We start from the raw sequence: 72,089 nt of genomic DNA on the forward strand, positions 1-72,089 counted from the left end.
GCAAAAAATTCCTCATTAACTTATGTAAACAATTTTTTGACGTGCCTAAACCCCGCATGTTCCACACTAGAATTGTATTAACTAGAAGCCGAGAGATTTTGGGAATCCAGGGCTTCGTCGACGAAGGTAGTGGTAGAATCGTCAATGAGGACAATTCGTCGACGAGGGCGGCCGAGTCAAGGGCTATAAATATCAGTTTCCATTGCTTATAAGCTAAGTAAACTTAAAATATCCTCTCCCTCTCTTTCTAGAACTTGAAGAACTCTCTCTCTCTCTCTCTCTCTCTCTCTCTCTCTCTCTCTCTCTCTTTAGTTTTCTTCGCCATTCGTAGCTTGATTCGTAAATCCAATGTTACTATGAGGATCAGGGAAGGATTCTCTATGTTTCTAGCGGATCAAGATCTTGTTTTGAGCGTTTTCAGGTTTCGGGCTAAAATCGAGGTAAGACTCGGTTTTCATTTTTGATTCATAATATGGGTAGTAGCATGGATTGTAAGCATGTATTGTACTGTGGTTTGTAGGTTTTGGAGTCTTGGTTCATAGTTTTGGGGACTGTAGAGTTCGTAGTTGGAATTCGGATTAAGGTAAGGGGATTCAGTTTATATAAATTTATTTTCGAAATCAGGATCGGTAAGCTTGTAGGCTACGATCGTATGTATGTTTTGGTAACTTATTTGGGGAAATCTATCAAGTAAAATACGGGATTTTTGGGTTACAGTTTTTGAGAAAATTTGGGGATTTCGTGTATCATATCTGCTTTGTTTGGAAAACCATTCGTGTTGTTCAAACTATATTATTGAAATGACTGTTATCCATATTTGCATAAACTGTATACTTGAAATGAAAAACGATATGATTTTCCGTAAACCAAATAAGTGTGGTATGTATGGTTGTATGTAATTGTTCAAGGTATGTTGTAAAATAGTTATGTGGCGGCTTATTACCGTACGCTGATATGTATAAGAGTATGAGCTCCAAAATGATTCCAGGTTTTGTGAAATCGACTAGTGGCGGCTAATTACCGTACGCCGAAACAGCTATGTGGCGGCTAATTACCGTACACTGCACCATGTATCGGTGTGAAAACCGTGGGCGAGAGTATCCAGCTCTGTATCCAAGGGTGTGAAATATCACTATGTATCTCGGCTGCTCACCGAGGGGTGTGAGCTACATGGTATTGGAAATGTAATCACTGTGAAGTTCGGGTTTCATGGAGTAGTTGCATACTGTTGTGAGTTACATCGTATTGGCAATGTAATCGCTTGAAGTTTTAGGTTTCATAGCGTAGTTGCGTATTAGTGTGACGACAGTGACCGTATGTTTTGGTATCGTATGTATTGGAATGCATTTGTGAAATTACTGGAACTGTATGGAATTGTATGGAACTCTATGGAAATGTTTTTGAACTGTATCGTATTGTATAGTGTTATGTTTTATGTAAAATAACACTAGTATGCCACACACTGATATAACCTGCTTTCTTCCTTACTGAGAGGTGTCTCACCCCAAATGTACGTACAATGTTTTCAGGTCCATCAAGTAGCCGTAACTAGCACTCTAGCAATTAGAGGCGGGGGTGTTGTAGTAGCTGTTAGTGCTTGACTAGGTACGAGTTTTTGTAACCGAGTTGTCGTGATGGTTTTGTAGACACTCGGAACATGTACGGTATTTATAGGAATGTGAACCTTAGTATTGTTTGGGTATGTGTATCCTAGTTTTGTACATCTGGTATGATATGTTATATAGATAGATGAATCATTTTTCGCTGCGTAACTGATGAGTATGGATGCATATGTGTACATGTATAGGGCATCCATGTAACCCATGGGGTCGGACCCTATTATTGTATTGTATCATGTATGTTTGAATTGATATAGAGACAAGTTAGGTTACTATATTCACACGTGGGACCCATCTGTGGGTTCAGGGCGTGACACTTCAGGCGCGTGCTTGGAAATACAATAGTATGTTCACAAAGTAACTGGTACAATGATTATGCTTCTCAAGTAAAGCAGATATGTATCCAATACGTGCAATCACATACACCACCAAATGATATAATATATAAGCTCAGTGTGGTTTACAATATGTCAACTCTCAAATAAATAGTTGCTATCTATGTAATAAGTGCGTGAGAGTGTCAACCTATATAATCTTTGTATCACAGGATGTTCAATCTAAGTGCTCAAACAAAGATATTAGCCAAACAATATATATGTATGTTTCAATCAGTAGATTTTCTCAATCGTATGATGCTCAAGTAATGTATATGTTTGGTTAGCAAAAAGAGTTTAATCTTTGTATTCAATAAATGATATAAATCAATGAATATTGCAACAAAGATTTCTATCACACAAACAAATATCTCTTCAAAGATTTATCAAGATAAAAACACACTAGATATTTGAAAGTGATTTGAAAAGAATTTTTGCAACCAAAATCAAATACAAGTTTCTCAAGATATTGCAACACAAATGCAATACTTAGAAGCTTAGGTAAGTCTTCTTAGGATATGCTTAAGAAAAAAGCCTCCTAAGAATACTTAGGTTTGGCTCTCAAGAAAATCGTTTCAATCAAACATACAAGGAGAGCAAACCTTATAGAACACCAACACTTAAATCACACTTACAGAAAGCATTTGAGTCGTGAGATCTGGTAAGAATAAGCGTTGGAGGCTTAAAAAGGAGTATTATAAATTTTGGAATTTCAGAGTATTTTTCCTAATTGATATGCCTAATATCTTGCTAATTTTCCCAAAAGAAGGGGTATTTATAGACACCCTATGAATTATGACCATTGGGGACAAGTATGGTATTATTAGAAAAGATTAATGACCTTTTAATTATTTTAACCCTGTTTTAAAAAATTAACCATAGTAAAAAATTCAGGGCAACCCGAGAGGCCTGGTTGACCAGAACCATTTCGGTTGACTGAAGTTCATATGGCTCGGTCGACTAGGCCAATTTTGAACTTCAGGTTCAGTCGACCGTATGAGTATGTATGAAGGGCGATTTTCCATTTTGCGAGGTTCGGTCAACCGTGCTATTTTGAATTGGGTGATTCGGTCAACCAGACAGTTGAGATTTCTCCCGAGGACTCTCGGTCAACCAGACAGTTGCAATGCAATTTGGGCTTAATCGACGAGGTGGTCAAAAATTTGAATCCTAGGAGGTTCGGTCGACCGGGGTCAAATGAACTGCATAGTTCGGTCGACCGAGCTGTGGTCAACTTGTTGACCCGAACCGGGTTTGGTCGACCGAGGCCAAAATGAACTACATAGGTCGATCAACCGGGGGCAAAATACACATGAGGTGCCGGTTGACTGAAGGTGCACATTTTGGGCATTTCGGTCCCATTTCATGCAATAAACACCATATTCCAAATAATCAAATATGTGTATGCATGAGTGAGTGTCCTAGGGTCATTTCTAGGTCCTGTTTAGGGCACCAAAAAAATCCGGTGTTGGTCAACCGAAGGGTGTTCCCTAAGGTCTTTCTAAGTCATTTTTAGTTATTCTTCGTTTGAGCTTACACATCAAATTATGTAGGTGATGTGTATGTGATAATTACAAACCAAAGACCCTAATTACTATTACAGACCCTTTGCTTAAATGAAATACATTACAACACATATAAATTGGGTCTTCAAACTTCACTCTCTCTATGTGCATCAAGATCTGACAGCTTAAGTTCCTGCACATAATCTCAAACACCCATTAGATATCATGAGTATTTGTCATAATAAAACCGGGCGTGACCTATAAGGTCAACATCTTCCATTGCATTAACAATGTCGTTAGAGATCTTTGCTTGCAAAATGTACAATGCAGAGTGCTTCATGCCTCGAGCCACAACCATAGCACCTCTGGTGAGCTTCCACTGGCCATCACTGAAAGTGTTGCAATACCCTTCGTCATCAAGTTTACTTGCAGAAATCAAATTCAAACGAATGTCAGGAATATGCTTCACATCTCTAAGAACTAAACTCGTGCCATTATTTGTCTTCAGATACACATCCCCAATTCCAATGACTTTAACCAAGCCATCATTGCCCATCTTTACTGTTCCAAAGTCACCAGATCTATAGGATGTAAAGAGATCCTTCCGAGATGTAGCATGAATGGAGGCACCACTGTCAATCACCCAGTTGGTCTCATGATATGCAACATTTATCATCTCATCATCATAAAAAATAAGAAATTTTGTAGGAGTGGTGGTAGTAACTCTAACATCACCATCTTTGTAATCTCCATTCTTCGTTCCCTTCCCTTTCTCATTCTTGTTTTCTTTCTTCAATTGTTTGCAATATTTCTTGATGTGTCCCTTTTTCCCACAATGATGACACTTAACATTTGCAAACTTGTTGGACTTGCTTCTACTGTTATCTCTGTTCTTCAGACCTCTGCTCTTACTTCTCCATCTCTTTTCTGTAACCAAGATCTCTGACTGTGAAGAGGATCTCTGTGTTTTTCTTCTCATATCTTCATTTAGCAAACAACTCTTGGCCATATCCATTGTGATTACACCTTCTAGAGCGGAGTTAGACAATGAAGTTCTGAGTGTCTCCCACGAGTCTAGTAATGAACCAAGTAACCATAACCCTTGTATCTCATCATCAAACTTAATACCCATTCCAGCCAATTGATTAATAATTCTTTGGAATGTATTCAGGTGATCAGATAAAGGAGTCCCGTCCTGGTACCTCAAAGCCATCATTTGTTTAATCAGAAACAACTTATTATTTCCAGTCTTTCTAGCATATAATTGTTCAAGATTACTCCATAGAGAACGTGCATTTGTTTCTCCACTATTATGGTTCAAAACATTATCATCTACCCACTGCCTGATATACCCACACACTTGTCGATGTAACAAAGTCCATTCGACATCAGACTTTTTTTCTAGTTTTTCAGCACTAAACACCGGTAGGTGATAACCTACACATAAAGAAGATCCTCCATTTTTCCTTTCCATATGTGATAATTTGAACCATTGAGATTAATCATTCTAATAGTATTTTCTTCCATAACTCAAACTGCCAACCTGACAATTTGTGAACCTGACTCTGATACCACTTTGTTGGGAGAGATATCAACAAACAACCACAGCGGTATAATTCTTCTCCCTATATGCAAGCAAATATAGTGTATCTATACTTTTATACGTGCTGAAAATAACAAGAAAAATAATCAATCACACTAAACCACAATAACACAAGCACTTTTTTACGTGGAAAACTTCCCCAATGTGAGAAAGAAAAACCACGGGACCTAGTTCAGTTGAAACCTCCACTATCAATCAAATAATGGGTACACAAAGTCTTCTCTAATTGCAATTAGAAGCTACAAATATATCTCATCAAGATATCATCAATCTTGGCAAACACAAAAAGGATTGGAGAGAATATACTAAATTTGCGGTTACTGTTCATGGGCAAAAATCCTAACTTTTGTACTCAAAATTCGATCTCCACTGTTCAGATTGTAGCTCCTTGAATCGTGAACCTCTCCTCCAAATTTCGATCGCACCATAGACGACGCGGGATCGGAGTCTTGATGAAATCTGGGCAGCATGAGAAAAATCACGTTTTTCTCTCTTCCTTTTTGAGAAGTGATGGCTCTTCCCTTCTCCCCTCTCTTTTTATAACTTCCTTTAGGTTTTCACACTAAAAGGGCTAGGCTTTGGATTTATTAATAAAGCCCACTTTGGCTTTCCTCCACATGGAAGGAAATAACCCAACAAAATATACTATGAATCCTTTAGTTATACAAAAAATTTCTTACACCAAATTATATTTGTTGGCACTTAATTGCACTTAATTTACAATTATTCTTCACGTGCCTAACTGGATTTGCTCATGTAATAAGGGCGAAGTTGAACTTTGGTGACCTCAAGGTACGTTGCAGTTTCGATTCTCCACTTGTGGTTTGTCTAGTGAATTATCATAGATGCGTCAATGGGTGGATGATAATGTTTTCATTCCTCCAAATAAATGCTTTGTCTGGGTGAGTCTGAAGGGCTCGCCTAGATTGGAGTTTCGAGCCATATAAAAGAAAATTTTTTCTTCACGCAAGTGTATGTGCTTAACAAAGCAAGAAACTAGATATAACTCATGTAGTTCTAAAAAAAATTACATTGTCTGCACTAATGAAATATAAATTTAGGGAATATAAGTATATGGACTAATCCAATATTACTTAGAAAATTAAAAATTGATCGACATCTAGCTAGGGATCGGATTACTCGTTGATTATCTTCAGTAGCTAGCTTGGGGTGAGGGCACCCCCTTTGTGCAGTAATCTTTGCATGCAGCTTCACAGTTGAAAGAAGACTTTCTGCTGCAGCTCAGATTGCACATACTCATGCAACCACTTCCTGGGCCTCGACCACTAGATTTTACAGAATTGCTACACTCTGAACTCCCCAAGCATTCTTCTCCCCAAACTGCCGTAAACATTGACATTGTCGACAGCATGCTAACGATCAGCAACACCGCAGAAACTTGCTTACCAGCCATCTTAATTTCCAATAATGCTGTTTTACGAATTATGCGAACACGAAAATTCTTACGCTCAGTTAGAAGTTCTGGAGATGACAGTATGTTCATATGTATGGGAGGAAATGCTTTGTATATATATATATATATATATATGTATATATATCACGACAGATAGAAAAGGTTTTAAGCACAGAAGACATAACTGTTGTGTTGTATTAAGGCATTTTATAACGTTTTGACTAATTCATATCCAACTGTATGTAGGTGGAGAAAAGATGTATGTTGCTTTCAAAATTGGATCTTCAATTGTTAATTCTGGACATACATGTATGCATGGACTGCATTTGCATTTATCTAACGTTGACATTAATTGAACCTTAATTTCTTCAGAAGTGTAAACAAAAGTTGAAGAACTAATATGAGCCGTTTTTAAAAAAAAAGAAAAAAAAACGTGAACATCTTTCGAGAAAATAGCTTCAATAATATTTTTGTAGCTATTGGAAGCATGAATTTCGGATTTTAGATTTAGATTTGTGTGGATTTCGACAAATTTCAATACAATTTTGTATTATACCGAATTCAAACTCAATACAAATCCATATCCAAGACCTCTTTAGGTTCATGTAATTTGTGCCAAATTTATTTACTAAAGATTTCAATTATTTAGTCAATTTGTGTGTTCTTAAAGGTATTTAAAAAACTTAGTATTAGTGAAAATTTATTCTCATTTCTCAACTTGAGTGAATTCTTCAATTTCTTCAATTTTCATGTTATTAGTTGAGAATGGATAAAAGAGAACCTATTGTTGTTCCCTGCTTGAATGCTCAAAGATTTGTGAAGAGCAAATCTTAGAACTCTTAAACTCTTTAAAAGATTTTAAAAAATTTGGTGACCTGTTCTTAACTCTTAATTTCACTGAAGGGTCAAATGAAATGTTAATACCTATTCTGAATTTATGTACATGTGCCATAGTAAAAGAATTGAGTATGGTCCTTAAGCACTATTGAGCAACTTAGGTACTTTAAATCTTAATACTATGTTTTGATAAAAATCTATTTTAGACAACACTGAAATTGGGAAAGGAAATGGTCTAAAAAAATCTACTTCCACAATTAGAGTCCATGTTTTCAGTTAGAAAATACTGGCGTTTAATGAAGTCATTCATTTAGATGGAATTTGTCCAACTAGAATACAAATTATTTGTGTATAATAAAGGAAAGAATGTAATAGGTAAAAGTTGAGTTTTGGAAGTTACTTCATCTATTTAATTCGCTGTTTTGCAGGTGAATTCTCCAATTCACAAGAAAGAATGTAAATTGATTAAATTGGAACAATAGATGACTTTGAAGAGAGAGAGAGAGAGAGAGAGAGAGAGAGAGAGAGAGAGAGAGAGAGAGAGAGAGATGGATGGCCATACTTTGGTTTGAGAGAAGTGGATAATTGAAAATTTGAAATTGGTTACAAAAGGGGTAATGGAAATAAGATTTGCACATCATAGAAATTGAAAAAACTAATATATGAGATATGTATTATAATAATAACAAAGTAGATTTGTTGGGACTAGGAGGTGTTAAGTTAGGGACTCCTAACTTTAAATGGAAGTAGGAGCCTAGGAGGAGACTATGGGAATCAAACTTTTGGTGGAGAGGGAAAAATTGAGCTTCTAACCACAACCCCAAAGATAAAAGGATGTCAAGCAATTACCTAAATCTGTAGTGAAGTTATGTTTGTTATGCAAGATTTACTTGTGAATCTCTTGATAGATGACGCCTACGTATGTGTGCAACTTAGTGGCTTAATTGGATGAGACTACAAAGTTTTCAAGTTGAGAATTTTGAGGCAATGGTTGATATCAATTGTTGACTTCTTGGTGCCCTGACTCTTTAAAGTGGACGATTCTCTTTATGCTCAGCCTCAGTGTTGATATAGAAATCTATAGGTCATTTTTGCAATATATAGCAACCTTGTTCTTAGATAGAAATATGTTTTGGCAATGGTCCTTCAATGTCTAAGTCAATTTAGGCATGATGAGTAATGCGCAGGTGATTTGGATTTGTCATGCATAATTTGGCACAAGAGAATCCTCTTGTGCTTAAGCTTATATTTGTTTAATTCTTGATTTGCAAAGAATGTTGATTATGGAGCACACTAGGCTAAAATGCTTAGTAAATTAGGCCTGTGTTAATGGTGGATCCAAAAATAATAGTTAAGGGGGGGCGGGGAGCATATAAATAAAAATATCATTCTAAAAAAGTAAAAAAATATTAGCATATCAAACAAAAGTTTAATTTTGCACATCATTGACATTTAATTTTTCCTTACACTGTCATATTAATTAGAACAAATTTATGTTTTAAAAATGATTTAATATAAAGAGAAAATATAATAAAAATTAAACTTCATTCCTTTTTTTTTCTTTTCTCAAGAAAAATCTTTAAGTCAAACAGACCTTTAGTATATTTATATTTTTTTCATTGAATTTTTTAACTAAATTATCTACTCTTTAACATGAAAGAATTAAAAAAAAAAGTTTTTAAAAATATAACCATGTATAAAAACATTCCAATAATGGTGAAAAAGAGTTAAAAAATAATTTATCAACTATTTAAGAACATATGAAGAAGAATTTTCAGTATAATCCTAACTTCAAACAAATTTTTTTTCTAACTCAAAACTCCAACTTGGATGGATCTTTCAACTCCTCCAAAGTGAAACCAAATTGGGAGAGACTGTGACCAACCTCACAATTACCTCCTAATAAATCAAGGATTGATCTTAAGGCTGAACCCGAGACTTCCTATTGAAGTCTTCTAACCTACCCATATTAACTTAAAATATTATGTTGAACTATTTTGAAACTTTCATAAATAATTTTACAAACAAGACAACCTATAGTTCCTCAATCGAAAAAATAATAATAGAAAAAAAAGAATGGAATGTCCAAAATTCTTATTTTAAATAAAAGTGTAGATATAGAAGAAACCAACTCAAGCATTAGAATGAAAATTATTCCTCTACAAAAATGTTCCAAAATGTGTGCAAAAGTTGTCGGTACAAAACAAGTAAATATTCTGCAATCTCACAAAACAACATTTATCATTTTAGAACTACGATATTTTCAACATAAATATCTTTTGTCATTACTCTTCTATATTTTTAATTGATTTGGTCATATTTTAAATAATTGTTTAAGTTTTAGCTTTTTTTACTATTCAAAATTGAAATTTGGATATTTGGATTTAAAATTTGAAAATTTAAAGAGAGAGAATTGGGAGGGTTATAAGTTAAGCAAAAAATTAGTAGGCCTCCACCTTTGGCTTGTGCCATAGTAGCACTTGACTAGGTTCTAGGGTTGAACATTCGGTCGATTTGGTGAATTTGGTTAATTAATCAAATTATTTCGGTTAAAAATTTTCATTAACTGAACCGATCGAAATTCTATATTTAATCGAACTTAAAACCAACCAAACCGAATTTCGATTAAATTTGTTAACCGATTTTAATCGATTTAACATTTTAATATGTACAAAATATAAATTTTAATATATATAATATATAAAGAATAAATAAAATTTTAGTATATATATAATATATAATTTTTTTATTAATTTATATTATTTGGTTAACCAAATTAACCGAACCCAAAAACCAAATCGAAAATCGAAAATTGAAATTGAACGAAAATGAAAACCAAACCGAATCGAATAAATTTTTAACCGAACCAAATCGACTGAATTTTCTTGGTTAATTTGATTTTAACAGAATTATGCTCACTCCTATTGAGTTCTATAATATAGGACCCACACTGTAGAACTAAATGAAGTGCTACCACATGAGCATATCAAGATTGAATTAGATTAGTTTTTTGTGGCGCATAAGTGTAGCTAATAATATGTAGTTAAACCTACTTCGAGAGGCCCTTCTCAAAATAGACGCAAATAATATCCCTATAGCAGCGAATATACAACTATTAGCAATGATATGCATCTGTCGCTAAAAAATTTGGGGGTTGTTTGGTATCACTGTAAATAATTAGAGAAACGATAACCGGAAACAAAAAGCACAAATTAGAAATAGAAACTAAAAATTAAAAACGAGCATCTTATTTGGTTAACATTTACAAAATAAATATAAATTTAAAACTTAATTTAAAAAATGCTCATTTTCATCTTTAAATAAAATAATATTATAAAAGTATAATTAAATAATAAAATTACAAACAATATACATTAAAAGTTACTATAATAAAAATAGCATTTACTGTAATTATTTTACTTAATTATTCTATTTTTAAATTTTACTTTATAATAAAAAATTTATTGGATATAATAATTGAAAAATAGTACAAAAATCATTGGATATGACAATTGAAAAATAGTAAAAAGTATTTTGAAATTAATTTTATTATTATTTTTTGAAATTTATGTATATTTTCCTTTTAATTATATTTAAATTGATATCATCATTTAATTTTAATTTTAAAATATATAAAATAAATAATTCAATATGAAAAATTATTCTGGATATTAAAATTTTGGACAATAAATTTATAAAAAATTGCAAATCATATTTAAAAAATAGTTAAAAATTAATTATAAAAATAAAAAACTAGTAGCATAATGAATGTCGATTTAGTTTCTTCAATAAAAAAATGACAATGACCCCTCGAAATTTTCCCTCCGTTGCCAGTTTCTCGTTCTCTTGCACTCACATTATTTCACTCTCGTTTGGCGGGGCTCTCTCTATCTCTTTTTCCTCTCTCTCACCGGAGTTCACTAGCCACCCTTGCCTTCACTCCCAGCCCTTGACAATTTCGAGCCGTGTGTGCGAGATTATGGACGACTATTGGTTAAATAGAGAAGCAAGCAAGGTGTAACGAACTAAAAAATAATATGCTTGTAAGTGTAAAAATAAAATAAAAAAATAAAAAAATAGTTAATTAAATAATCATTATTAATTAAATAATATTATATCTACATGATATAAAGATGGATTAGGAAACATCTTAATCCATCAAGAAACAAATTCCCCGGGCCTCTTTCTCTCTCTCTGCAAAATTAAAAAACGGGCGTCATTCCCAGGTTTTAGTTCCGCTATTCAAAGTTTTAATCGGAAAAATTTCATCTTTTGCACGACGTAGGTACCACTCCAAAGTTAGGACAAGTGAGTTAGATTATGTCAAGTTTCATTTTAAAATATGTCTGATTTAAATTGATTAGTTTTATTTTAATTATATCCATATGCTTGAATTAAATTATCCTGCGGGAATTTGATCATATTTAGGTTTATCAAAATATATTGGGGATTAAATTTAAATATAGGGAATGGATCATACCTACGTTTTTATTTAAATTTACTGTGTATATATTTATAATAATATCTTAGGTAATTTATAAAATTATAATTATTGTAAAAATAATGTGGCATGAGTTATTTTATTTTATCGCATAATTGAGCAAGTTTGGGAATTTTTGAGGTGTATGTTTAATATGTGATTTTATTGCAAATATTGATGAAATTGAGAATAATGATGATATTTTTGTACAGATTTTATATTGGGAATATTGATGAAATTATGAGATTGTTTTAATTGCATAAATTACAATTATATGTTTTAAGAATCCTGATGGGCCGGATGTGATGAATGCTTGGTATCATAGTTACAGAGAAATATTAGTACAACTGCACTATTGTAAAAGTGTTGACGGTGGATAGTCGATTTCGCCTAAGTAGGATTATTCACACCTGTTTCTGGATTAGAATGTGATAGGTAAATCGTACTTACAGACATAATATTTTGACTTAACTTTGGTTGATCAATCAAGTTAAGTCTAGTTTTCAAACAAGACAACCCAGTCATGAGGGTTAAACATGACATGCATAGGCTAAAAGACAGTTTTTTATACATATTTATATATTTATGTGATCAAGGTAATTTAATAAGCCTAAGTTGTGATTTGAAAGAAAGTATATTTAATTTTACATAATTAACACATAATTATTCAAATGCAGTTTTTATTATGTTTAATTTTACATCATTAATACATAATTATTCAAATGCAGTTTTTATTAAGATAAAATTATTAAATATATTTTTATACTGTAAAACTTATAATCTAGTCTTTACTTATTGAAAAGTGTTTTATCCCAATTTTTATCAATCATTTTAGATATCTTGTGCCAAAATCAGAGTAGCGTAATGAAAGTGGTTGGAACTGGAAAAACTAATTTAGATTAAATATTAAATTTATTATTTTATCTATATTTTAAAATTTTTAAGAATGTATTAATTTGAGATTGGGGATATTATTATTGTAAAGTTTATTTGAGGTATTCCTAAAATTGTTTGTAGGTTCGGGTTACTACATGAACTAGGTTTGAAAATGAGCCATCTATGGAGAACCCTGCATTGACGATGACATTTTCGAAGCCGACTTCCGGCGGCAAATTGACTATCTCCGACGAGCCGTCAACTTCGACATTGCCCTCGTTCAAGCTTGCTGGAGTTTTGGTAACTGTTTAACACTGTCACTTCTGTCGTTAACCACGATGAATTACCTTTTTAAAATTTTAAATTTATTTATTTATTTTTTACTTAATTAATTTAGGGTTGGGCACTTTTTCCGCTTTTTGAAGTGGAAGAAATTTCAAGATCTGTGATATCTAGTATTGAGGATGTTTCTGCAAAGAATGCAACATCATCACGGTGCAACTCCGATGATGCTTTTTGCCCTAGTGGTTGAAGAAGAGGAAGGAGGCATCTTGCGCGAGAGAGAGAGAGAGGGCCGTAGTTTCTGAACTTCCAATCCAAATCGTCAAATTTTCATCAGGTAATTGGCCTCTTCTTCTTCTTTTAATTTGTTTGATATTTAAAAGTGAGCCCTTTACCGATTACCTAGCTCGTATAAAAATTGCTTTTGTAGCGTCTCTGATAGAGTATTCCCAACTGTGTTTGCCTTGTGTTTTCTCAAAAAAGTTACGGACATCACTAGCTTCGATGAAACTCAAATTGTGTTAACAAATTTTCCAAGTGAAATGAACATTCATATTGTACACATTTTTTTTTTTTTTTAAACTTTGAATATCCTAATCAAAGTTGGACATCTCATACCACAATATATTTTAATTTATATATATCATGGGAGGTTATACCATTTGTGACGAGTAGAGCTTTTAAGTGCATTAAGATATATAATCTTCATGTGTGGCTCAAACACATATTTGTGATCTCTGTTTATGTTTAAATAATTTTATTTGTCTCTTACTGAACTAGAAACACATGTGTTTTAATTCCTAATTTAAACGTTTTCAATGATTTGTTTGTGGTTCAAACGCATGTTCATGATCTATGTTTATGTTTTAAATTATTTTGTTTGCTCTTATACTGAAACAGAAACATCAGTGTGCTCAAAATCCTATTTTTAAAATCACATGACAAAAACTTTATAATCATGAATATGTGTTTTAAGTTCAATAATTTCAATGATTTGTTTGGCTGCAAGGTTATGCTCAAAATGCCTCCCCAAGCTGACATCTTCCTCGAAGCTCACGACCGTGGAGGATCCTCTTTCGCGGTTTAACCTCACGCTGAAATTTCACTCAACCTCTCCTCTTCACCTGCATCTCCCTTTGCCATTTTTTTTCGCGACGAAAACCCCAAACCTCATTTCCCCTCCTTCTCTCCCTTTGATTTCCCCTCTTTCATCCTTCGCACCTTCCGACTCTTGTTCTTTGTAATGGGGGGCATCTCTCACTCCTACGATCTGTGATGGGACAAGGTCAGGGAGGACTTGTCTTTGCTTGTGGTTGAGAATAATGTCTCTCGAAATAGATGGGTTAGGTTTTCTAAAGAAGTTGTGATTTGGTTTGTTGATGGTTGTCCCCTTTCAATGCAAAGGGGATTTCGAACAACTTGAATGGGATTCATGAAGAATTGTATGTCAATTAGGTGGACGAAGGTGAGAAAGTATTTGGAATTAGGGCTGGGGTGGAAAGGAAAGAAAATTGTCATTTTTTATTCCTAGAGGCACTAAAGGGGATGGGTGGCAAAGCTTTGCAAGTGATTTTTGCGAGATAGCAAAGGTTTTTTGTGAGGATTCTGGAGGTGTTGGTGCTGATTGTTCTTCACGCCAAAAGTCATGGAGTCAGGTGGTGTTGGAAGGCAAACTGAGTGATGGAGAGGGTTGCAGTAGCCAAGTTTGTTCAGGAAATCGGGGTGTGTTGACCGAGAAAGAAAAATTGTGCCATCGGTGTAGAGGTATGCTGCATTTGAAGGAACCTTGTGTCATCGCAAATCGATCAGAATCAATCTAATTGACCAGAAAATGAAGGAATCTAGGGTTTCTAATGGCAGTGCAATCATCTCAAGAGGTGGGTAGGGTTGCTTTCTGGAGGAGGCTGGGAAAAGATTTAGGTCGGGCTGTATGTTACTTGTTTTGGACTTGGCTTAAGTTATTGAAAAAGGAAGTATTTAATTTGTTGACTAAATTGGGCCAATTATTTGAACAAGCTCAATGTCTAGGAGAGTTTGATTAAATGAATCCAAAGGAAGGCTCTCCTCATATGGGTTTCTAGCAAAAGGGTCAAGATGGTATTCAGGCCCATGCGTGTGGTAATGGTGGCACAAGTACTTACTGATTCCAGATGAAGGGCAGGTCCAAAATTTTTCCCTTGAATCCCAGAAAATGAGTACAGGGGAGGAGGAGTCTAAATGTTCTGCTAATGGAATCCAAATCCAGCATCGAGCTTTTTGACATTTCAGTCGGAATGATTAGCAAGTTCAGAATTCTAGTAGCGGCATGGACTTGAAAGTAGATCGATGGGTTAAAATTTTGTCAAGTTTTGAAGAGGTATTAGGAGGTGTGTGGAAAAGAGTAAAAAAGGAGCCGAGTTTGGGGAGAAATCTGATTATTTTCATCTTAATGTCGATAGATTTGAGGGTAACAAGGTTTACCTCATTAGGAGAGCAGCTTGTATGCTCATAGGAGGGCAGCTTGTATGGGTGCTGAAATGGTTAAGGCTTTTGAAGAAAAGAGAGAAAGTTCTGTTGAGTTAGTGCCAAAGTTACTAAGAAGAAATTCTTAAGGGAGAGTTTAGTATTGTGGAAGATTTGAATGCTAAGAAGAAGGATGGATGTAGTAACGAGGTTAGTGAAGGAAATATGGCAAAGAAATGGGGGATTTTTTAGATTCAAAGAGAGATGATATTAGTGAGTTTGACTATGGTGGGGGGGGGGGGGGGGAGGGGATTGTTATTGGACAATATTCAAGAGCAATATGGAATAAGGGATTATTTATTCTATGTCCATCCATCCCCATTGGAAGGCTTGGAGGGAGTTATTTTTTATAACAATGGCTTGGTGAGCAAGTACAACACGGATGGAATTCTGCATACACACGTGGTAGAGATTCCTAAGGAGTTAGAAGCTCAAAATCTTTTGGATAAAGTGGATTTAAAGTTAAGTGATGTTGAAGGAAATGAAGTCGGTGTGGGTGGTGGTAAAAGTCGAAAGATGAAGAGGGACAAAGGGAATTGGTGAATTTGAAGAGCTTGGTAGATTATGAAGGAAAGGATTTGAAAAGGGGGTTCCTTGGCTAATATTGTTTAGTTTTATTTTGTGAGCTTCTTCTTCTTCTTTATCTTCTGTTTATCTAATATATCTTTTGTTATGAAAAAAAAATAACAAAAAAATTTCATGTGCAGAAGTTGACCAAATTAATTTCTGTATGCAGGAGTCTTATAATGATATTCTAAATCTATTTTTTTAATTAAAAATTAAAATATATTTTGTTTATAATTTTACCAAGAAGAATTTGTATTGGAAGAGTTTCAAAACAAAGGGAAAAGTGTCTAGACAAAATTAATTACTTTTTGTTTACTGCTCCTCATCTTTGCTCCCTTCACCAAATTATTCACAACAGATTTTGTGTTATTTCTTTAATGATATATGTATTTCAGACTTAATGTAATTATGTAACAAAGAGTTTTAATGCAAAAATTGTATGTAATTATTGGGTTTTGTGCGAATGGTTAATGATTTTGTTCGACGTATTTGTAATATGTTAGGCAAAAATCTTTAGTTTGATTTTGAATTATTATTTCTATTTTAAATTTCATATATAATTATATGGGATGTCTGGCATACTAAATACTTGTGAGATTTCTTATATATGAACCAGATGCTATCAAACTATAGAAATAATTATATTATGACTATGTCAAAGATATAAAAACAATTCATAGCTAAAAATATAAAATATAAACCTTCCAAATGCCTCAATATCCCTTTTATTGTACGATTACACACATACAGAGGGATGAATTGTATTGTTATTTGTGGCTAGAACTTAAACCATTACTCAGTGGGTTTTCCAAAAAGACAAATGTCTCGGCATAAAGGTAGGCAGTAGTGGGTAACCTTTCTGGAACAGTTGTTTTTGCAATTGCTGATGCAAGAACTTTCTGGGCTAGGGGCAATTCCAGTCAGAATTATACAGTCTTCATTGACAGTGCAATTAGACGCAGCAACAGTTTCATTGAACACTATTATTATTGACAGCAAGATCAACACCGCTGCAGATCCTTGTTTGCCGGCCATCCTTCTAATCCTGTTCTGTTCCACATATAGAAAACAATGAAATACTCTGTTAGTCTTAGTTGTAATTGAGGATTAATTAAAAACAGGAGACGTTGTTTGGTTGAGATGTCATGCACTTTCTCTACATGAAGAACTTTTGAAAGAGGCACTTTGAGTTTTTCTTTAGGAGCATCAACTTCAGGAGTCAGATTTGGAGAACAAAACTCAATACGATTTGTATTTCCTTTCCTTTCCTTTTAAAAAAAAAAAAAAAAAATCTACACAAATCCAAATAAAAATTTAAACTCAATTCCCAAACTTGGGGTGAAAGAAAAATGAATTTCTACTTGGTTAGAGATAGAGATAGAGATGGAGATAGAGATAAAATCTGTCATGTTACCAATTTGTAGTAGAGCTTTACCTAGTTCAAGGTACAGATATACTTCAACACTTAGTTCTAGGGATGCGCAATGTGCGAAGAAACTGTGCTATGTATATAGTGATTTGATCTTGTCTGAAAATTTTGAAGCAATGGATTATGCAAACAAATATACTTAAATGCGATATTGAAGACATTTTGGAATGTTTTATCTTTGTATTCAATAACTGATAGAAGATGCTTGGTGGTCTTTAAATTTGCATCTTTATTACTACTGTTGATTATTGGTAAACGCATCACTATGGAAGCATATAACTTCATTAAAAATTGTTAAAGTTACAAAATCCAACGATTATTTAATGAGCATAATTAATCATGAGCAGCTTAATGAATATATCTCCACTGTCCTAGCAACTTAAAAGAAAAATAATTTTTCAAAAAATATATTTAAATTATTATAAATGCTAGTAAAATATTTTTTTATGATCAATAGTGATATTGAATCTCGGGGCCAATATTCTCTTCCTTAATGATGATGAAAAAATATTTATACAAGTTAAATATAACAAATTACATTTATGCATTAAATTCATTTCTCTTCCTTTTGTCATTGTCAAAAAATTTTCAATTTTTTTTTCCTTCTTTTAGATTTTCAAAAAATATTGGAAGTTTGAAAGGATGCATCGATACTTATTATTATTATTATTATTATTATTTGCTATTGAACGCATTACTGTGAAACATACCATAGGATTATACGTTCACATGGAAAACAAATAGAAAGGGAAACATGAGAAAATAACAAGAAAGCAATGATTTATGCAGTTTAGCAGTGTATCTATGTCCAAGGAGCCTCTGTGAAAATTTCACTATATGAATCTGTATTTAAATTTACTAATTTGTTTGTTTCTCTTTTCATTCTTATTATGGGGTATAATTTGTATTGGTTCTTGAATGCCTGGATATTTTTTATAAACTATTTTTTGAAGGAGATTTATATCATTATATTCATTATCTTACTTGGAAGAATTGTTATTTTAAATATGTTATTTGATATTGATGTGTGTTGTATCATACATATATAAATCTGTATCTAGTTTTCTTAATTTGTTCTCCCTTTTTTTAATTTCTTTTCACGTGGGATAATTTCTATTGTTCTTGAATGCATGGATGTTGTGCTTTAAATAAACTATTTTAAAATGAGATTTGACTTAAATAAAATGATATAAGAAACTAGGTGTTTGAGAATATTCATACTCAAAAGGTGTGTTTGGTGTAGACATTTGCAGGGATTTTAGGAGAATTTAAAATTTACAGATTTATAAGTTCAACATTGTCAATGATTCGTTTGTGGTTCAAACGCATATTGCGATCTATGTTTAAATTATTTTGTTTGCTCATGCTAAAATAGAAACACGTGTTCAAATTCTTATTTTTAAAATCATTTTTATAATCACGTGAAAAAAACTTTATGTGCAGGAGTTGTTTAAATTAACTTCCATATGTAGGCTTTTGTAATGATATTTTAATTTTTAAAATTATTATTATTATTATTATTATTATCTAACTACACTTTTGTTATGATTTTAGCGAAAAAGATTTTTGTTGAAAAAATTTCAAAGCATTAGGGAAAATGTCGAGGCAAAATTAATTACTTTCTAATGGTGTTTACTTTTCCTTGTCTTTGCTTCTCTCTCCAATCCAACCCAAAAGGAAATTTGTTTTATTTCTTCAATTATAAATTTCAAACTATATGTAATTATTCAACCTAATGTTTTAAAAGGTGAAGGCCTAAGGCATTTTGGGACTGTATTTTTTAAAAATAATAAATAAATAAATAAATTTATATATAGTATAAAGATGAGAAATATTTTAGAATAATGGAGGGTCGCTGCAAAGAGATGAAAGGCTGGAAGGAGTCGTTGGAGGCAGATCAAAGCTTGGAAGGGACCCTCAAATCGTGGAGTTGTCGGAGATGGACGAGAAGCTTGGACGAATCTTTGGAGGCAGTCGTTGAGTCGTTGGAGAGGGAGAAGAAGCTTTGCCGAGAGAGCAGAAGCTATCGTCGGGGAGAAGACTCACTGGAGGCTTCGTCGAGAGCAGAAGCTTCGCCGAGAAAGCAGAAGCTATTGTCGAGGAGAAGACTCACTGGAGGCTTCGTCAAGAGCAGAAGCTTCGCCGAGAGAGAAGCTTCGTCGAAGAGAGGGAGGAAAGGGTTTTAGATTCATTATGGGTTCTTTCTTTTTTAATTTATGTATTAAATCAAGGATCCCAACATGCGTGCGGCTTTACATTTGAGGCGTAAAAGGCGAGCATTTTGACATGAGGCGTATGCCTTTCTAGAGTTGCACATTTCCACTTATGCCTTGGGGCATTTTAGGCTCAAATCGCTTGAGGCGCACCTCAATAATGCCTTTTAAAACACTGATTCAACCAAAAAAAAAAAAAAAATGAATGCAATTTTATGTAATTATTAGATTTTGTGTGAATGATTAATGTATTTTGTATATAAAAAAAATTGAATGCACTTGTATGTAATTGTTGGATTTTGTGTGAATGGTTAATGTATTTTGAATATATGATATTTTGATTTGGATTTTTACATGATTTTGTTTGACATGTATGTAATATGTTAGGCAAAAATCTTTAATTTGATTTTGAATTATTTGCTTATATATGAATTGCATATACAACCATATGAGATGTTTTGTCTATCATAATAAATTAGTTAATAAAATGTCTTATATATGACCCAAATGCTATCAAATTATAGAGCCCACATACTAATTCTGTCAAGGTGAAAAAGAACCAACCATTCATAGCTGAAAATCTTAAAATATTGTTATCACAAAATGCATCAATATCCTGTACTCACACACATGGAGGGATGAATTGCTTTGTTATTTGTAGCTTGAAATTAAACTATTCCACAATGGGCCTATTTTCCATAAACACAAATGTCTCTGCATATGTGTAGGCAGAGGGGGCTGGCCTTTCTGGAACAGCGTTTTTTGCAACTACTGATGCAAGAAATTATCGGGCTAGGGGCAGTAATTAGAGGAAAACAATTTCTAGTAGTGATGCAACTAGACGCAGCAACAGTTTCAGTAAACACCATCATTATTGACAGCATGATCATCACCACTGCAGATGCTTGTTTACCATCCATTCTTCCAATCCCAATCTGTTCCACACACAGAAGACACCAAATACTCTATTTAGTGTTAGTTTCAACTGAGGACTAATCAAAACAGGGGAAGTGCTAAATCAAGCTTTGGGAATTTTGGGTTCGAAATTTCAATTTAGATTTGTATAGAATTGAACAGAATGACAGTTGTATTGAGTTTTATTCTCAAATCGACATCCTGAAATGTATGCTCTAAGAGAAAAGCTCATAGTCCTACTTTGAGAAGTCCAACATCGGCACGAAAGAAGTGTTTGACTCACTGCTTTATTTCTGTCTAGTTGATCCTGATTCGGCATTAGAAGTATATTGATTTTTCCCTGTGAAGATCGATGAAATCTCAAACAAAGAAAGGATTTGTTTGGTTGAGATGTCATTGATCTTCACAAGAACTTTCTAAAGTAGCACTCTTGACTCAAAGCATGAATTTCAGGACTCAGGTGGCTCAGGTTAACTCCATACAACTTTGTAATTTTGTTCAAATCTATACAAGTCTTTCAATTTCAAGACTCCGATTAAAACTCAATACAACTTTGTAGTTTTGTTCAAATCTATACAAATCTAGATCGAGAATCTGAGCCCTAATTTCCCAAACATAGAGTAAAAGAAAATGGATTCATTCTAGTTGGTTAGATATAGAGGCAAATGTGTTACAATTTAAAGTAAAGCCCACCTGGTCAAGATATAGATATACTTAGTTTTATGGATGAATAATGTGAGAGGGAACCATGCTTTATATATAGTAATTGTAATGTGATGTTTGAAAAGTTTGTAGTAAGGAACGCAAATATCCTTAAATGTGTTATTGAAGACATTTTGGAACGTTGGCTTTGTATTCAATATGGAGAGAAGATGGGGGTTTTAAAATTTGCATCTTAATTACTAATATTAACTATCTATAAACACATTACCAAGGAAACTTACTTCATTGAAGATTGTTAAATTTACATAATCCAACAATAACCCAATATGCTACAAAATTTACAACAGTTTACTCACTAACTCAATTATAATTATTTAATGACCATAATCAATCGTGAACATCTTAATAAATATGTCCCACCTTCTAACAATTTAAAGAAAGACAATTTCTCAAAGTTGATATTGAAGACAATTTCTCAAAGTTGATATTGAATCTTGGGGCAAATAATCTCTTTCTTTATTTATTTTTTACAGTGACAAAAAATTTAATACAAGTATACAATAAATATCTTTTTGCGTTTAACCTCATTTCTCACCCCTTTGTCTTCTGAAAAGAAAAAAAAAAAATCTCTTGATGTTAGATTTTCAATAAATATTCAAAGTTTGAAAAGGACTGCCTCTATTTTTTTATATTGAACAAATTGTTGTGAAACACATCCAAAGGCTATGCAGGATCTCATACACAACAAATTGAAAGAAAAATCGAAGAAAATAACAAGAATACAATGAGTTACATGGTTATGTAGTGTGTTTGCACCCATGCATCCTCTATGAAAAATTCTATTATTAGCAATAAAAACTGCGCTAAGGTTTCAACAATACGCTATATATATATATCATGTCTCGACTCAAAATGCAATATCGTACCAAATACCTATTTCTTTGTTTCTGTTTGTCCTTGGCTTGGTGTCATCTTACCTTTTATTTGATTGATTCCATTGACCATGCACGAAGGATGGTCATGCCATTCTTAAACTCTATCCTCATCAATTATGCACTGCTCTTTTTCATGTGGGAAACTCTTCATTTTTTAAAAAAAAATCACTTCATACAAAAGCAAAAAGGACTAAAATTCAAAATGCTACTTTTAGGTATGAATTGAAGAGGGAACTGGATGACACTCAAAAGTGTGTCAACAAATCAAAGTTAATTAAGTGTTGATGTTCTAAATGAATGATTGTTTTAGAATTTCTGTATCCATCATAAAAAAATATTGCAAAAGTTTTTATTTAGTGATGCAAATGTCATAGTCTTAGTTGGGCATTTTCATAGTAAGATAATTTTAGCAAATTATGGGATGTCATATCACTTGAGATGGTTTCTTTGTAACGAACAGAGTTTTTCATGCTTTAAAATAATCTTTGTTCTTTCCATTACAAATTCCAAACTTTCTTAATTGTTTTTTTTTTTTTTTTTGGGTGATCATTCAGTGTACTTCTAAACACTTAATGTAATGCATTTGCCTTGTAAACTCTTTCCACTTTTGCCAAATTATGTATGTTTGCAGTTGGTCATCTTAAAGGAACTGAACACACAGAAAGAGAATTACTATTGATATAGCAGACTGCTTGTCAATGAGGTAGATAGAAGTGTTTTGAATCAGAGAACATAGTAGTCCAATATTATTTAGAAAATAATATATATATATATATATATGTATATGTATGTATTTAAATACATATGGGGGAATTAATTACATTGTTATTTGTGGCTTGAAATTTAACTATTCCATGATGGATCTTATTTTCCATTAAACACAAACATCTCGGCATAAAGATACACAGTTGGGGGTAGCCTTTCTGGAACAGTAATTTTTGCACTTGTTGATGCAAGTAGTTCTTGGGCCAGGGGCAGCTCCAGTTAGAAGAAAACATTCCTCAGTGGTGAAGCAATTAGCCTCCACAACAGTTGTATTAAACACCGTCATCATTGGCAGCATGCTGATGATTAGGATCACTGCAGATACTTGTTTACCAGCCATACTTGCAATCCTGATCTGTTCCATAAATAGAAAACAATCAAATACTCTGCTATTCTTTATTGTCATTGAGAATATCAGAACACGGAAAGTAATCTGTTTGGTTGGGATTTTATGCTTTCATTAAAGGACTTTCCAAAGATGCACTTTGAGTTTTTGTTTGGGAGCATGAATTTTAGGGTTTCCATTTGGTTTGTATGGATTTAAAAGTAAATCGATACAATTTTATTTTATTTTTTGTTCAAATGTACAAAAATCTAAATCAAACTTTCAAATTTCAAACTCCCAAATATAAAGTGAAAGAAAGGATATAGAACCCCCATGGTATGGTTCAGGTGGTAGTGCGGGCTGCGGGAGTGCTTTTCACGAGATTAGGTATTCAAATCATTTCGGGTTCGTTTCTACTCCTGGATTTCTAAATTTACCCTCCCTTTGAAGTTGTTGGGTCAATTTCAAGGGGCGCAGGATTACTCACGTGGACCATAAAACGGACACGTGAATATCCGGTGCGTAATCCAAAAAAAAAAAGAAAAAAGAAAGGGTATAGAACCTGCTGTTTTACCAATTTGTCCGCAAGCTTTCTTTCTCTCACCCCCCCTATTTTAGTTTGCAATTTGGAAAACAAATATTTAATTGGCAAGGTGTAATATGTCCATGCATGTGTTGTTTTGTGCCAAACAGAGTATGTTTTGTCTGATTGTGGAACTTGGTTGCAGAGCTTACCTGATTCAACGCAATGAAATTTCTTCAGTTTATACTTCTGGGGATGAATAGTTTGTGAGGAAACTAGCTATATAAATAGCCACGGAGATGAGATATTGCCTAAGAATTTTGAAGGAAGGAGAGCAAATCTACTTGTATGTAATATTTAAGACATTTTGAAACGTTTTGTCTGTCTCATTAAATTGAGAGAAGATGGTAGTTTTTTACATTCGCAATTTGCATGTTAATTAATTATGTAAATGCATGCCTTGCGTTTGTGTATGATTTAACAAAACATGCGTTTTTTCATCTCTAATCACTATGCATCTATGGAGAAATTATACAAGGAACCCCCCCTCTACGTGTCCATGTGTTTGTTTTTTAATATTAGACGTGTGGTAAATTGATCTTACATTCATTAATATCAAAGAGGAATCCATTTTTAGTAAGTGTATAATTAAAAAAACAGATGCACGGACATGTGGAGGGGGAGACTCCCTGTGTAATTTCTCACATCTATGGGCTTCTAGAGGTTGCTTTGGCCAGTTTGTGAATTGTGATGAAACCATAGGCATGGAGTGGACGTTATGACTTGATTTTCATTTAGGAAACCTATTTTACGTTGAATGATATGCACTCCGGTAGCTCCCTAAAGTTGTGTGGATTAAGGATTTTGATGAGAAAAGGAAAGGAAAGGAAAATAAATTTTCTTATCTTTTATTGTATTTTTCTCTGTATATCAAATGCTACTAAAAATAAAAGTTTATTTCAATATAATTACAGATTAAGAAGAATTAAACGTTAATGGTGTATAAAATAAAAATTTTATCTATTAATTGATATATATATTTTTTATTTTTATTTTTCACTTTTTTGATAATCATGAGAAGTTGGATCTTTTATGTTTTCCTTTCTCTTATTTTCAAAGTTCCAAATGGGGCCTAGGTCAACAAATTCCCCAAAAAATTATGGGATTTATATGCATATGTAGTTTAGGAATCCTATGTTATATAAGCTTCTGAGTTTTAGTCTAAAATGATTATAGAATGGGAGGTGGGTTTCCTCTTATTGTGTAGTGTGGATTTAACCGAAAAAAAAAAAAAAAAAGGTAGGAATAATCTTATGACTGTCCTCTTATCACCTTTGAAACTGTGTGTGTGTGTGGTGTTGGATTTTAATCCTAGTAGTAAATGAGAAGGATATGCTGTGAGAGGTGTTGTATTAGCTAAGAACTCATTATGATAAGTCATAACAAAGCATAATTGATCAACTCTTCAACCCATTGGAGACAAAACCTTAGGCCAACAAATTTTCTCTCACTGCTTGAAATAAATATTTTCTAAATGCAAAGATTCCAAATAAGATAATGATAGGAATAAATATGTAATGAATATAAGAATAATTATTTAGTGACATTTGAGGATAGACAACAACTTTTTATGGTAATTTGTTTTAGAGTGAAAATGTGTGTGTAAACTCTTGTATACCTATAATGATTATTCTACTCTCAGATTTCTAATTTACAAATCAAAAGAAACAAAAGTGACACAACTAAATTCGGTTCGGTTTGGTTTTATAATTTGATAAATTCAGTTATTCATTCTTTGGTTCGGTTATGGAGAATGCAGATTTCGGTTAATCGATTTAACTAAATTATGTAATTAATTAATAATTAAATATAAATTATATAATTTATAATTAGAATTCCCACTTCCCATTTTGAACTTCGCACTACTCCACTTGGCACAATTCTAGACTTGAGAGTTGAGACTTCCCCTTTTGTTTCCACAATGGCCTTTGGGAATTAGGGTCCCCAACTCCGCACTGCACCACTCGACATGATTGCAGACTTGAGAGTTGAGACTTCCGCTTTGGCTTCTAGTGCTTCCATAGATTGCCTTTGGGAATTAGGGTTCCCAAGTTCCCAAGTTCCCATTCGGCTGGCGATGACTTCTCAGAATCCCAGCTGTCTAGCGACGAGCGACGACGCCGATGAGCGACCATTGTCTAACTATCTATCACTACATCGACTCTTTGACAATCGAGACTTTAAGCCTTTAGAGTCCAGGCCCTTGTCCAGCCATCGCTTGCTCCCCCCTGTTGCCATCACCCGAGCGCCTCTCAAACTCAAAGTCTTAGGTAGTCACGTTGTTAAAAGTCATTAGATTTGAGATTTATGCCATTTATGCATTCTGTACAATTAATCTTTGTTGCATATGGATAACCTAAGATCTGGTAGTTGTGATTTATGAATATTGTGCTGATCTTTTGTTTCAAGCTGCTTTAATATTTGTTATCTTGATTTGATGATGACATAATATTCATCCCTCCTGAGTGAGGAATTGTTTATTTGATGCTCCCATTCTCTTCTCAAACACATCACACATGAATCCCCTGTGCATGGTCTCATCTGCCTGTGTGTTTGTGTCAAGCTATTAGCTATTTTACAAAAATGGTGCTATAGGAACAAAGCTACTTTCCAAGAACTACTGAAGAATAAGAATGGTCAATGAAAACTTGAAGCAAGCCATCAGCATTGTGTAGGGGTGAGCATTCGGTCTCTTCGGTTAATTAATCGATCGATCGAAATTTCATTTTTAACCAAACTCAAAATCGACCAAACCGAATTTTGGTTAAATCGATTTAACTGATTTAATATTGTAATATATATAAAATATAGATTTTTAATATATTTTAAATATAAATAATACATATAATATATATAAAATTTAAATATATATAATATATAAAAAATAAATAAAATTTTAGTATGTACATATATAATTATTTAATCAAGTACAAGTCCTCTCGACTTAAATGAGAGAAAAAGTTCAATACACCCATATAATTATATGTGTGATAAATGAATGAACCATTAATACCCATATATTAAATGGATCAAAAGGTTTAACATGATTTCATACGACTTTGACATTACAACCCACGCTGATTTCACTTTGAAAATATTAAAATACAATGTTGATTTTGCTTTGATTTTAACTTGCACGCAGCTGAAAGTCGTGCAAGGAAAATTTTGGACAGTGATGGAATACTAACTCTACCAGCCCAATAGTAATTTTGTTCTACTAATCACATATTGACATATGCATCTTATGTTCTAACAAGAAATTAAATGTACACTCGTTAGCATTTGAGTAGACTAAAATTATTACTTAGGCATGTTAAATAGATGGTCAAGATTAGAATTATCTTCTTGCTACCAAACCATAGCGTTGAGTCCTCTCCCAAGTTTCACATGCCCTTTAAGACCTTTGGCGAAGTAAATTAATTAATATGATAATTACTATCATATGCTCCTAATCCACTCACCCACCTATATTAGATCAATAATTATGGTGGGATGATATGAAAATTTTTACATAGAGTTGTAGGAGAAATTATAGGTTAGACTACTATAATTATTTCATATTTTAATGCATTCCACTAAATTATTTTTTAAAAAATGATTCCAACTCGACAAATTTCGTCACTTCCTTTCTCAATATATTTATATTATAAAATTAATTCAAATTTTGACTTCTTACTTTCTTTATCATTTTTTTATATTTACATCAACTAGAAGTATAGAATTAATTTTAATTTATATTGTTTTGAAAATATAGAAATATATATACCGTGTTATATTTATGTTTACATACATTAAAATTAACATAAGTATTAATTGTAGAATACATATATTCAATATAATATAGATCGTACAATACAATTTTTCTCCACTAAAATTGTAGAATTAATTTTAATTAATATTATTCAAAAATATAGAAATATATATACCGTATTACATTTATTTTTACATATATTATATACATTAAAATTAGATTAAGTGATTGTTTTCTCACATACCTTCCATAAAAAAAGTTCTAATATGAAAATATTACAATTTTATATAAATCACTATCTATATATAAATGCATAAACACATGTAATTTAATAAGTGTTCAACTTTTGATATGTTATAAAATATATTTAAATTTTATGTTTTAAATTTTTATTCAATATTATTATGGTTTATATCTGTATTTTATTTTTCTCAATTAATTTTACATTTAAATTAATCTACCACAAATAAATTTATCTTATGTACATGTCCATAATATTTTTAAAGTTTTACATACTATATGCAAATTTTATAAATATTATATTATTCGTACGAATTTATCAATATTTGTCAATTATGTTGAACAAATAATATGTTAAATTATGATATTATTGTTAAAACTAATTATTGAAATACATATATACATGACAAATAAGGTCACTAAAAACATACAAAAATGTTATACCTAAATATTGTTTTTATTATGTGTTTTAAAGGTAATGTTTAATGAAATAGTATATTCCAAAGATGTTATTCGTATGCACCTTTACTAATGATAAGGTTGTTTTTACATTCAAGTTATTTTAAAATGATATATCGTTGAACTTATATATTGTTTTCATTGATCTTAATATTTGAATTCTCTCATAATAAGTGTGTGATATCTTGTGTAAGAAAGACTTAAAAAAAATTAGATGTTATTACTCATATCAATAAGGTGCATCTTTTTTTCGAGAGCCTTTTTATAAGAATTCAACGGTTAAGCGTGCTTGGCTTGAAGTAATCTTGGATAGGGTGACCTTCTGGAAAGTTCTCTCAGGAAGTGTGTAAGTGAGGACAAAATACACTGAAAATGACACATGTTGGTCTGTGGGGCCAGTCATTAGTCCGATAAGATCTGTCCCTCCTGTTGTCTCGTCTAGGTGGAGGAGGAGAGACGCAGTGCTTCCTAACAGACCCAGGTTGGGGCATTACAAAATGGTATCAGAATAATTACCCAACCGAAAATGTAATGAGATTCACATCACTTGGGTTTGGAAATGTGGGTTCGAAATGAGAACGTCGCGTTCTGTAAGTAGGGGAGAATGTGATATCCCATGGAAGAAAGATTTAAAAAGGATTTAATGTTACTGCCCATATCAATAATGTGCACCTTTCTTTTCGGGAGTTTTTCAATAAGAACTCCACGGTTAGGCGTGCTTGACTTGGAGTAATCTTGGGATGGGTAACATTTTGGAAAGTTTTCTTAGGAAGTGTGTGAGTAAGGACAAAACACACTGAAAAGGACACGTGTTGGTCTGTGGAGCCAGTCATTAATTCAATAAGGCCCGCCTCCTTGTTGTCTTGTTCAGGTAGAGGAAGAGAGACCACAGTGCTCCCTGTAGACCCAGGTTGGGGCTTTACAAAGTGTCCATTATCAAAGTTTAAAACCCAAATTTGTTTGTTATCCTTGGACAATTTTTGTTCTCCTGAAGACACAATCATTCCATGTCACCTACATATAATTCAAACTTTTAATCTTTCTTTTTTAACTCACCTCGTTTGTATTTAACCTTTCTTTTTTATCGCCGCAAAGCACGAGCAATTTTTACTAGTTCAATATTATTTCACCTAATTCCTTTTAACTTGTTGACGGTGGATGGTCGATTTGGTCTAAGTAGGGTTATTCACACTTGTTTCCGGATCAGGATGTGATAGGTAAATCTTAAGACTGAAAATTGCTCGTGCTTTGCGGCGATGAGATATTGCCTAAGAAATTTGAAGGAAGGAGAGCAAATCTCCTTGTATGTAAGATTTAAGACATTTTGAAACGTTTTGTCTGTCTTAATAAATTGAGAGAAGACGGTAGTTTCTTACATTTGCAATTTGCATGTTAATTAATTATGTACATGCATGCCTTGCGTTTGTGTATGATTTAACAAATCATGCGTTTTGTTATCTTTATTACTATGCATCTATGGAGAAATTATACAGGGAACCCTCTCCATGTGCCTATGTGCTTGTTTTCTTAATGTTAGACATGTGGTAAATTGGTCTTACATTCATTAATATCAAAGAGGGACCTATTTTTAGTAAGTGTATAATTAAGAAAACAGATGCACGAACATGTGGAGGAGGAGACTCCCTGTATAATTTCTCGCATCTATGGGCTTCTACAGGTTGCTTTGGCCAGTTTGTGAATTGTGATGAAACCATAGGCATGGAGTGGACGTTATGACTTGATTTTTATTTAGGAAACCTATTTTACTTTGAATGATATGTCCTCCGGTAGCTTCCTAAAGTTGTGTGGATTAAGGATTTTGATGAGGAAAGGAAAGGAAAATAAATTTTCTCATTTTTTATTGTATTTTTCTCTCTATATAAAATGCTACTGAAACTAAAAGTTTATTTCAATATAATTACAGATTAAGAAAAATTAAACGTTAATGGTGTATAAAATAAAAATTTTATTTATTAATTGATATATATATATATTTTTATTTTTTACTTTTTTTTTTTTTGATAATCATGAGAAGTTGGATCTTTTATGTTTTCCTTTCTCTTATTTTCAAAGTTCCAAATGGGGCCTAGGTCAGCAAATTCCCCAAAAATTATGGGATTTATATGCTTATGTAGTTTAGGAATCCTATGTTATATAAGCTTCAAGTTTGTCCTCTTATCACCTTTGAAACTGTGTGTGTGTGTATGTGTGGTGTTGGATTTTAATCCTAGTAGTAAATGAGAAGGATATGCTGTGAGAGGTGTTGTATTAGCTAAGAACTCATTATGATAAGTCATAACAAAGCATATTTGATCAACTCTTCAACCTGTTGGAGACAAAACCTTAGGCCAACGAATTTTCTCACACTGCTTGAAATAAATAATTTCTAAATGCAAAGATTCCAAACAAGATAATGATAGGAATAAATATGTAATGATATAAGAATAATTATTTAGTGACATTTGAGGATAGACATCAACTTTTTATGGTAATTTGTTTTAGAGTGAAAATGATTGTGTAAGCTCTTGTATACCTATAATGATTATTCTACTCTCAGATTTCTAATTTACAAATCAAAAGAAACAAAAATGACACAACTAAATTCGGTTCGGTTTGGTTTTATAATTTGATAAATTTAGTTATTCAATTTTTGGTTCGGTTATAGAGAAAGTAGATTTCGGTTTACCGATTTAACTAAATTATGTAATTAATTAATAATTAAATATAAATTATATAATTTTTAATTAGGATTCCCACTTCCTATTTTAAACTTCGCACTACTCCACTTGGCACAATTTTAGACTTGAGAGTTGAGACTTCCCCTTTTGTTTCCACAGATGCCTTTGGGAATTAGGGTTCCCAACTTCGCACGACGCCACTCGGCATGATTGCAGACTTGAGAGTTGAGACTTCTGCTTCGGCTTCTAGTGCTTCCATAGATTGCCTTTGGGAATTAGGGTTCCCAAATTCCCAACTTCCCATTCGACTAGCGATGACTTCTCTGAATTCTAGTTGTCCAGCGACGAGCGACGATGCCGATGAGCGACCATTGTCCAACTGTTTATCACTGCATTGACTCTTTGACAATCGAGACTTTAAGCCTTTAGAGTCTAGGCCCTCCACGACTCCACCCTCTAGAGTCCAGCCATCGCTGGCTCCACCTTGTTGCCATCACCCGAGCGCCTCTCAAACTCAAAGTCTCAGGTAGTCAAGTTGTTAAAAGTCATTAAATTTGAGATTTATGCCATTTTTGCATTCTGTACAATTAATCTTTGTTGCATATGGATAACCTAAGATCTGGTAGTTGTGATTTGTGAATGTTGTGCTGATCTTTTGTTTCTAGCTGCTTTAATATTTGTTATCTTGATTTGATGATGACATAATATTCATCCCTCCTGAGTGAGGAATTGTTTATTTGACGCTCCCATTCTCTGCTCAAATACATCACACATGAATCCCCTATGCATGGTCTCATCTGCTTGTGTGTTTGTGTCAAGCTGTCAACTATTTTGCAAAAATGGTGTTATAGAAACAGTGCTACTTTCCAAGAACTATTCAAGAATAAGAATGGTCAATGAAAACTTGAAGCAAGCCATCAGCATCGTGGCACACCATATAGCCTCCGTTACCGGACGTCGCCTCTTCGTAGGAAAATCTCCAGACGGCTTGGTCTCCTGGTGTCCGACGAGCAAAGTCCTTGAAGCCCTAGCTCTCATGATTCAAATGAGCAACGGTGACGATGACCCAATCCCCACAGCCCGCGCGCCATCGCGCGACCACCACTGGCCACGCTGCACTCTTGCACGAGATGTCGTGCGCACGACCACTAGCCACGTTGCTACCAATTGCCACTCAAGCCGCACCGATATCACCCGTGCCAGCTGTGGTCGCCGTTCCTTCAGATCTGGCTCTCTGTGGCCCTGCACACCGAAGTAGAGGTTGCAGAGGGTGGTTTTTCAGGATTTGTAGAGATGGTTTATGAAGACGGTGGTGGGATGACAGTGAGTTCGAAAAATCTCGTGACGACAACGAAGGGACTCTCAGCCCTTGTGACGACAGCGACTAGGTGCTGTTTCGAGGTCTCATAGAAGAAAGTTAGATGGTGCCGTTTCCGGAATTTGCAGAGGAGAATTCCCAAGCCTCCTCCTGCTGTGAGAATTTCTCCAGAGAGAAGACTCATCAGCTGCAACTACGGTCGCCCACTTCGCCGCCTGCTGGTTTTCCAGGACTTTGAATTTCGACAAGCGTTCTTCTTTCGGTACTCTGAATCATTGTAAATCAGGTATGTCTCTCTTCCATTCTCGTTGAAGTAAGACGCTTACTATGTAAGGTGGTTCAGGACCTTTGTCGTATGCCTATGTAGTATCACGTTCTAATGCTAATGCTGTTAACCCATCGTCTTCTTCTTTCAAACTAGTCATGAGATATCCAGCTGATGTTGATGGAGATATTGGTTTTATATTCTCGGAGGCTGAGATGAACAAAGTGGCAGAAGATTTTAGGTTTGTGTTGGTTTTGAAATTTTTGCGATCTAGACCATTTATTGATGTTATCCGTTTGAATATCATAAAGTTGTGGGGCCTTTCGGAAATCCTTTCTGTTAGTTTCATGGATGATTTTCACATACTGGTTCAGAAGAAGAATGAACGAGATTTTCTTCATGGATGGTCTCGTGAAGGAAGGATTTTGGCTGGATTTCCGTTTTGTCTTTTTCGATGGACAAAGGATTTCAACCTAAAGCAGGAACAATCCTTGGCCCCTTAATGGTCATTTCTCCCTGGTCTTCCAATGCACATGTACAGACCTGATTGCTTACAAATTCTAGCCACTAGGTTTGGTCGATACCTGGGAACTGACAATGCTACGCTTAATTGAACTAGGGTTACGGGTGCGAGAATGTGCGTGGAGGTGGATTTATTGGCAGATAAGGTGGATGCTTTCCCAATTGTTGTTTCTGCAAACCAGAAAATTTGGCAAGAAGTGAGGTATGAAAAACAAGGATTTTATTGTGAGAAATGTCATAGACAGGGGCATTCAAAGGTGGTATGCCGAGGGGGTGAAAGGAAACAAAAAATTGGGGATAGAAGTAAAGATACAAAATATGGTAGACAAGAAAATTGACAAGAAGTTTGGCGTGTGAAGAAATTGGATAAAGGGAAGGAAGTTCAGAGAGAATTGATAGATCCATGCATTGTCGAAGAACCTGTAGAGGGGGCTCAGGCTCAAGAGGGTGCAACGACATCACAAATTTTGCCAGTGGTTAAGACAGTTCCACAACGTGAGATGGAAGAGGGGGAGTTTGTTCCTGAAGATCCGAGGCCTGAAGTGGAGACTTTGCAGCTAAATATAAATCCGTATGAGAATGTGCAGAGGTAGGAGAGTGTTGAACCAGTCTTTGGTGCTCCTGACGCTGATATTCTAATAGTGGAAGATGGCATAGTAGTGCGTAATCAATTGATGACGTCTAGTAATATGGTTATAGAAATTTTGGAACAAAAGTCTACCTTCATGGCCAAGTGTGTCCCATATAATTGTGAATCAGATAGGGAGGTGGAGACAAATAATTTAGAGAAACTCCCTTTGGAAAAAGGCTTTTGTTCGGATGATGATTTACATGTTCCAATTGTTAAGTTGAAGGATCTTAATGGGCAAAGTGAGAAGAAGTCTTAACGGGTTATTACCTGTCCAAAGAAACTTAATTTATGATTAATATAATTCTAGTGTGGAACGTGTGGGGTTTAGGCACGTCGAAAAATCGTTTACATAAGTTAATTAGGAATTTTTCGTCTTAGAGCCATTTTCTGATGAAAGTCTGATGTCGCAATGGGCTGACTTTCTAAATTTTCTGAATTTTTGTGCGAATGCTTCAGTGGGGGTAAAATTTGGATATTTTGGGAAGAGCAAGTGCACTTTGAGTTACAACATATGTCTGATCAAGTTATTTCGGGTATTTTTAGTTCTGTGGACCAGATTTTCTTGGCTTCTTTTGTTTATGCTAAATGTCGTCAACAGATCGTCAGAAACTTTGGAATGATTTGGAGTTTGTAAAGAGAGATGATTTCCTTTGGTTAGTGGCGGGAGATTTTAATATTATCCGTTCAGATTTGGAACGTATTGGTGGTCATATGAGGCAGTTATCGGCTATGGAGGAATTTAACAATTGCTCGGACAACTGTGGTCTTATGGATTTGGTTGGTACTGACAACAACATGTCTTGGTGTAATGATCACAGTGGTAATTCTCGGAGTTGGGCAAAACTGGATAGGGTGCTCTATAATTCGAATCTTCTCCAAGTTTTGCCAAATATTTATTTTGAGTATTGAAAGAGGATGACTTCAGATCATAACCCATTGATTATTCGATTTCATAAAAATCTACATCAGTATGGTCCTTCTCCCTTCAGGTATCAGAATATGTGGAGTATGCATTAGTCTTTTAAGTCTTGCGTAGAGGAAGCCTGGAGGGAGGAGTCTCATGGTTCGAGTTTAGTTAGACTTGCTGGTAAATTGAAACATACGAAAGTTGCAATTTGAAACTGGAACAAATAGGTTTTTTGGACATGTACAACAGAACATTAAAAAATTGGAGAAATGTATGGAGGCTATAGAGGCTCAGCTTCAGGAAGGGTATTCGCTAGAAATGGAGGAAAATTTTTTCCTTACTAAACTTGAACTAGAAGCATGGGAAAAGAGGGAGGAGATTCGTATTTCTTAGCTAGCCAAAAAGAAATGGTCGGAGCCGGGGGATAACAATACAAAGTTATTTCATGCATTTGTGAACCAAAGGAGGAAGAAGACTATGATTCATTCATTGAAACTTCCAAATGGAGAAGTGTTGGACTCTATGGAAGCTGTTCATGAGGGTGCAGTAAGGTATTTTCGAACTTTCTTAATAGGCGTAGGACCCAATCGAACAGCTAACCTTGTTGATATAACATCTCTTGTGGTTTCTGAAGAGGAGAATATTGATCTTTGTCGTGAACCGTCTGAGGTGGAGATAAGGGATGCTATTCTTTTTATCCTGAGAAATAGTAGCCTAGGTCTGAATGGTTTTGGCTCAACTTTTTTCCAGGATTGCTGGGATATTGTAAAAGAAGACATGATCGATGCAACTAGAGATTTTTTTGTTGGGTCCCCTCTTCCTTGATTTTATTGTGCATCTTACATTGTTCTAATCCCAAAAGTTTGGAATCCTCAGAGTTTTGACAAGTTTAGGCCCATTAGTCTTTGTAGTGTTATCTACAAAATTTTTTGAAAAATTATTGTTGCAAGGATGACAGGTTTATTGTCTGCTTTGATTTCTCCGGAACAGAGAGCTTTCATTCTTGGTAGAAGTATATTTGAAAATATTTCTTTGACACAAGAAATGGTTCATTCTCTGCATAAGAAGTTTAATGGTGGGAATGTAATGATCAAAGTGGACATGGCTAAGGCATATGATAGGGTTAATTGAGATTTTTTAAACTTGGTTCTGGAAAGTTTTGGTTTCTCACGAAGATTCTGTGCTTAGTGGCGGAATGTTTTTCCTCTCCTTGGTTCTCTATTATGATGAACGACACTTATAAATGTTTCTTTAAACCTTCTTGAGGGCTTCGCCAAGGAGATCCTTTATCTCCTTATCTATTTATTATTTTACAAGAAGTTCTCTCTCAGCTTCTAAAGAAAAGTTTTCTGGAGAATAAAATAGAAGCTTACTATCATCCTTGTGGGGCACCTTTGGTATCTCACCTTCTCTATGCGGATGACATTCTTATTTTTGCCAATGGTAAGAGAAGTTTCATTCAAATGCTTATTAAGACTTTGAAGAAGTATGAGGATTGGTCTGGTCAATTGATAAATAAAGAAAAGTCAAGTATTTTTTTGTCAAAGAGAATTACTTTTGCTCGGAAGAGATCTCTGTTAAGGACGACTGGCTTTGCAGAAGGAGGTTTTCCTACTACATATTTGGGTGTTCTTTTGGTATCGGGTCGTCTTACGGCCCATATTTTAGAGCCCCTAGTTGATAAATTGAGGAAAAAAATAGCGGGTTGGAAATTTAAGCTTTTATCTCAATGGGGGCGCCTAATTTTAATTAAGCATGTATTACCATCAATGACGATTCATCAATTGGCAGTATTGGACATTCCTATTACTGTTTTCAAAAAGATAAATTTTATGTTATCGAAATTTTTTTGGAGTGGAGTAAATGACAAAAGGAAAAGGAATTGGTGTTCTTGATCTAATATATGTAAGCCTGTTTGTGAGGGTAGTTTGGGTGTTAAGGATTTGGAGTAGGTAAAAAAATCATTGCATATGAAGTTTGTGTGGAGATTGTTAACTATGGATAATTTGTGGACTCAATTCTTTAAAACCAAGTATTTGTATAAGAAACACCACTTGAGAGAAATGAAACTAGATAAAGGAACCAAATTTTAGAGATTGATTGTTCGTGTGATTCCTGAAGTTTTAGAGCATGTCCGTGTTTGAATTAAAGAAGGGTCGGCTTCTTCCTGGTTTGATCGTTGGTTAGCCTCCGGCCTCCTTTGTGCTAAGGTTCAGAAAATCAATAACCATAAGCTTCGAACTTGAGATTGTTGGGATAGAAATGGATGAAATGTTGATTTATTAGTGGATCTGTTGGGTGAAGATCAAGTTGAGGAAGTAATAAACTCTGCTATTTCTTGCAAGGAGGGTCTAGACATAGTAATTTGGGAACCTTCAACAGATGGGAAATTCACCATGACAAGTGCTTGGGAAATTATAAGGGAGTATAAAGAGGAATTCTCAATTGCAAAATGGATCTGGCATCCCATGTTGTCAAAAAGGGTGTCAATTTGTATGTGGAAGTCTTGGTTTGCTTGTCTTCCAGTTGATACTCGTATTAAAGAAGTAGGTGTCCAGATGACCTCTCCATGTGATTGTTGTTCAAATGTCAAGATTGAATCTCTAGATCATGTGTTTTGCACTGGATCTTTTGCTCAGGAGGTATGGAAAAAAGCAGCAGTGGTGTTGGGTGTGAGTTGCATGGCAACGAGTACTTGGAAAGGCAGAGTTAATGTCTGGTTTAGTTGTGCAAGAGAGACCTCACAGTTAGGCATTTTGGTAGGTCTTATACCTAGTCTCATCATCCGGAGACTCTGGACTCGTCGATGTAGAGTTAGGATGAAATCAATTCATGATTTGGTGAGAACTGTATGGCTGGATATTAAATATTGGTTGAGATCTATTTCATACAAGTTAAATAAATGTGCACTTACTTCTTGCACATATATTACAGTCCTTTGTGTTTTGAATATTCAAGTAATAAATGTGGGGGTTCGTCTTCCTCGTGTAGTCAGATAGTGTAAACCTGGGATTGGTTAAGTTAAATTGAATGTGAATGAAAGCTGTATAGGTAACCTAGGAAATTGTGGTGATGGGAGCGTGATAAGAGATGAAAAATGTTTATTTAAAGTAGCTTTTTCTTCATTATTAGAATATGAAACAAATAACATGGCTAAATTAAAGGCGATTATTTAGGGATTAATCTATGTAAAAACATCGAATATGATTAAGTGGAAATTACATGTGACTTTACTTTGTTGGTTCAGTAGATAAATTCTGAGAAATGCTCAATTTGAAACTTATGAAATTTGTGGGAAGAACTTATGCTAACATTAAGAGGCATACAGTTCAAAGTAAAACATGTTCACAGGGAGGTGAATAAAAGTACAGATTTCTTTACCAAATAGGGTGAATTTGATATTTCTCGATCATATAGTTGCCAAAATAATCTTCCTCTGCAAGTTAGGAGAATGATTCGATTCAACCTATTGAAATTTCCTTCTTTGCGCTCATGATGTTTTGTGTTATTACACTTTCAGTAATTTAGTTTCTTAGTTTTTTTGATTGCTATTGTATGATTTTTTTAACTTGGTTTATGTTGATTAAGTTAGTTTAAAGTTTTGAAATTTGCTTTTGGTGTCTCAAAGTCTCAAAATTATAATCACGAATTTCCTCCACCATAAATGAGGAATTTTTTAATAAAATTTAGAAGGTGCCACCCTCTTTTATCCAAAAAAAAAAAAAAGAAAGATATTTTATTAGCAATTCTGTAATTTATCATTAATCTGTAAAACTAAATTCCAAATCATCTCTTTGGCCTTACTCTGCATAAGTGCAATTTTTTTATTTTTTTATTTTTTTTTTTGTACTTTCTTCTTATATTTTCACAACCCTTAGCTTCATCTCTCTCCCTTCTTCCCTCTCTTCACATTCTCTCTCCCTCTCTTTATCATTCGGTCTTCCATGAAGACAGGTGTGGAGTCTCAGAATTTTCCCAAGTAGACATTCCGGCTCCATACCTGTCACCTTTCACCACATCGGCAGCAGCAAGGGACTCGAGTTCAGCCAATTCTGTTGGTGTTAGTTTCACGGATAGAGCTCCAATGTTCTGATTGAGGTTTTCAATTTTTGTGGTGCCAGGAATAGGACACACATCGCTTCCTTGGTGATGCACCCAGGCCAGTGCTAGCTGTGATGGTGTGCATCCTTTCCTTGTCGCCAATTCATTTACCCGCTCAAAAATGTTTTTATTATGCTTGAGGTTGTCCGGCTGGAACCTAGGCAGTGCCTACAAAAAAGAAAAATACATATAATATTTCAGCATCTAGAAAACCTCCTATAGAAAAGGAAATATGAGGTACACCATTGATGTGTGTAAAGCAACCAATACACACAAAATTGTTAGTCTTTTGTTTAGCAAATAATATACCCAAACCAAAGTTCAGGGTGCATCTTGATGATAACAGGACAAGTCAAAAAGGATATATTTGTGTTTTACAATTAAACATCAAGCACAGACAACACACTTGGTAGAAGGGGCAATTTGATAATTATATTTCAAAGTTTACAGGGCAATTCGATTGATTTAAAGCTGGGGAGTATTTGATACCCAACCGAAGTTCAGAAGGTATCTTGACAATCTAATTGAGTACATATATCCTATCAAAGAAACAAAATTGTTTGATATTTAAGTAAAAAGAATAATAAAATTGCTTCAGTTCCAAAACACTAAAAGCATGTGGTTTGAACATGGCAATCAAAATTGAAGATTCTTTGACAAAAAACCAACAAAGAAAACGAGGACATATTCCGAGTACGGCAGTAAATTTGAACCCACATCAGACAAATAAAAATTAAAGACGTCGTAAAGGAAATTTCTTTCAGCCATTCACCCTGAAGAACAAGAAACCATGTTCACAAGAGGCAAACAACAAATAAAAAATGTAGTGTAAACAATATAATGACCTCACTGCTACCCAAACTTTGTTATGCCAAATGTAGTGTGTTTCATACTGGGAAAAAAAAAAGTGATAAATCTACATACAAACCTTTCGGAAGTCATCATTTGACAGCTTCTCAAGTAACTCCGGACCTGATGAAAGGAACCCCCGTCCCAGAGGGCTATAAGCAACAATGCCAATGCCAAGCTCTCTGGAGTGTAAAAGGAAAAAATAGAACTTAGAATTGCATATGAAACAAGGGATAGGTATACAAAATAATTATTGCCTCACCTGCAAGTAGGAACTATTTCTTCTTCTACATCTCTTGCCCACAAGGACCACTCCAATTGCACAGCAGTTATTGGATGAACTGCATGTGCTCTTCTAATAGTGGAAGCACAGGCCTCAGACAGACCTATATATTTTATTTTACCCTCTTCAACTAGTTTCTTGAGTTCTCCCACCTGTATAAAAGATAAGAAAGAAAAAAAATTTAGGGAACGACTAAAGATTTGAAAGAAGCAATGAAACAAAAGGAAGACTCTCTCTCTCTCTCTCTCTCTCACTCACTCACTCACTCACTCACTCACTCACTCACTCACACATACAATTTCTCAGGTCAATTGATGACAACCCTAATGCATACTACACTGATAAATACCCAGGATCTGTGTAGATGAGTGGAAGTTTTGGGGCATGCACAAGAAATAGTTTTACTACTCTGATGCATACTCTGCCTGATGCTATACATATTTCAAGCAAACAAGGGTAGCTTGATCTTTGCAGATGAGTGGTAGGTCTTGGGGCATGCAAAAGAATTTGTTTAACTACTCTAATGCATACTACAGTGCCTGATGCTATACATCATTGAAGCAAACAAGGGTAACTACAATAATTATTTCAGTTGGAAGTCTATCTGTTATATGAAGAATCCAGGCTCTAGTTGCTATTGATTGAATGCTTCCTACCAGATGAGTCCATGCTGTAGTTGCTGCCGTCAAAATACTTTTGTTCTTTGGCAGATAACAAATGTACCGTTATTCTCATCAGCAAAGGACTAGGTCCTTTCAATTAAATAGATTTGGGGAAAAATGGAACTGGGGGAGGTGCTACTAGAACAATGCTGCTTTCTGATTTTATTCATGTTACCATTGAATAATATACCTAAGTTATTAAAAAGATAATTATTCATGTTGCCATTGAATTATCAATTGTAAAATGCCTATGCACTCAAAAGAAAATTTATAAGAAGGTTATAAGGCTAACTAGCTATATATGATATACAGAACAGAATCTTGGGCAACTTATTAAGAAGCTATATATTAAAAAATTTAATGTGGTTGACATGAGAATGTTAAGAAGAACTTTACAACTCTAGAAAGAAAATTGAGTTAAGAATGATCACATTCATGATAGGAGGTAATTGAAGTGTAGAATATATGATACATATAAGAAAAAGGCAACACGTATTTGGTATTTGTAACATGGAGTATATAATGCTCAAGTAAGAAATAGTGATTTAGTTTATGTCAGAGGTTGTAGAAGAAGGGAGGGAGGGAGGGAGGGAAAGATCTTGAATAGTTTCCACTAACTTATTAACACTCCCCATGTGTTTGGGTCCACGTAATTCAAACCTCAGATTTGGACAAAATGCAATACAAAATTATATTGAGTTTGATTTAAATTCACATAAGACCAAATTCAAGACTTGAAATCCATGAACTAAAAAGAACCTCCAACTTGAGTATACATGCAAAGTGAAGAAAATGATTCAAATGTTTGAACCAACCTTGCAGGACTAGGTTTGGTTGTAAATGTTTATTTTACTTGTCACCATCGAAGTATGATGGGGTTACACACAACATACTGCAAAATAGCAAATACAAACATATACATGGTTATTTTCCATCATTTGCCACAGTAACAGACTCGTCATGATCAAGGGTGAACAGACTTTATTAGAAACATTTTCCTTTATATGCACTTGTGTTTATAATAGCAACACATAAAATATTATACACACTAAAATTCTAACCCCGCATTTCAAGATCTGTTAAAAAATTGGAGTAGCGAAAGACCCTCTTTCTTTCGATCTTCCATTGTTATTTGGCATATACAGAAGACTTCTACTCACTTAGTCACTTTATAATTTCAAATCAGCAACAGATCATTCTATCCTTTCCAAATGTACTTTCATAAGCACAAGTTACTAATAACTTACAAATTAAATTAGATACTCGTCAATTAGAAGAACATAATAATTTGGATGGAATTTAGTGCATAAATGCAAATTAAAGTCCTGCAACTTATGCAACAAAGATATCACCATCGAGAGGTCGCCGATAAAAGATCCAAATTACCATACATTCTAATGAGTTTATATGTGCACCTACCCATGTTTGAAAGCTTAAAGAAAACGAGATTAAGATACTAATTCATATACAAGCACCTCACAAAAATTTCATTAGAGGCAAATCATAAAGATTTTGAACCTAAAACACATTTCAGTTGTTCTGATTTAAAGTTTTAAATCAAAAAACCCATTTCAGTTTTCCTTTCTTTCCCTTCATTTTTGGGTCAAATGATTGAAGGAAAAATTAATTAATACAAGGGAGCGAGGGGCAAACCGTGACTTCGATGGGGACTTTGGTGTCGATGCGATGTTGGTAATAAAGATCGACGCAATCCACCTCAAGGCGCTTCAAGCTGGCCTCGCAGGCCGCCCTCACATAAGCCGGATCCCCCCGCACCTCCATCTTGCCGTCAGCGAAGAGGATCCCAAACTTGGTTGCCAGTTCCACTCTCTCCCTCATCCCACCCTTCAACCCCTAAAAATCCAATAGCGTACACCCAAAATTAAAGTTCAAATTAACTTCAAAATAATAAGCAATAGGAAATTTTGAGAAGAATCAAAGCAAAATAAGGAATTAATTAGTGACCTTCCCAAGGAGGAGCTCGTTGGTGTGGGGGCCATAGAGGTCGGATGTGTCGAGGAAGGTGACGCCGGCGTTAATGGCGTGGTGGATGAGGTTTATCATGTCGGTTTCAGGCTTGGGAGGGCCGTAGGCGGCGGACATGCCCATGCAACCCAGCCCCTGCGCCGAGACCTCAAGGCCTTGAGATCCCAGCTTCATCCTCCTCACCGCATTTGCCATTTCGCAATCCTCTCTGTTCCTGATTAAATTTCACACAGCTAGATGGAGACCGTGGTATCCGTAGTTAGTGAGGTTGAAGTTGATACCCATGAGGGTAGGGCATTTATGGGCAGAGCAGGCAGCCTTTGTGGGACCCTATACTTTGAAAACCAGGAGAAAGGCAGCGACACATTCCACAAGAAATGGATGGAAAGATGTGTCACGCGTGACGATCTGGGGCAGAGGGAGTGACGATCCTCTTAATTTCTCCGCAAGGCAAGTACAGTAGCCTTGTTTTGATTGGACATTAATTGACAGCAAATTAAATAATCTAATTCTCATATTTCTTACTTGGTAAATTAGGAATTTGCATTTGTAAGGTAATTTAAAATTCCTTTAAATAATTAAAACGTAGTTTATCGACCTCTATGTATAGCTGCGCCTAGCATTTCAAATTATGACACGTGGTATGTAGGACCCAGTTGAGTGGGTCTCTCCAGCTAAAAACGGTGGCAAAAATATTAAATAAAAAAGTTTTAGAAAAGAAAACTCACACTCACGTCTCTCTCTCGCCCGTGCTCTCTCGCATATCTCCCCTCTTTCTCTGTTCTTTGCCTGAGATCCAGAAAAATGGAGAAGTTTATGAAAAATTTTTGAGCCTGGCATTTGCGAGGAAGCTCCGTTGTTAACATATAGTTGATGTAGGGGATGCCATTGGTGACCAATTTGATGCAGTGGCAGGCGTCCTGTTGACCATTTGCGTTCTTAGCAGCATCGTTGACGGCCTTAATCCCGTCGCAGCACATGGACAACGGCATTGTCCCGCCACCAACCCCCATGGCCGGGAAGCACGGGGCAATCTCCTTCCTCATGTTGCCGCATGACATCGCTGCTTCGGTCATTTGGGTTGTGGCCATTGCCAATGCAAGCAAAGACTACGATGCAAGCGAATATGTGAAAAAATGAAAATGGCAACTTGTATCGTGCGTGCAATGGTAAATATGTTGGATCATGAGGAGATCTCCTTCTCAATCCGCTCAAAGTTTACTTTTTCTAGGGTTCCACCCATGGTAAGGAGACCTCCCCTCTCAATCTACTTAAATTTTGTTGTTTCAAGGGTTTCTCTTAAATTTTGTTGTTTCATTGAAAGAAGCAATGAAAGAAAGGAAGACTCTCTCTCTCTCTCTCTCTCTCTCTCTCTCTCTCTCTCTCTCTCTCTCACACACACACACACACACACACACACACACACAAGTTCTCATGTTAATTGATGACAACCCTAATGCATACTACGCTGATATGATACCTAGGATCTGTGTAGATGAGTGGAAGTTTTGGGGCATGCACAAGAAATAGTTTTACTACTCTAATGCATACTACAATGCTTGATGCTATACATATTTCAAGCAAACAAGGGTACCTTTATCTTTGTAGGTAAGTGGTAAGTCTTGGGGCATCCGCAAGAATTAGTTTTACTACTCCGATGCATACTACAGTGTATGATGCTATACATCTTTGAAGCAAACGAGGGTAACTCCAATATTTATTTCAACTGGAAGTCCATCTGTTTACGTACATGAAGAATCCAGGCTCTAGTTGCTAGTGATTGAATGCTTCCTACAAGATGAGTTCATGCCCTAGTTGTTGCCATCAAAATACTTTGGTTCTTTGACAGAAAACAAATGTACCGTTATTCTCATCAGCAAAGGACTGGGTCCTTTCAATTAAATAGATTTAAAAAAATGGAACTTGAGGAGGTGCTACTGGAACAATGTCGCTTTCTGATTTCATTCATGTTACCATTGAATAATATACCTAAGTTTTTAAAAATATAATTATTCATTTTACCATTGAATTATCGATTGTAAAATGTCTATGCACTCAAAAGAAAATTTATAAGAAGGTTATAAGGCTAACTAGCTATATATGTTCTACGGATCAAAATCTTGGGCAACTTGATAAGAAGCTATATAACAAAAAATTTAATGTGGTTGAAATGAGAATGTTAAGAAGAACCTTACGACTTTAGAAATAAAATTGAGTTAAGAATGATCACATTCATGATAGAAGGTAATTGAAGTGTAGAATACATGATACATATAAGAAAAAGGCAACATGTATTTTGGTATTTGTAACATGGAGTGGATAATGCTCAAGTAAGAAATAGTGATTTAGTTTATGTTACATATCGTAGAAGAAATGAGGGAGGGAGGAAAAGATCTTGAACAGCCTCTACTAACATATTAACACTCCTCATGTGTTTGGGAGCACGTAATTCAAATCTTAAATTTGGATAAAATGCAATAAAAAATTATATTGAGTTTGATTTGATAAAACTAAAGCAAAAGGAAGCGAGAGGAAAATAAAGAATAAAAGATAGTAAAGAATGAATTACTATTCATATGTTTCAATCTCTATACAACCTCATATTTATACAAAGAACCAAGGAACATGTAATTAAAGGAAAATCAATATGTACACTCCTTTCCAAAATAAAATGATATGCTAATTTTTCTCTTTAGGAAAGTTTACGTGATTTCAGTCGGAGTGCGTCATTCCTCAACAATCCCCCTCAAGTTGGCGTGGATATTTATGACACCCAACTAGCTGAGTAAATAATTAAACTATGTGAATCCAAGAGTTTGGGTAAAAAGATCAGCACGATGCTAGCTTGTATGCATGTAGAATGTTTGGATGATGCCACTCTGGAATTTTTCTTGAATCACATGATAGTTTATATTGATATGCTTGGTTTGTTCATGGAACACTGGATTTGAAGTTATGTGTATAGCGGCCTTGTTGTCACATTACAAACTGACTGGTCGAGAATGCATTCAAGGTCCGAGAGTAGAGACTTTAGCCAAGTAACCTTACAACATGTGGAGGTCATAGACCTATATTCTACTTCGGTTGAGGAGCGTGAAATTGTTGTTTGTTTCTTGGTCTTCCAGGAAATTGGTGATTTTTCGAGTAGGATGCAATACTCAGTGAACGATCGTCTGGTGTCCCTACATCGTGCATAGTCTGCGTCACAATATGCACATAGCTAAATTTCATAAGCAGATAAGAAAATTCCTTGACGTGGGGTTTTCTTAAGGTACCGTAAAACCCTGTGTGTTGCATCCAAGTGTAGTATTCATGGTTTGTCCATAAACTAACTTAGTACATGCATTGAATAAGTTAAGTTGGGCCTTGTGATTGTTAGATAAATTAATCTTCCAACAAGTTGCCTATATGACGAAAGATTTGAGATAAGTTCGTCATCACTTTCTATAACGACCCGAAAATCTATACCATTTTTTTTCAAATAAACTTTACTATATACTTTAATTTACTCTGATACCCTTGGATTATCTACTATAACATCTCAGGCTCCAAATGAGCACTGAAGAAATCTTATTCAATTTGCACACCTACGCAGCGGGAAAACATAAAACTGTACATCCATATTTATAATACCAGAATTCAATAATTTTCCAAAATATACATACACAATAACACGTCTCTGAGTAACATCCACCAAAAACCCTGGAAAACTACCCAAAAATACATCTCCCTCAAAACACTTACCCCATAACCAGGACAGTGCAACAACCCTTCTATGGGCGAGCCCGATCTGCTCGTCTAGCTGGATCATCTGAAAAATATTAAATTACTGGGATGAGATAACGTGTAATAACCAGAAAAAAAAAACAAATAAAAAAATTATTAATCAATTAATTAGTCTAATATTATTAAATTAATGTATTAAATAAACAAATAAAGGAAACAGAAAAAAAATTAAATTAAATTAAAATTATTTATTAGTATTTAATTAGTTAAACATTATTGAATTAATTAAATAAGTAAATAAATAAAAGAAATAGTAAAAAAAATTAATTGGAATAAATATATATATATATACAAAACTTAACCTGTAAGAATTGGAAAGCAAACAAAAAAAAAAAGAAAAAGAAAAAAAAAAAAGATAAGGAAGCCAAGGCTCCCACGAAAATTACAGAGAGAGAGAGAGAGTTCCTGCGCTCTCTCTCATCAACCACTCCTCCGTCTCTGTCTCTCTCAATTTCTCGACGAGTTTGTGTCGAATCGGGAAACGGGAGGTGCCGTTAGATTCTTAGTTTAACCGCCGACATTCTATTGGAGCAAATTTGTCGTGGGAACGGCTTAGGCCGTACTCCTGGGGAAAAGTAACTTTTCCCTATTTTCTCAATTTCTCTGTAAATATGATGTTAAATCGACGATCAGACACCACCACGAGGTCCTAATCGTTGTCGCCGTCATTTCGGCGTAGGTAATTTTTCAATTGGGGTTTTCTAGGCCCCACTCCAAAGTGAAAGTGAGATTTGAGAAATTTAGAAAAAATAGTTATATTTGCGGGTATTATTATTTATTTGGAAATTATGGCCATAGGAAGTATTTAAATAGTATTTTATTCAGAATTAATTTAATGGAATTAGGATTTTTGATTCAGGGTCCGGGTGAGCGCCGAAGGTATTTTTTGGAGTTTCTGTTGGCGCAGTTTAAGAAATCAGGTAAGAGGAAAAATATATGTTAAACCAAAATTTTTATGAATTTAATGGAAAAATAAATTGTGTTATATATACGTGTATATGTTTTGGTATGGGTAAAATGCCAACTGTTTAAATTATATTTTTTCGAGTTTAGGGTTGTTTATTAGATATGTATATGCGAAAATGAACTGATGAAAGTGGAAAAATAATTTCAGGATAATTATGTAAGAAATTAAAGGTATTTTTAGTATATAAACGTTAAATGTTGGTTGGCTTATTTTACAGGTAATGTATGAATTTTATTGCTAAACTGTGTGGCATGAGATTCTGTGCAAATATATGTTAAATGTATGAGATGCAGGTTAAGTAAGTAATGCATTGTGAATAAAATATGATATGAACTATGCTGCTTGTGTGTGTTAATGCAACCATGTAAACAGCTGAAAAATGCTGGGTAAACAATTGAAAAATGTTGGGTAAAACAGCTGAAAGATGTTGGGTAAAACAGCTGAAAGATGCTAGGTAAATGTGTAACAACTGAAAAATGCTGGGTAAAACAGGTGAAAGATGCTAGGTAAATGTATGACAGCTAAAAAATGTTAGGTAAAATAACTAAAAGATGCTGGGTATGAAATGAAATGAAATGAAAAAGGAAATGAATGAAATGGAAATGAAATGTGAAATGTGAACAATGTAAAATGGAAAAGAGTCACTTAAAGTGAAATGCAATGCAATGTTAAGCCATGAATATAAACAGATGTGTATGATTGAATAATGATAGAAAAAATGATGTATTATGATATTAGAAGTATGTATATACGTAGAAAATGTTATGATTGGGCGAGGCGTACCTTTCGCCTGAGAGCTTGCTGAGTAAGGTGAGTGTATTAGTAGTTATAGATGTGGCAGTGACTGCATAACGTACTAGGGCAGAGGAAACCTACTTGTATGGGCGAGTAGATTTCCCTATCCTTAGGGCCTTCGCTAGTAAACTTTTGTATGAACTATGTGAGTACGAGATCAATTTATCACTTGAGGGCTTACTAAGTAAGGTGAGTGCCCTGGTATGCTTTAGTTACGACCTTTGGGTTGCCTAAATATCAGAGCATAGGGGTGCTACTTGTATGGATGAGTAATCACCCCTATTCTCGTGTAATGTCGTGGGTTAAACATTTGCATATGTTTGATTAGGTTCAGGGAATGATTTCAGAAATTATGTTAACAATTTTCAAATGTTAAATATATGTCATATATAAACTTATGTTGGTCACACACTGTTTTAGTATATTGTTTCTTCCCTTACTGAGATGTGTCTCACCCGAATATGAATTTATCTTTTTCAAGATTTTCTCGAGATTGAGCTTTAAGAGCTCGAGGTTTTTATAGCATTATTGGGGAATAGAAAAAGAAAAGGGTATATTTCTATGTTAATTTTGGGATGTATAAAATTTTTGTTTTAAGTCCTTATGTTTTAAGTCTGTGGAGAAAAGAATGTTTGTGAACATACTGAAATGTTTTGGAGATATATGTAATTATGGAAATGTAGGTGTTGAAGGATATCATGGTCTATGGATAGAACTAGGAAACTCTAGTATTATTTGTATGATTGAGGTTCATAGTTGTGTTTTCCGCTGCGTATGTATGATTTAATTATAGAATATCAAGGATTTTATCAGGTATAACGCGTCGGACTCGGGTTTAAGGGTTCGGGGCGTTACAGATGGTATCAGAGCAATGTCCAGCCGGAAGTGTGATTAATTTTACATCGCCTGGATATGGAAATGTTGGAGTATTAGGTTAGGGATGATTTATACCAGAGTATAGGATTGAGTTGCGATAAGGATCGAGATGGGTAGATTAAGATATTATTAGGAATTCTGAATTGTGTTTCGTAAGCTTGAGGGCAGAAATTCCTTGATAGTCTTCTGGGTTTTTTTGAAGAAGTTGCTAACTTCAGAAAATCATGGTAAATTCATCGATGGTGATGTTTTCGAGCAGAGAAATTCGAACTTGAGATTTGAACTCGAAGGTTAGTTTGGTTGATTTGGGGAGAAAAATCTTTGAAGAAAAATAATTTAGGTGTTTGATATTTAAATTGAAGTATATGAGAATGTCTTGTACGAGGTCAATTAGTTGATTTTAGAGGTTAAAGAAATGATTGATTAGCTAGCAAAATTTCGAGAACGAAATTTCCTGAAGGAAGGAAGAATGTAATAATTCGAAAAAAAAATAAACAAATAAAAAAATTATTAATCAATTAATTAGTCTAATATTATTAAATTAATGTGTTAAATAAAAAAATAAAGGAAATAGAAAAAAAATTTAAATTAAATTAAAATTTTTTATTAGTATTTAATTAGTTAAACATTATTGAATTAAATAAATAAATAAAAGAAATAGTAAAAAAAATTTTAATTGGAATAAATATATATATACACAAAACTTAACCTGTAAGAATTGGAAACCAAACAAAAAGAAAAAAAAAAGAAAAAAAAAAAGATAAATAAGCCAAGGCTACCATGAAAATTACAGAGAGAGAGAGAGAGAGTTCCTGCGCTCTCTCTCGTCAACCACTCCTCCGTCTCCGTCTCTCTCCTTCTCTCAATTTCTTGACAGGTTTGCGTCGGATTGGGAAATGGGAGGTGCCGTTGGATTCTTAGTTTCGCCGCCGACATTTCTACTGGAGTAGATTTGTCGTGGGAACGGCTTAGGGCCTACTCCTGGGGAAAGTAACTTTTCCCCATTTTCTCAATTTCTCTATAAATATGTTGTTAAATCGACGACCAGACACCACCACGAGGTCCTAATCGTTGTCGTCGTCATTTCGGCGTAGGTAATTTTTCAATTGGGGTTTTCTAGGCCCCACTCCAAAGTGAAAGTGAGATTTGAGAAATTTAGAAAAATAGTTACATTTGCGGGTATTATTATTTATTTGGGAATTATGGCCCTAGAAAATATTTAAATAATATTTTATTTAGGATTAATTTAATGGAACTAGAATTTTTGATTCAGGGTCCGGGTGAGCACTGCAGGTATTTTTCGGAGTCCCTGTTGGTGTAGTTTAAGAAATCAGGTAAGGGAAAAAATATATATTAAACCAGAATTTTTATGAATTTAATGGAAAAATAAATTGTGTTATATATACGTGTATATGTTTCCGTATGGGTAAAATGTCAACTGTTTAAATTATATTTTTTCGAGTTTAAGGTTGTTTATTAGATATGTATATGCCAATATGAACTAATGAAAGTGGAAAAATAATTTCAGGATAATTATGTAAGAAATGAAAGGTATTTTCAGTATATGAACGCTAAATGTTGGGTTGCTTATTTTACAGGTAATGTATGAATTTTATTACTAAACTGTGTGGCATGAGATTTTGTGCAAATATATGTTAAATGTATGAGATGCAGGTTAAGTAAGTAATGCATTGTGAATAAAACATGATATAAACTATGCTGCTTGTGTGTGTTAATGCAACCATGTAAACAGTTGAAAAATGCTGGATAAACAGTTGAAAAATGTTGGGTAAAACAGTTGAAAGATGTTGGGTAAAATAGCTAAAAGATACTGGCTAAATGTGTAACAGCTGAAAAATGGTGGGTAAAACAGCTGAAAGATGTTGGGTAAATGTATGACATCTGAAAAATATTGGGTAAAACAGTTGAAAGATGTTAGGTAAAACAACTGAAAGATGTTAGGTATGAAATGAAATGAAATGAAAAGGGAAATGAATGAAATGGAAATGAAATGTGAAATGTGAACAATGTAAAATGGGAAAAAGTCACTTAAAGTGAAATGCAATGTAATTTTAAGCCATGAATATAAATAGATGTGTATGATTGAATAATGATAGAAAGAATGATGTATTATGATATTAGAAGTATGTATGTACGTAGAACATGTTACGATTGGGTGAGACGTACCTTTCGCTTGAGGGCTTGCTGAGTAAGGTGAGTGCACTAGTAGTTACAGATGTGGCAGTAGCCGCATAACGTTTTAGGGCAGAGGGAACCTACTTGTATGGGCGGGTAGATTTCCCTATCCTTAGGGCCTTCACCAGTAAAATTTTGTATGAATTGTGTGAGTACTAGATCAATTATCACTTGAGGGCTTACTGAGTAAGGTGAGTGCCCTGGTATGCTTTAGCTGCGGCCTTTGGATTGCCTAAATATCAGAGCAGAGGGGTGCTACTTGTATGGGCGGGAAATCACCCCTATCCTCGGGTAATCTCGTGGGTTAAACATTTGCATATGTTTGATTAGATTCAGGGAATGATTTCAGAAATTATGTTAACGATTTTCAAATGTTAAATAATATGTCATATATAAACTCATGTTGACCACACACTATTTTAGTATATTGTTTTTTCCTTTACTGAGATATGTTTCACCCGAATATGAATTTATCTTTTTCAGGATTTCTTCAAGATCAAGCTTTAAAAACTCGAGATTTTTATAGCATTATTGGGGAAAAGAAAAAGAAAAGGGTATATTTTTATGTTAATTTTGGGATGTATAAAATTTTTGTTTTACATCATTATGTTTTAAGTCTGTGGAGAAAAGAATGTTTGTGAACATATTAAAATGTTTTGGAGATATATGTAATTATGGAAATGTAGGTTTTGAAGGATATTATGGTTTATGGATCGAACTAGGAAACTCTGGTATTAGTTGTATGATTGAGGTTCATAGTTGTGTTTTCCGCTGTGTATGTATGGTTTAATTATGGAATATCAAGGATTTTATCAAGTATAACGCGCCGGACCCGGGTTTAAGGGTTTGGGGCGTTACACAACATTCAGTAAGAGAAAATATGCTATTACTAGTGTGTGGCGACTGAGTTCCATAAGTACTATACTGATAAATATCTGAAACTATAAAAGCTGGTAAAACATTATACAGTACATCTTACATCTATTATAGTACAACATACAACTGTAATATCTGAGTTTTCTACTTTTTCATACTTCTAATATCATAATATATTTGCTGATATACTATAAATCTGTATACATATACATAACTTTGATATTTACTCTGAAAAACTGTACGTCATGATTTAACCCCTCATGACAGGGTTATGCTGCCCGTAGGCGGAACTTAACTCTGGTTGGCACTAGAATATTTATAAAAAATCTTTCCAGAAGTAACGTGGCGGCTCCAGAGCATCGAATTGGCATAAATCAGGGCCAAAATTCTAGAGAGAAAAAGGAGGAGACGAGTTTTTAGAGAGAGAAATGGCCTTACATGCGATTCTCTTGCAGAAAGACGGTTTTTGGCTTTTTTATGAAGTACTTGTCCATGTGGCCTCGTCGACGAGCCACGTCACCTCATCGATGAGTCCAAGAAGAATTTTTGTCGATGAACCCTTACTCCTCATTGACGAAATTCAGGTCCTGGAAACCAGCCCTCGGTAACTTCTCGTCGAAGAGACATGCGTCCACGTCGACGATCCCAAGAAGCCTGTTTGTCGACGAATGCTTTGACCTTCTTTAAAATTTTTCCTTTTCTCACCTCTCCTTTATTATTACATTTTTCATGCCCCGAACCCGCGGATGGGTCCCAAGTGTGAATATAGTAGCCTAACCTGTCTCTATATCAATTAAAACATACATGATACTACACTGAATGAGGGTCTGACCTCGTGGGGTACACATACACCCTATACGCATTCACATACATATCCATACTCATCAAATACGTAGCGGAAATGTTCTTTCTATACATAGATCATACCATAACAGAGTCTATACATAACTGGAAATATACATCCCAAAATACAATACATGCTCCGGGTGTCTACGAAAAAACCCAACACTGACAACCCGGTTACAAAACTTATACCTACATAGGTACTAAATGTAGCTTAAGGATACCCCTGCTTCTAGACACTAGGATGCTATTTTTGACTGCTTGAAGAACCTAAAAAACATTTGTATATTCAGGGTGGGACACCTCTCAGTAAGAAAGAAAGCAAGTTATATCAGTATGTGACATACAAGTGTTATTTAGGCGTAAAACATAACACAATACAATTCGGTACAATACAGTTCAATACATTTCCAGTATTTTCCACAAATCCATTCCAGTACATACGATACCAAACATACGGTTAGTGTCGTCACACTCAAGCACCCAATACCCTACAATAACCAAAGCCTCACAGAAATATCGTTGCCGGTACGGTGTAGCTCACACCCTTCGGTGACCAACCGGAACAAACAGGCCATATTTCACACTCTCGAATATAGAGCCGAACACTCTCGCCCACGGTAATTAGCCGAGACATGCCGTCAGCGTATGGTAATTAGCAGCCCCTAGCTGATTCAGCGTATGGTAATTAGCTGCCCCTAGCTTATTTAAAAAACATGGAACAATTTTGGAGCTCATATCCCTATACTTATCAACATATGGTAATTAGCCGCCCCTAACTGTTTTTACAAAACCCTGGAACATTTTACATACAACAATTCATTCCACACTTATTTGGTATACAACAAATCATATCGTTTTCAGTTCAAGAATACAATTTAATACAAATATGGGTACGTTCATCTCAATACTACAATTTAATACAACATACAGTTTCTCCAACAAAATAGAGATGATACCCGAAACCCCCAAATTTTTCTAAAAAATGTAACCCGAAAATCCCGCATTTTCACCCAATAGATTTTCCTAAATAAGTAATCAAAACATACATACGATCGTAAACTACAGGTTTACCGACCCCAATTTCAAAAATAAACTGATATAAACAAAATCCCCTTACCTTTCCTGAATACCAAAATACGAACTCCACGGCTCCAAAATTATGAACCGAGACACCAAAACCTAAACATCTAAGAACTATACTTCACTTTAACTCGTACTACTACATATATTCCAAAAAGAAACTGAAATCGGACCCTTACCTCGGTTTTGGGTCAAAACCCGAAAATCCTCGTAACGAAGATCCAAAAAACATAGAGATTCCTCCCCTGATTCACGCAGTAATGTCGGATCAACGAATTAGGCGAGGAATAGCGAAGAATCGAAGAGAGAGAGAGAGAGAGAGAGAGAGAGAGAGAGAGAGAGAGAGAGAGAGAGAGAGAGAGAGAGAGAGAGAGAGAGAGAGAGAGAGAGAGAGTTTGAGGTTTCTTAGCACCTAAGCAATGAAATAGGATATTTATAGCCCCTTTAACCCGGCCAACCTCGTCGACAATACGGCGCCTTCGTCGACGAATCATCTATACATTTCATTGACGAACCGACTTCTTTGACGACAAACCCTGTTCCAATATTTTACAACATGTTTGGTATCTCTTCGTCGACGAGGCTCTGAATTTCTGCGACGAAGAGTATGATGGCCTTTGTCGAAGAGAACAATGGCTTCGTCGAAAAAGCCTGCAAAATTTACATTTTTACCCTTTCATTATTTAGTTGATCTACATATCTCGGGTCGGGTTCTTACATAATTACTCTAATCTCCCGGGTCTTCACAATTTGTATATCTAACTAGAACAATTTTCACATCACCAAAACAAAGTTTCAAGTTGGAAGTACCCCAAAGATATCTCATAATCCACTTCACTGCATTCTAATGCTTTGTACCTAGGTTACAAAGAAACCAACTCACTATACCAACAAAATAGGCCAAGTTAGGTCTTGTGCATACCATTGCAGACATCAAACTACCCATGACTGAAGCATAAGGAACTTTCTACATGTCTTCCTTCTTCTTTTTTATGGAAGGACTTTGCTTGACACTCAGTCTAAAGTGTGTAGCAAGAGGAGTGCTCACCACTTTATCATTGTCCATATTGAACCTTTGAACTACTTTTTCAAAATGCTTCTCCTATGATAACGACAACTTCTTGGCCTTTCTATCATGTGTTATCCTTATACCAAGGATTTTCCTTGCTTGTCCCAAGTCCTTCATCGCAAAGGACTTACTCAATTCTTGCTTCAATATGTCAATTCTAGAAGCATTACGACCAACAATAAGCAAAACATTAAAATAGAGCACTAAAATAATAAAATCACCGTCAGGGAATTTCTGAATAAAAACACAGTGATAAGAAGTAGTCTTCTTATAGTCATGCTCCCCCATAACATACTCTAACTTCTTTACCTATGTCTCGAAGCCTGCTTCAAGCCATACAAGCTCTTCTTCAATTTGCACACATAGTCCCCTTTTCCTTGTGCACTAAAACCCTCTGGATGCTCCATGTAAAGCTCTTCTTCCAAGTCACCATGAAGAAAAATAGTTTTCACATCCATTTGTTTAACCTCTAAATCATAGTAGGCTGCCAACTCAATATAGTTATGATAGAGGACATTTTTACAACTGGTGAGAATATTTCCTCAAAATAAATCTTCTCTTTATAACTAAAACCCTTAACGACCCAATCTGTCTTTGTATCGTGGACTTGAAGAATTCTGATGTCAATACCCTGCAGTCAGTAGTACTCATCAAATGGTGCACTATATTTACCTCTAATATTAGAATGAATGCACCTCAATTTCTTCCCTGTCTACCTATCAACTGAGGTTTGAAATTGTTTAAATGCAGAAAATACTTGGTCTTTTGTTTTCAAGGCATATACCTAAAGGTTTTTTGAATAATCATCAATAAAAGTCACAAAATAAAGTGCACCACTATGTGACCTTACCTTCAAAGGACCACGAACATCAGAATGTACCAACTCTATTAAATCTGATTTTTTTGAAGGAGGGTGACTCTTGAATGAGACTCTTTTCTCTTTTCCGGCCAAGCAATGAGCACAGCTCTTTAGTGTAGTACTCTTCAAACTACAAAGTTGATTCTTCCTCACAAAACAATTAACCCCTTTTCACTCATGTGACTAAGTCATTTATGCCATAACTCAGTTGAGTTTTCATTTTCTGTCACATTAAAAATGCCTCTAGAGATTGAGGCTTGAAACAAATATAGATTTGAACACTTCTTTCCTTGAGTTATAACCAAGGAGCCTCTAGTCAATTTCCACTGATCCTCACTAAAGGTGTTACAGAATCTCTCATCATCGAGCTTTCCAGCTGAAATCAAATTCAAATGGATATCTGGTGCATGCTTAACATTTTTTAGCTTCAGATTTGTTCCATTGTTAGGTTGATCATATTCTTATCATAAACAACCACTAGATCATCAGAGGTAGCAGTAGCAACGCTATCAATACTTTTTGGTTCTTTCTTCTTGTGTTTAACACTACCACCCTTGTTCTCTTCCTCCATTTGTAATAGTATTTCTTGATACGACCCATCTTTCCAAAATGATGACACTCAAGATTTTTGTATCTTGATCTCGACTTACTTCAACTTTAATCTCTACCATTTTCGCTTTTGTATTTACGTCTCCCCTATTTTTAGTAACTAGAACCTCAGTTGGTGATGAAGAACGTTGAGACCTCCTTCTCATATCTTTATTCAACATACCATTCTTTGCAAATTCCATAGTCACAGGGATAATACATACAAAAATACTTAGTAAAGTAATACGAAAATGCTATAAGTACTAAATATTGTAATAAAATATAAACATAAAAAAATAAAATAAAAGAAATATACGTGTATATATATATGTATGATAATAATAATAATGCTAATAAATGGTGAGGACAATGATGATGATAATAAAAATAATAATAAATATGAGAATGATAATGATAATAAAAATGATAATAATAATAATAATAGTAATAACAATAATGAATACTAATAATAGGAATAATAATGATAATAATATTAGCAGCAATAATGATAAATACAATAATGATGATAATAAATAGTAACAATCATGACGATAATATAACAACCATATTATAAATAATAGCCTTACCGATAATATACACATTTTATAACACTTACCTTAAATCAAATACACGCAAAAATGAATAATTAATTAAGGAAACAAATCAAATTTAGAATTACAATATGGAAACTGATGGAAAGGTAAGACAATGACACACTTGTGGAAATAGATTACATTCTAAAATTCACATGCAAGGATCACCAAAATTAATACACAACTCTAAATATATAAATATTAAACATTGAATGCATGCAATAATAACAAAAACACCAAATACGTACAACAATGACAATCCTTACAATACGAATATTAAATGACAATAACATTAACATTTAAAATGTAACCATAATGAAAACCCTGGATATTAAACATACAATATGAACATTACCCATTTAATAATAATATACTAATACTACAATGATAATAACAATAATAACAACATACAAATTATAATAATATAACATAAATATTTCCATAATATGAATAACACTGGTAATAGTGTACAAATAATATAATGCTAATACAATCCACATAATAATAATACCAACAATATACACACAATAGAATATTAATACTAATAAAATCAATATGATAATCAATATAATAATAATACCAATAATAATATCCAAATAATATAGTAATTTTACTAATAATGATATACAAACAGCAATATAAAAATAATGCAATCATGTTATTAATAATAATATACAAGCAATATAATATACCAACAATATAATACCGATATCAATAACAAATAATATACAAACAGTATCATCATATGTTAATAAGGATAATATTACTGATAATGATTTACAATCCATATACTGATATATATATACTCCTATATACCTAGTTGGCCGGGGATGATGACTGAACACTAGAGCTGATGGGAGCATGGATGAATGGTCGGGGAGCAGTTAGGTGGCCGTGAGGTGACATGCTTGTTGTGGGTGACTAGTGCGAACGTCGAGCATAGTAGCCCGAGATGAGGGTGGAAAGACTGGCCGTGAGGTTGGCGTTGATACGTGGGTGGTTTGCCGGAGTTGCAGCGGCAGAGAGCCGAGGATGGTCTTACTGCTGCTATTAGAGATACAGAGCTGTGAGTGCTCGACGGCGACAGCGGGGCTGGTATGATGACAGAGGAGATGGAACGACGGCGACGGCGATGCCTGGACTGGCTGGTGTGCGGCCGTATCTACTGGTTCGTCGAGTATGGAGGCCGGGAGGTTGACGATGTTACGCAGGTGGTTCGCCGGAGTTGCAGCGGCAGAGAGCCGAGAATGGTCTCTGCAGGTGGCTGGGGTTCGTGGTGGTGGCTGCTGCTGTGGTTCGCCGTGGAGTTCTGGGGTCGTGGCGGCGGCAGAAACTGGAACAGAGATTTGAGGGAGAGATTAAGGAGGGGGAAGAGAGGAGAGTAGCAACTGAGAGCGGGGAAGAAAGAGCAGGGGCGTCAGCGAGATGGAGAAGAGAGGTGAGGGTCGTGAGGGCCGGAGAGTGGTGGCTGGGTAGATGGAGAAGAAGGATAAAGTTAGGTTTTTTTCTGTCTTTTTTTTTTGTCTTCGCCCCCGGCTGTCTCCCCTTGGGTGTGTGCGTGTGTTTTATAGGAAAAAAACAGGGGGCAAAGAAACCCTACGGTTTCCGCCCCCTCTCTTATTCTTTTTTCTTTTTTTATTTTTTTATTTTTAGTTTTCCATTTTTTGTCTCTGGTAACAAAATATCTAGGAATAATAATAATACTAATATGGTAATAATAATAATATATTAATAATAATAATAATAATAATAATAATAATGTAATAATAATAATCTAATAAAGATGGAAATAGTAAAAATAATCGTAGTAAGGTAATAATAAGAATAATAATAAAAATAACGAAAATAGTAATAATAAAGTAACAATAATAAAATAATAATAATAACAATAACGATAATGAAAATACTAAAAATAATACTGACTATAATAATAATAATAATAATGGTGGTAATAATAAGAATAATAATGAAAATAATCATAGTAAAATTGTAATAATAATAATTATATTTACAGTTAAAGATAATAATAATAATAATAAAAGAGTAATAAATAGTGATAATAATAATAATAAAATAATAAAAATAATGGTAATATCAATAATAATAAAAATTTTGTTATATTGGGTCTGGAAAAAAATTGGGTGTCTACAGTAAACATTTTCCTCAACGATCTGCCAAATAAAACCACACACCTGCCAATGCTCAAACTTCTATTCCTTATCAATCCTAGATTCAGGCTTTTGAGTAGCAAAAACAGATACAAAACCTTCACAATGAGGTCTTTCATTTTATTTTGCCACTGTTGATAATTTGTGTCATTCAAAAGAATCATTATACTTGTGATAACATCCATAATTGCACAAGAACATCGAACCTTACTCTAATACCAGTGTGTTGGGAAGAAACGAGACTAATAAAAAAAATCACAAAAGCACAATCAAAAGTTCTTTCTCTCTCAATTTAAAAAATAAGTTCTTATGATATGATAATAGCACAAAAATATATTTTTTCAGTAGTATAAAATTAGCCTAAAATTAATCACAAATATCAATTACACGAGAGACACAATTTTACGTAAAAAACTACTTCAAATTAAAGGATAAAAACCACAGAACTTGAGAGTTTACTCAAAAACTTCACTATGATAAATAGATAAAAAATTGTTTATCCGAACCGAATCCAACTCACTTAAGTCGACTCGATCATAACCGATTCCTACATTAAAATATTAAATATAGTTTAAAATTTTTTTTATCTACCCTTAAATGAGTTGATTGACGAATTTCAGATTTAATCTGATAAATATTTGTATCAATTCATTAACTAGTGTCCAAATCCATAAATAATTTTCATTTGTTGATGCTTATTAAACATTAACAAAGCTGTATAAGTCCAATTGATCAAGGCTCAATCCTATACTCTCAACTCTCACACTAGTAATGTTGTATGTGTCTCTAGATTTGACCCATATCTCCAATTAAATTCAAGCCCAAATACCCATCTCTAGTGATTAAAACAAAAATCTTAAATTTTTTATCTTAAAAAATATATATTTATATAATTTTATGATTGGTTACTAAGTGTTTAATAAGGCACTAAATTATAATTTTAAACATAATTTTAATTATTATATTACAAAATAAATTACAAATTGGATGGTAAAAAAATTATACTTGCTATGGAAATGATGGATTATCGGTCCTCCATCACCAATTATCCTATCTGAACCATGTCACTGAATTTCCTTCCCAATTCGCCATGGATTTTTCAACCCGGTTCTTTTTACCAGATCTATCAGCAGCAAAGTTCTAAGCACTAGTCCGTTTAGCCGCAAAGGGCCGAGCCGTTCTTAATTGATCTTCAGCCAAACCGGAACAGGCCATTCAGGCCTAGTGACCGGCCTAAACCGGATCGAACTGGACCAGTGACCGGCCTAAACCGGACCGAACTGGCCTAGTGACAAAGACCAGTCTCCCGAGTCCCGACATGTCCTCCCGTCTGCAGCACACAGATGGGAGGCCTGGTCAATGCCATTGAACAAATTATTTCACTTGTTTAGTTGTTTATCTGTTTGTTTATTTAATTTGTGTCCTTAACTCCTTATGGTTTTTATTTACTAATTAATCTTTTTGTTTAGCTTTTGGGCGATGGGTGAATTCTCAGTGAAGAAACTTTGAGACTTTGTTTCCCTTGTGTCCTCGCATGTTTTTATTCTGCAATATTAAGATTGTTAAGGAAGATAGTCTATGGAAATTGTGTTGACTGGCAAACTTATTCTCCACAAATTCAAGTGGTTAGAAGAAATTTCTTTTCTCCTCGCCCCCCTGCCAGTTCCAATATTACGAGAGCACGAAAAAAAAATGCTGCAATGCCTCACGTTCAAATCGCCGTCATCTTCCTCGGCGAACCCTCCTTTACCTTCGTCGCCTCTGGAAGGTAAACATAAATTTCGATCTCGTACGCGAATTTGGTTTTTAGCCCCCTTTCTAAGTCACTACAGCGTTGCATACGTATACGCATGCATTTGAATAGAGCTAATGCGTTTTATATGTTTGTGTAAATGCCTGAACGAACTTACAGTACATAACTCGGGAGAGGACACACCGCAATCCAGCTCCCAAGCTTCCACCACCCTCAACCTCACACCGGAGTACAACCTCGCCGTCCACACTAGTTCCTACAACGAGATGTGGTCCAAGATTCACGACCCGGAAGTAATTAGGGAGGTCGACATCGGAGAAGACAATGACTCCAACTCCGACTCCGACTCCAACTCTAATTCCGACCCGATGCCGCAGCTGGATCGATTGCTCCATCCTAGCCGAGAATGCGTCCAAGACAACCTTTGCCGAGCCAAGTCCACCACCCTCACCCTCGTCTCCACCTACTTCGACCAAAGCGAGCACGCCTCTCGCCTCTGCCTCCTCCTCCACCGCAACGCCCGCCGCGCCCGCTCCACATACGGCCGCCTCCATCGCCTTCTTGACACCAACATTCCCCTCGAAGACTGCCCCTCCCCCTGCCCCCTCACCGAATCGCAATGCCATCGAGCCTTCGACGTCTTCCTCCAATTCGACCGACTCCGCAACCCCTTCCCATCCCCCACTGACTCCGGCATCAACTTCCACGACATGCACCGCTGCTTCACGCAACTCAAGCAGCAACTCGACCGCCGTCTCCGTAAGTCCAAATCTAGGATCAGCTTCCTCCGCCGCACCACTGCTGGCTCTTCACTATGTTTCATTGGCACGGCAGTTGGCATTGCCATAGCTGCGGTTGCTCTAGCGCTTCATTCCATGGTTGCCCTTGTAGCTGCCGGCCCACTGTTCTCTGCCTTGGTGCCTTCTGAGTTAACCAAGAAGGAGCTGGCCCATATTGCGCAGCTGGATGCTGCTGCGAGGGGTGCTTATGTGCTGAACAATGACCTGCAGACCATTGATCGCCTGGTGGCCCGTTTGTACACTGCTGTGGAAGGCGACAAGCTTCTGGTTCGGCTTGGATTGGAGAGAGGGATGGACAGTTATTCCATCCAAGAGGTGGCCAAGCAGCTCCGCAAGAACCACCTGAGTTTCCTCCTGCAGCTTAAGGATCTGGATGAACACATATGCCTTTGTTTTGCGACTGTCAACAGGGCGAGATCTCTTCTTCTCCGACAGATTCATCTTAATTCATAACTGATGTGCTTAGAAGTAGGAGAGAGCTTCTTCTTTTCTTTTTTTTCTGTGAAAGAATTAACCACCAGATCCTAATTGATTAATATGCTAGCTTACAAGGATGAAGTAATAATCTTTAATGAGTGTTCCTATTCATACACTCTGCAATCTAATAATTTCTCTTTCATTCATATTGCTCTTCATTTCCTGTGTGCTCGTGTCATGCAGCAAATGCCAAACGTAAGGACCTCCTCACCCCCACCCAAAAAATGGAAACGAAAAAACAAACAAAAATATATATATATATATCTGTATGTGTGTGTGTGTGTGTGTGTGTGTGTGTGTGTGTGTACAATTTTGTTTGAGGGCTCAAACCTTTGAGAGGTTATAATTGCATTTAATTTTGGAATTTTACTCAATTATTGGATCATTCAATTTTCAAAATTAATAGTTAATAATAAATAGCCAATGGAATAAAATTATATAAGATATTTTGTAATAATCTCAAAAATAGTTATATAAGATTAATAGGGTGATTTCAAAATAATAATAATAATAATAATAATAATAATAATAATAAATTAATTAAATTAAATTTATAAAAAATAATAATTAGTTTTTTATTTTTTATTATTAAATACATTATTATTAATTAAATATTATAATAATAATAATAATAATAATAATAATAATAATAATATTATTATTATTATTATTATTATTATTATTATTATTATATATATCATCTCCTTAAGCAAAAGCTTTCGGAGACTTGCAAATTCACGCACAGAGAGCCCCTGAACCCTTTTCTTTCTCCTTCTTCTCTCTCACTCCTTGTTTTCTCTCACTCTCTCCTCATTTTCTCGACGAATATTCGACCGATCAAAAATCAGGAAATACAGTTGGACTCCATTTTTCGCCGCCGTCATTTCTATCGGAGTAGATTGGTTGTAGGAGCGGTGTAGGCGTATCTCCGGGGTAAGCTAAATTTTCACTTTTACCTCAATTTATTGTAAATTTTAAGTCCAATTGACGATCAGATACCATCACGAAAATTTAGGGATAATTCTCTACAAGTCTAACGGAACGAATTTCTCATGAGGTTGTTGAAGGTATAATCTCAAAATTAGAATAAGGGGGTTATTAAAGGGCTAATTATTATTTAATTAATGTAGATTTAGAAATGCTAAAATATTGGGCTTTCTGAGGTTGAATTAGAGTTTTTGGAATTCAGGACCCGGGTAAACGTCGCGGGTGTAATTTCGGGACTTTACAGACATAGTTCAGAAAATCAAGTAAGGATATTAAATATTAGTTTAAATGTTAATTTGAAGTATATGGAACTTAGGGAATGTTATATGAGTATTATTTTTAGAAATGAGTTAATTAATCTGAGGAAAACGCAAATTGCAGGATTTGAGTTTCGGGTGCCAAGGGTGTAAGATCTGGGTTTTAACAAGACTCTCAGTAAGTCAACTAATGGGAATAAATTATAGTAGTATTTTTATATTATTGATTGAATGAATATTTGGAAAATAAAGTTATGATATTTTTCCTTGTGAAATTAATATATTATGAATATTAGAAAAAAACTATGTGGCATATGACGCATAATGAAAAATGTAAAATATAATGATAAGTAATTTCTAAGAAAATAATGAAATGAGAATTATTGATATGTTAACGGAAAATAATGAAATATGGTATTTATATGTGAATAGAAATGATTTTTATGTTAATGAGATTATAAAAATTACTGATATGGGTATTTTTTAGAAATGTTGAAATACGTGAAACACGATATATACTATTATGAGATGAATTGAGATATACTAATATGAGATTAATGGTGTATATTGATATGAAAATATTGAAATGTGAAAATGAGAACGTGAATTCTGAAACGTATATACTGAAATGTGAAAATGAGAAATATGAATACTGTAATATGGAATTGAAATGTGATTATTGAATTGGGTATACTGACTGTGAATATTGGGAAAATGTGAACATTGTAAAGTGTGATTACTGCAATGGGATCATTGAAATATGATTAATGAAATATCAATACCGCATAATGATTTCGGGTATGTGGTAATGATAATCCTAATGAATAGTTATGGAGACTCTAATGATGGGTTGTGATATTGAGCACGGTACCGTTGCTAGTGGTGTTAGTGCAACCACACGGACTCATGGAGCGTGTGGCGTGACAGTCGATTGAGCTGTTAGTAAAGTTGTTGTACTCCCTGAGTCCGGATAAGGGCTATAGGCCGGTCAGTTGTACTACAAATACGAGATATGTGATATGATATTTTGATCTAACCAGGGTCAAACAAACCCGGTTAGATCCAACCTTCGGGCCGCACAACCTTGACTGTAACGACCTCAAAAATATTAATATAAAATGAAACATAATAAATAGAAAAATTAACTCGAACGCGTGGGTAACGGGGACACCTGTCATTCACAGCAGAAACCTACACAGCAATAAATATAAATCACATTCTCAAAACCAAAATATACATAAATACCAGAGTTTACTACATCACCAAAATACTGTATTTATATAAAACCTCCAAAACATCAAAATAACTCTAGAATCATATAATAAAATCTCCTGATTCTAGATCAACGCTTACCCTTCTAGTAGGGAAGGTCAACTCACTCAACGGCGGCCTTGACCCGCCGGTATCTCTGGGTTTCCTGAAAATCATTTAAGTTTGGGGGTGAGACACATCTCAGTAAGGGAAAATAAACTAAATACAGTTGTATGACAATATGAACATTTAATGCAATTATACGTATACAGTACATTTTGTAGTAACCGGGAAAAAAAATAATAATAATAAAATTTAATTTAAAAAAATATATAATAATAATAAAATAATAAAATAAAATTAATTAATTAAATTAACAAGTAAAATGAATAGTATGATAAGGAAAATATATATATATATATATATTGAAGCATGTATATATATATATGTGTGTGTGTGTGTGTATATATATATATATATATATAAATAAGTTATTATGATATGTATTTAATATAAAGGTTAAAGGTATATATATAGAAAGTGGAAAGCTTCTTCAAGAAGCTTACTTGGATATTTTTTGGAAGTGCTCTCTCTCTCTCTCTCTCTCTCTCTCTCTCTCTCTCTCTCTCTCTCTCTCTCTCTCTCTCTCTCTCCTACGACTCTCTCTCTTCGATTCCGGGCTAGTTTTACGCCGGATCGACAAACCGAAGCCACCACGATGCTCCTGGCGAAGTTCTCTACAAGTCTGCCGGAGCGGATCGTCAGGGAAACGAAGTTGGATTTCATCCCAAATCTAAGGTAAGACTTTATATTCAATATTTGGATTTTTGACAGTTGAAGAAAATGATATACACGTAAAAATACTGAACTTTAATACTGAAAATTTTCAGTTCCAGGGTATTGATTGGGAACGTTGGGAATCATCCCTAAGTTGAGGTAAGACTTTTTAAGTCGAATTTGATTTAGTGGTAGTTATAGAAAATGTTGTACGTACGAAAATACTAAACTTTAATTCTGCGAGTTTTCATTTTCAGGGTATTGAGTTGAGAACCTTGTGGGTACGGGGAAGATTTTCTTAGGGGCTTTTCAGGAATCAGGTAAGGGGATAAACTAAGCTAGTTTTGTTTTGAAAAAATGTATGTATATATATATAGCATCTGGTTTCAGGAAAAATAAATATATTTATATATATGATTTATATTTGGAAAATACTGTTTAAATGATGATATGTTGAATACGTAGAAAATTTGTTTAGTGTGGCATGAGTATAAAAATGTTGTGAAATATTGTTTTTTTTGGAATGGGGACGATATGGATTTCTATGATGGAAAACCGGCGTACGGGCCAAGATATTTTTATATGTATATGTGATTTTCCGGCGTATAGGCCGTGCTATGTGTATGAGATTTGCCGGCGTACGGGTCGTGCTATGTGATTTGCCAGCGTACGGGCTGTGCTATGTGATTTGCCAGCGTACGGGCTGTGCTATGTGATTTGCCAGTGTACGGGCTGTGCTATGTGATTTGCCGGCGTACGGGCCGTGCTATGTTAAAATGTGTAATACCGGGGTACGGGCCGATAATTTTTATGATACACGTATATATGTGAAATGATATGATTGATGTGAAAATAAATGATATGAGATATTTATGTATCACGGTTTTAGTATATGTATATGATATCAGAACCTGGTTGGCTTGGTTTAGGCTAACACTTGCACGGTACAGTTGCTATGTGTCCATGGTCCTCGTGATCATGATATTTGTGTTAATGCCGCTGTACGGAGTGGTGTGAGATTGGATGGTCGATGTGGTTATTTTCAAGAAGTATGCTGTTATCGCCTTTGGTGTACGGACCAGTCTGGGTAGACCCATCGAACCTACAGACTACTGTTTGACTTGGCAGTGGTCGGCCAACCATTGTCAGGTCCCGCCTTCGGGCCACACAACCCAGTCATGTGGGGGTAATACATGACAACAGCCAGCTAACCTACCAGGGTTGTTTTTATGTTATTATTATTATGATATGAGATGAGAAATGTTTATGAAAATGCAGTATGTTCTGCCATGTTTTGATATGCATATGTTTTCCCAGATTTGATAAACAGTATTAAATATGTTTTGTATGGTATATGTAGAACACAGAATACTCATGTTGTCACACACTGGTATTAGTTTATTTCCCTTACTGAGAGGTGTCTCACTCCTAAATCTTATACATTTTTCAGGAGCCCCTCATAGGAGAGCGGGAAAAGCCCCGCTGATCTAGATCAGTTGGTTGCCCTCTTTGGAAGGGTAAGTTTTTGGTAGGGACAGTTAGGTTTTGTGGGGATTGTCCCTAGATTTCATTTTTGAGATGTATATACTGTGAGATAGTAATTGTAGTGACTCTGGTATGTGTTATACACATTATGATGAAATGTATATGATTTTATACTTTCTGCTGCGTAGGCTTCTGCTGTATGTTTTGTTATATCCCTGGTGCCCATGGGCCCAGGTGGATTATGACCTGCTGAGTTGGAATGTATGATGTGATGATAATTTATTTATATAAAAAAAAATATATGTGAAAAAGGAGCAGGTCGTTACACATTTCATATATTTGTAAACATTCATCATATCGTACTGAATAATCATATACTTTCATATTTGCTAATAAATCATATCGTACATAAAACATCTGTTATAACCGATAATACTGAAAACATACCCAGGATGAATAACTAGTTGATGTCATGTATTACCCTCCATGACGGGTTGTGCAGCTCGAAGGCGGGACCTAACAATGGCTGGCCGACCACTGCCGAGTCAAAAAAGTCTGTAAGTACGATGGGCCTGCCGCACCTTGGTCCGAACTGTCAGGTGGACGTCTACAACTTTACACTGAAATTCACATCGACTATCCATCTCCCACCCCCTCGTGGGGTGGTTAGCACAAGTCTGAACGTAGATATTTGATCTATATAGTTACGGTACCGAACTCCTAAAACTAAACTAAACTAACATCTGGGTTCTGATAACATATAATACATGATATTATAACATCTTTCATAATTTCATAAATACGGCCTCGTGTTGAAATCATTTCATAAATACGGCCTCGCGCCAAACATTTCATAAATACTGCCTCGTGTCGAACATTTCATATTTACACGGCCTCGCGCCAAAATCATTTCATATATACACATTATGAAAATAAATCAATTATCATGTATTTGTCAAAATCATCATAACATACTGTATCATTTCGTAATACCTGAAAACATACTTTACTCGTAAAATCTTCCAGATCATAATACTTTTCATGAAGAATAACATTCATGCCACACAAAGTTGGGTAAATCATACATTTCATTCTAAAATCATAATTTCCGTATAAGAGCAGTATTTTCCCAAATATGCATTTATTCCATAATATTCAAATATTGTACATATTTTTCAGAAAATCAATTTGCTCATAAATAATAGTAATTTGCGTGAAAAATAACTGCTTTAGTTTATTCCTTTACCTGGCTACTGAGAAAGCCCTTATAAATTCTGGTCTCACACCCATAGGATTTCTTAATCAATACCCTGAAAATGAAAACTTTCAGTATTAAACTTCAGTATTTTCACGCGTATATCATTTCCTATCACTACAGTAAGACCAAATTCGGCATAAAAAGCCTTACCTCAACTCAGGGTTGATTTTCAACGGAGTTCCACGAACGATCCGCTCTGGCAGATATGTAAAGAACTTCTCCAAGAGCGTCGTGGTAGCTTCAGATCGTCGATCCAGCCAGCGATGGAGCTGAAATCAAAGAGAGAATGGAGAGAACCCGAATGGAGAGAGAGAGAGAGAGAGAGAGAGAGAGAGAGAGAGAGAGAGAGAGAGAGAGAGAGAGAGAGAGAGGGAGATTTTTTTTCTAATTTTTGATGTTCAAATCTAGGTTCTTGATATTTATAGGACTGGATTTGTCGACGAGACACGTTACCTCGTCGACGAGTCCTGTAGAAATTTCATTGACGAACCTGCACCTTCGTTAACGAATTTCAGACTTGCCCAAAACCCTCTCTCGGTATTTTCTCGTCGACGAATCTTGCCTTCGTTGACGAGGTCCTCTTATACCCTCGTCGACGAATCCCCTATGTTCGTCGACGAGGCCTTGGTAATTTCCCTCGGTTATTCCTTCTGTTACTATTTCCATTTCTTTTCCTCTTTATTTAAATACCATTATTATTCGGGTTGTCACATTCTCCCCTCCTTATAAAATTTTATCCTCGAAATTTACTATTCATATAATTTATCGTCCCTTGAAGGCAAAATGGTCTACTTATTTTATTACTTACCCTCATTTATGGCGGAAGAATACCGTGGTTACATTTCAAGTTTTGGGAGATTACATATACCAAAAGAAAATTCCCCCTAAAACTAAAATACCTCTTACTACTAGAATATTACATGTACCTGCAAAAGAAACATTACATATTTACTTACATTTCTTATTTACATATGGACTTCTTGGAATAATTGTGGGTATTTCTGTCTGATCTGTTCCTCAAGCTTCCAAGAAGCCTCTTCTACTGCATGATTCCTCCATAGAACCTTTACTAGAGGAATCTTCTTATTACGTAGTTCCTGTTCCTTTCTGTCCAGAATCTGCACTGGTACCTCCTCATAGACTAGCGAATCACTGAACTCTAACTCACCATAACTGATAATATGAGAAGGATCTGGGACGTATTTCCTCAACATAGATACGTGAAATATGTCGTGCATCCTGGATAGTGTAGGTGGTAAAGCTAGCCTGTAGGCCACCGGCCCCACTTTCTCTGAAATCTCAAATGGACTAATAAACCTAGGGCTAAGTTTACCCTTCCTACCAAACCTCATAACTCCTTTTAACGGAGCTATCTTTAAAATACGTAATCACCCACATCGAACTCCAAATTCTTGCAACGATTGTTGGCATAACTCTTCTATCGACTCTGAGCTGCACTTTTCTATCCCTGATAAGTCGAATTTTATCATACGCCTGCTGTACCAGCTCTGGCCCCACAACTCGCCGCTCACCCATCTCATCCTAATACAAAGGAGATCGACATCTCCTGATAAAGCCTTAAATGGCGCCATGCCAATACTAGTCTAATAACTGTTATTATACGCGAACTCCACCAGTGGCATGAACTGAGTCCAGCTACCCCAAAAATCTAATACACATGCATGGAGCATATCTTCTAGTATCTGTACCATCCTTTCTGTCTGTTCGTCTGACTGAGGATGGAATGCCGTGCTAAACGATAACTGAGACCCCAGAGCCTCCTGCAAGCTCCTCTAAAATCGTGACGTGAATCGCGGGTCTAGATCTGACACAATAGATACAGGCACCCTATAAGAACGAACTATCTTCTGAATGTAAATCTTCGCTAAACGGCTGAGGGAATAACTAATCTTGATAGGGAGAAAATTGGCGATTTTAGTCAACCGATCTATTATCACCCAAATCGCATTCTGGCCATGCGATGTCGATGGCAGCCCTGAGACAAAATCCATAGATATATGATCCCACTTCCACTATGGAATAAATAATGGCTGCAATTGTCCCACCGGCCTTTGGTGCTTAGCTTTTACCTGCTGGCACGTCAAGTATTGGGCTACGTACTCGGCAATCTCCCTCTTCATACCACTCCACCAGTAAAACTCTCGCAGATCCTTGTACATTTTCGTACTACCGAGATGAACCGAATATAAGGATCTGTGATACTCCTTTAAAATAGTCATCCTAATGTCAGCATCAGTCATAATCTAGAACGGAACCGTAAAACTCTGTCATCTTAAATGCAGAATTCCTCTTCCTGACCATCCTGCACTTTGTCCATCACCTCTATTAATTCTGGGTCTTCTTTCTGAGCAGCTTTAATTCTTTCTTGCAGCGTAGACTACACCACTAAACTGGCAATACATATTGGAGTATTACTCTCAATCAATTCAATGTCGAGTCTCTTTAGATCCATCATGATCGGACGCTGGATCTCCATAGCTGCCAACGCTGATTCCCCAGATTTCCTACTCAGTGCATCAGCTACCACGTTTGCTTTCCCTGGGTGGCAACTGATAGTACAATCAAAATCTTTAATTAACTCTAACCACCTTCCCTGTATTATATTCAATTCCTTCTAAGTAAAGAAATACTTTAAGTTCTTGTGATTGAAGAAAATCTCACACTGCTCACCGTACAGGTAATGCCTCCAAATTTTTAATGCGTATATCACTGCAATCAATTCAAGATCATGGGTAGGATAGTTCTTTTCATAGTCTTTCAACTGTCTAGATGCATATGCCACTACCCTGCCATGCTGCATCAATACGCAACCAAGTCCCTTCAAGGACGCATCACTGTAGATAGTATAACCCTCACCCACAGACGGGATGATCAATACAAGCGCTGTGACTAACTTCTGCTTCAACTCCTGGAAACTTTGCTCACAGCTATCGTCCCATTCAAATCTGGCATTCTTTCTAATCAGTCGCGTCAGAGGCCCTAATAAAGCTGAGAATCCCTCGACAAAATGATGATAATATCCGGCTAACCCCAAGAAACTCTTGATCTTCTAGATGTTTCTCGGTCTAGCCTAATTCACTACTGCCTCAATCTTACTAGGATCTACAAAAATTCTGTCTCTTGAGATAACATGCCCCAAAAACACAACTTTCTCGAACCAGAAGTCACATTTACTGAATTTTGCATACAATTTCTTCTCCCTAAGCATCTGCAAGACTTGCCTCAAATGTATCTCGTGCTCCTCATAGCTCCTCGAATAAACCAGTACATCATCAATAAAAACAACCACAAACTGATCTAAATATGGATGAAAATTCCTATTCATCGAATCCATAAATATTGCAGGAGCATTCGTCAGACCAAATGGCATAATAAGGAACTCGTAATGCCCATATATGGTTCTGAAGGCCGTCTTTGATACATCTTATTTTCTCACCTTTACCTGATAGTAGCTTAACCTGAGATCGATCTTGGAATACGCCCGTGTACCCTAGAGCTAATCGAACAAATCATCTATACGGGGTAGAGGATACTTGTTCTTGATTGTCACTTTATTAATTTCTCTGTAATCTATACACATCCTCATAGACCCGTCATTCTTTTTCACAAACAGCACTGGAGTTCCCCAAGGATATACACTAGGTCGTATGAAGCCCTTATCAAGCAAATCCTGCAACTGATCTGTGATACCTCATGGATGAAAGACTTAAACGATTAGATGTTACTACCTATATCAACAAGGTGCACCTTTCTTTTCGGGAGCCTTCCCATAAGAACTTCATAAT

General features: G+C 35.0%; 2 protein-coding genes and 2 long non-coding RNA genes across 5 annotated transcripts; 3 read left to right on the top strand and 1 right to left on the bottom strand.

Annotated features, from left to right (window-relative positions):
• Positions 1-13,111: 13,111 nt before the first annotated feature.
• On the top strand, positions 13,112-20,099 carry LOC131146949 (uncharacterized). 2 transcript variants are annotated; one of them, XR_009134501.1, is made up of 2 exons: positions 13,112-13,327; positions 18,932-20,099. It is a non-coding gene; the product is annotated as an uncharacterized LOC131146949 (long non-coding RNA). The 2 variants fall into 2 exon arrangements; XR_009134502.1 differs by having other exon boundaries at positions 19,166-20,099.
• An 18,293-nt stretch (positions 20,100-38,392) lies between these two features.
• LOC131146690 (probable aldo-keto reductase 2) lies at positions 38,393-42,971 on the bottom strand. Its single transcript, XM_058096440.1, has 5 exons — positions 42,519-42,971; positions 42,207-42,407; positions 39,871-40,043; positions 39,688-39,790; positions 38,393-38,927 (listed from the first exon to the last, which is right to left on the bottom strand). The coding sequence occupies exons 1-5, from the start codon at positions 42,732-42,734 to the stop codon at positions 38,589-38,591; spliced, it is 1,032 nt and encodes a 343-aa protein (XP_057952423.1). The 5' UTR covers positions 42,735-42,971; the 3' UTR covers positions 38,393-38,588.
• A 17,571-nt stretch (positions 42,972-60,542) lies between these two features.
• On the top strand, positions 60,543-62,414 carry LOC131146691 (UPF0496 protein At3g19330). Its single transcript, XM_058096441.1, has 2 exons — positions 60,543-61,006; positions 61,151-62,414. Exons 1-2 carry the CDS (start codon positions 60,817-60,819, stop codon positions 62,242-62,244), a joined length of 1,284 nt encoding a protein of 427 aa, XP_057952424.1. The 5' UTR covers positions 60,543-60,816; the 3' UTR covers positions 62,245-62,414.
• Positions 62,415-65,320: 2,906 nt separating this feature from the next.
• On the top strand, positions 65,321-67,198 carry LOC131146693 (uncharacterized). The gene is made up of 4 exons (XR_009134436.1): positions 65,321-65,561; positions 65,654-65,699; positions 65,798-65,860; positions 66,991-67,198. It is a non-coding gene; the product is annotated as an uncharacterized LOC131146693 (long non-coding RNA).
• The last annotated feature ends 4,891 nt before the right edge of the window (positions 67,199-72,089 follow it).

The sequence above is a fragment of the Malania oleifera genome, chromosome 13, assembly GCF_029873635.1.
Source record: "Malania oleifera isolate guangnan ecotype guangnan chromosome 13, ASM2987363v1, whole genome shotgun sequence".
In the NCBI taxonomy this organism is placed as follows: domain Eukaryota; kingdom Viridiplantae; phylum Streptophyta; class Magnoliopsida; order Santalales; family Ximeniaceae; genus Malania; species Malania oleifera.

Bases quoted from the DNA above. Each gene is read 5' to 3' on its own strand.
- LOC131146691 (XM_058096441.1), top strand. From the start codon at position 60,817: ATGGAAATTGTGTTGACTGGCAAACTTATTCTCCACAAATTCAAGTGG. The intron at 61,007-61,150 runs GTAAACATAAAT...ACGAACTTACAG, and splicing joins ACCTTCGTCGCCTCTGGAAG to TACATAACTCGGGAGAGGAC.
- LOC131146690 (XM_058096440.1), bottom strand. From the start codon at position 42,734: ATGGCAAATGCGGTGAGGAGGATGAAGCTGGGATCTCAAGGCCTTGAG. The intron at 39,791-39,870 runs GTGAGGCAATAA...TTTACACTCCAG, and splicing joins GAAATAGTTCCTACTTGCAG to AGAGCTTGGCATTGGCATTG. The intron at 38,928-39,687 runs GTTTGTATGTAG...TCTTTTTTGTAG, and splicing joins CAAATGATGACTTCCGAAAG to GCACTGCCTAGGTTCCAGCC.